Source organism: Carya illinoinensis, chromosome 3 (assembly GCF_018687715.1).
Source record: "Carya illinoinensis cultivar Pawnee chromosome 3, C.illinoinensisPawnee_v1, whole genome shotgun sequence".
Classification (NCBI taxonomy): Eukaryota; Viridiplantae; Streptophyta; class Magnoliopsida; order Fagales; family Juglandaceae; genus Carya; species Carya illinoinensis.
This window is the reverse complement of record NC_056754.1, coordinates 20,299,041-20,371,129: the sequence shown is the minus strand read 5'-3', so window position 1 is coordinate 20,371,129 and position 72,089 is coordinate 20,299,041. Positions and strand designations below refer to the sequence as shown.

General features: G+C 35.2%; 5 protein-coding genes and 1 long non-coding RNA gene across 6 annotated transcripts; 1 reads left to right on the top strand and 5 right to left on the bottom strand.

Annotated features, from left to right (window-relative positions):
• The first annotated feature begins 11,212 nt into the window (after positions 1–11,212).
• Positions 11,213–19,441, top strand: LOC122303712 (protein SULFUR DEFICIENCY-INDUCED 1-like). The gene is made up of 4 exons (XM_043115617.1): positions 11,213–11,477; positions 17,426–17,638; positions 17,719–17,874; positions 18,796–19,441. The coding sequence occupies exons 1-4, from the start codon at positions 11,361–11,363 to the stop codon at positions 19,198–19,200; spliced, it is 891 nt and encodes a 296-aa protein (XP_042971551.1). The 5' UTR covers positions 11,213–11,360; the 3' UTR covers positions 19,201–19,441.
• A 576-nt stretch (positions 19,442–20,017) lies between these two features.
• LOC122303713 (vesicle-associated membrane protein 722-like) lies at positions 20,018–23,493 on the bottom strand. Its single transcript, XM_043115618.1, has 5 exons — positions 23,151–23,493; positions 21,324–21,465; positions 21,089–21,209; positions 20,941–21,003; positions 20,018–20,437 (listed from the first exon to the last, which is right to left on the bottom strand). Exons 1-5 carry the CDS (start codon positions 23,338–23,340, stop codon positions 20,285–20,287), a joined length of 669 nt encoding a protein of 222 aa, XP_042971552.1. The 5' UTR covers positions 23,341–23,493; the 3' UTR covers positions 20,018–20,284.
• A 3,012-nt stretch (positions 23,494–26,505) lies between these two features.
• LOC122303711 (uncharacterized protein At4g13200, chloroplastic) lies at positions 26,506–34,242 on the bottom strand. The gene is made up of 3 exons (XM_043115616.1): positions 33,928–34,242; positions 32,823–32,977; positions 26,506–26,941 (listed from the first exon to the last, which is right to left on the bottom strand). Exons 1-3 carry the CDS (start codon positions 34,148–34,150, stop codon positions 26,708–26,710), a joined length of 612 nt encoding a protein of 203 aa, XP_042971550.1. The 5' UTR covers positions 34,151–34,242; the 3' UTR covers positions 26,506–26,707.
• Positions 34,243–37,951: 3,709 nt separating this feature from the next.
• LOC122303710 (CLAVATA3/ESR (CLE)-related protein 41-like) lies at positions 37,952–38,772 on the bottom strand. The gene has a single exon (XM_043115615.1). The coding sequence runs from the start codon at positions 38,571–38,573 to the stop codon at positions 38,178–38,180; it is 396 nt and encodes a 131-aa protein (XP_042971549.1). The 5' UTR covers positions 38,574–38,772; the 3' UTR covers positions 37,952–38,177.
• A 12,521-nt stretch (positions 38,773–51,293) lies between these two features.
• Positions 51,294–53,248, bottom strand: LOC122304156. Its single transcript, XR_006240932.1, has 3 exons — positions 53,139–53,248; positions 52,421–53,035; positions 51,294–51,814 (listed from the first exon to the last, which is right to left on the bottom strand). It is a non-coding gene; the product is annotated as an uncharacterized LOC122304156 (long non-coding RNA).
• A 4,830-nt stretch (positions 53,249–58,078) lies between these two features.
• LOC122304594 lies at positions 58,079–62,026 on the bottom strand. The gene is made up of 3 exons (XM_043116854.1): positions 59,570–62,026; positions 58,241–59,060; positions 58,079–58,104 (listed from the first exon to the last, which is right to left on the bottom strand). The coding sequence occupies exons 1-3, from the start codon at positions 62,024–62,026 to the stop codon at positions 58,079–58,081; spliced, it is 3,303 nt and encodes a 1,100-aa protein (XP_042972788.1).
• Positions 62,027–72,089: the final 10,063 nt, after the last annotated feature.

Genomic DNA, 72,089 nt, shown 5'->3' with positions numbered 1-72,089 from the left:
CTAAGCCCTACCGCCGCCGTCCGGCCACCGTTCGGCCTCCCACCGGTCCCATTCTCTTCCTCTCCTTCCGGTCTACCTTCCCTCCAAAACCCACCCCCAACCGGCCGGCCATTTGGCCGGAAAAAGCTTCCAAAGGGCGCACGGATTTTGCTCCGATCCGCCGCCGTCGCTCCACCTCCGGCCACCATTTCTTCACCACTTCATCATCGACTCCTTGCCGTCCTAACCCACCTATTTCCGGCCTCCAACGACCACCGGAACAGCTCCTACGAGCTTAGTTTCCGTTTTGGGTAATCCGGCCATTTCCGGCCATTCCGCCGCCACCCACGGCCGTCCGTCACTTCCGATAGCTTCACAACCATCCCTAGACCATTCCCTATCAATTTCGTGACCTAGTTTGTCCCCGTTCAAAAGTGGGTTTTTCGGACCCACGGCCACAGTGAATTTTCACTGTGACGTTGCTGTTTTTCCGCCGTTTGCAACGCCTCGTGTTTTCTAAAATTGCCGTATAGCGCTGTAAGTATTTTCCAAACCCTACTTTCAGATTTAAATATATATTGCTCATTCAATTATTTACTGTTGTTGGTTGTTGATTCCGGACTGAGTCCGAGGAGTTTCGGGGGTCGGATGGATGGAGGATGGAGTTGCTTGATTATTTGATTTATGTGATTGGATCATTTTAATGTGCTTTGTTATGGCATTACATGATGCATGCACGTGTGTTGTGGGTTTATGAGAAAAGCCTGTGTTGTGGCGTGAGTGTGTTGCGGGTGCGTGTGTATCACGAGCCCAAGCCGGGATGGGTTATTATCTCGGTGGAGCTCCTCTGGTCACTCGGGAGCGGAATAAACTGAGGGATGTCCCCTGAGTTATCGAAAGCGATAATGGGAGCGGGACTAGGGGGTGCTTGGCTACGAACGCGCCGGGCGCGGAACCGGGCATCGGCCTACTCACCGACTCCGTGGCCCTTCGCTGGCGAGGGCTAGAGGATGCTTGGCTACGCACGCGCGGGGCGCGGAACTGGGCATCGCTCGTTGGGTGTCACATGCGTGGCGGTACTCTGCGGTGTGACACTGGAGCCAGGGTGTGCGGATGACCCCTAGGGGAGGTCATGGTGCATACGGTTAAAATTGGATAATGGTTTGAGATGTCAAATGTGTCTTTTGGCGTGCGTGGAAAACTTGTGTTTTACGGGTTTGTGCATTGGTCATGTTTCATGCATCTTGTTTGAGTTATATGTGTTTTTATCTGGTAGTGTTTGGGTTTTACTTACCTGCGGTACCATTCGTGGTTCCGTAGCTTTTGGTGCAGGAGATGAGGTTGAGGAGGAAGAGGCTGAGCCCGAGGATGCGGCTCCGCCGGGTTGCTGATGTTATCTTTTTATTTGTTTAAAACTGTATTTGTGGTATATGTAATATTTTATCTATGTACGTTTTAAACAGCTTGTATTATGTTAAGAAAAATTCTGGTACTTAGTTATGACTATCTTATCCGCTGCGTGTTTCTCTGTACACTTTTGCTGCCTTGCACACACTCGGCACCCGTCGTTGGGGTGGTGACCCGGGTTGTCACCATCCGGACGTCTCAATTTCCCCCTGTTCGGGCGTGGGGATTTTGGGGGCGTCACAAGTAACCTGAATAAATAGTATATCGGGAGCTTCCTTCTTGATGAGGTCTCGAATGACCCGAATGCCTCATGGGTTCCCAAAGCCATGGACATTCCAGTTGAGGTATTTCATGGCTGTCGGCGGTGCTGGGACCTAGCCACCGCTGATGAAAAAAGTTGAGACTGCTTCGAGTTATCATTCAGGTTAATAGACGCCCCCTTCCTCTTTGAAACACGATTCGAATCTTCTTCATCCTCCAGCTTCTCCTTACATTTGTAGGTTGAAGATGACTGTTGTAGTGAATCTGAAATTGAAGACTGTTGTTTGTTAAGAATTGACAACCTTTTCCATTCGCGCCCCTCCATTACATTGGATTTATTTGGCCTTGGCCCAAACGGGCCATCCTGGAGTTCAAATCCCCTGATTATTGGGCAATCAACAGGGCCTGCAGACCCCACTACAGAGGCCTCTACTATATTTTCCAAGCCCATTAAAACACCATCTAGAGAACCCGTGATTCCCTCGTCAACCTTCATCAATTCCTTAGTAACACCAGCAGCTATTTCCTTATCAACTTCCTTCTCACACTCAACAGTATTTGCTAGATTTATGGAATTCAACGTCTACATGTCTTATGAAAACTCCTCCTTGAATGCCGCCGTAACTCCCAAAACGGATCACTGATTATCGCCTTGATCGTGACAGCATCACCTTCCTTCCTTTTGAGTTCCACCAGAAAAGCCACCGGATTGCTACTGCCAGCCTCAGGTTGCACCACCTAACAAGGCCAACGTCTCATAGTTTGGGAGCCAATGCACATCTAACTTCCATAAGGGAAACCATCTGACTCAAAACTACTTTGATGCCCATGCCATTTATCACACTTCAAATGGCCATGATTCAAAAGACCACATCAATAACAAAAGTTAGGTAATAGTTCATAAGACAAACGAATCCACACAGGTTCCGCCAGACCAATATTCACCATCTTTCCACATAATAGAGATTTGGAAATGTCAATGGAAACCCATACATGCAAAAACTCCCCCCAAGCCATTTCTCCTTTCTCAATATCCACTTCAATGATCCTTCCAATCTTACTCCCTATCAGATTCCCCATATACTTATTCCATGCTATGAATGGTAGATCATGCAACCTGATCAAGAAAGATGCCTCAGTGATCTTGATCTGATGAACTTGCTGATGACCTTCAACTTCTTTGACCAGCACCAAGTGTTTATCAAACAACCAAGGGTCATCTCTAATAACCTAATCCTTATCACGTTCATCTTCAAATTCGATTAACATGATAACCGAATTCAGTTCCCTGAATTTGATGTTCGTGGCTGGCCTCCATGCTCTTTTCATCATAGATTTGAAAGCCTCCCTGTTGTAGTGACGCTCAATAAAGAGTTTGATCAACAAACATTTTCCACCGCAGAGAACATCTTCCAGCTTCTGTACATCTACTTGAATCTCTTCACTCTCCGTTGTCGTGAGAGAGAGTTTCTTGTACATTTCTTCAAGATTCACCTCCATCGTTACACCTTTCACCCACCCAACAGCCTTCACAACAATAGCACAAGAGTAACTAAGAGCCTGTATTACGATAGGAAAAATTAGCCTCTACACAAAGAAACCCTAGGAGAGGAAAATCTTATCCCAATCAATTGGACGAAATATTGGAGTCTTTCGGCCTTTTACTAGGATTGGTTTATGATCAACCACTACCATTATGTGTTGTTAGTAGGATGAGGTTTACAATAAAATATATATCTATAAGTATCAAAGTAATACTATTTACAGTCTTAATATAAGCAAATGTTCATGTTATTGAACAATGCATTCTTTTTCTTTTAATATTTAAAAAAAAAATCACAAGAATGCTTTATTGGTAAGTCGGTCACTCCCCGTCTACTTGGCATCTTTCATTATTTATTATCTAGTAAGGAATTTTATATTTCGACCACTCTATGAAGTGGGCAAAACAAAAAATAACAAAAAATTGCTAAAGCCCTTTATGAAATAAAAACTCTCCAAAACTTGCATTTATTACCGATATGACAATTAATGTTACGAACCTTGGTACATGATAAAAATAATAATAATTATCTCACATATGAATAAATTAAAATAGTTTTATTTAAAAGTTTTTATACTGCATATTATTTGCATTGCATAATTTAATTTAAAAGATAAATTTTAAAAATTAAATCTTATAAATCTACAACAAACACTATCATTTTTGTAGAAAACCAATCAAAGATCATCATAAATTAAAGAAATTAAAATGGGAAATAGAATATATATATATATATATATATATATATATATATTTGTCACTCTAATTCTTTTAAAACACAACAATCAAAATCATCATATTTTCCACAAGAAATTATGATGAAATTATATATTACCACACTAGAATGTTCAGCTCAACCTAAGATCATCTATATTATATGGCTGGATGAAATTTCAATATTAATTGTATAAAAAACTTTGGATATTTGTGCTTGAAGTTGAGTTGACATTAATTAATTAAGGAGGTTGGATGTTTATGGTTGGAGATGTTGATTATTTTAGCATTTATAATTTAGTTACTTCGTCGCTACCTATTTCTTATCCAATCCATAAATAAATAACGTTGTGTCGATGAGTTAAGACCTGGTTTGAATTAGGGCTGAAAATTGGAAGGTTCGGACCGGATAAACCGATCGGACCGATCATTTTTGGACCGGACCGGACCGGACCAAATTCGATTTGGTCCGGTCGGATCCATTTTTCAAGGGACCGAAGGGTTTCGGTCCGGTCTCAGTCCAGGAGTTTTTCACCCCGGACCGAACCGAATATAAATTAAAAAATATATATTATTTATATAATAGTTGTATATAATTATATATGGTATAAAAAATATTAATAGTCTAATATAGACTATAGTTATACTTATACTAATATATAATTATACTAATCACTATAACTAATACTTCAACAATAGCTATAGTGACCTATACTAATAGTCTACTATTAATACTAATATAATATTATATAATTTATATAGTTATACTAATCATAATAAGTTAATAATTAAATCACTAGAAATATAACTATATATATTTAGTATGAATGTATTATTATATTCTTTAATATGTAACTATAATATGTAGTACTAGTATATATTAATATATTATAAGAGTTATAGTATAAATATAATATATAAATTATAATATACTAAATCACCATAACAGTATAACTAATACTAATATATAGTTATACTAATCATTATAATTAAAACTAATATATAGCTATACAATATACTTATATAGTTGTACTAATATTATTAGTCTATTATATATTCTAAGACTCTCAATTCTAATATAGGCTATATAGTTATAACTAATACTAATATTTATATTAATACTAATAATGTAGAATATAGTTATACTAACTAACTGATTCAACATAACTAATATAATATAGCCAAATTGAATTACTAATAGTCTAATACTAATACAATTAAATAGTTATACTAATCATAAATTCATAATTATTAAATCATTATAAGTCTATAACTATATATATTTAGTATTAATGTATTACTATATTCTTTAATGTATAACTATTAACTATAATATATAGTACTAGTATATATATTAATGTATTAACATATTATAAAAGTTATGGTATAAATTATAATATATCATATATTTGTAAATTTATAATAGTATTAGTATAGTTAGCTTAATATGTAATATGTTAGTATTAAATCACTATAACTACATAGAGTATTAGTACTAAGAGTATTACTATTATTTAATATAGTATTATATATAGTATTACTATCATAACATATAGTTATAGTATTAGTACTAGTATAGTTATTAGTACTAATAGACTAATAGTATTAGTTATTAGTATCACATATAGTTACATATATATAGTTATCACTATTACTATTATTACATATAGTTATTAGTTATAGTATTATTACTAATAGACTAATAGTATTAGCGTATAATAGTATACTATATGTATATATATTAAACCTATCACAATATAATTACATAATTATTAAATAAAATGTCATTGGATAAAAAATGAAAAAATCAACAATGGACCGAATGGACCGACCAGACCGGTCCTAAGGGAGTTCGGTCTGGTCCAACCCTGAACCGAATAGGTCCGGTCCGGTCCACAAAACCTCCTCAGACCGGACCGGACCGGACCGAATTCACCCCTAGTTTGGATAGTGATTTTAGATAAGATAAGTTGAGATGGTTTGCAAATAGTAGTGAGATATTTAAGTTAAGATGAGATGAGTTAAAAAATTTTTATACTTAGTTTTGGGAAATGAAAAAAAAACAAAAGTTAAATAAAAATATTATAAAAATAAATTATTGTTAGAATATTATTTTTGTTTTAAAATTTGAAAAAATTGAATTGTTTGTTTTATTTGGAAGTTTTAAAAAATTATAATAATTAGATAATGATTCGATGAAAAAGTTGAAAATATGAAATTAAAAAGTATTTGTATTTATGATACTTGGAGATTGAGATGTAATGAAATGAGATGAGATGAGATGAAAGCATGTTTCCATCCAAATCAAGCCTTAATATGTAAAGAAAAATTCAAATTAATGAATATCTTTTATAATAAGATTTTCTATTTTTGGAAATTGTTCCCCATAATCATAAATATTAATTAGATTAATACAATATATAAGTTATATATCCTATTTATAAAGAAAGTAATATTCATATTTTTTTAGAGTCAAGATGAGGCTTCATCCTGATCTATTCCTCTTACTTCACATTAAATAAGTAACATTTTAGCTAACCATCTATCTTTAATTAAAAATATTATCTTTTAGAGACAATCTTTTATTTTAGAATAAAGTTAGGGATTCCACTAGGAGATATCGCTCCTAATTTTTTATTTCTTTTTTTTAGTGATTAAGAAAAAATTGTTTAATATTATTGTAAATTTTTTATTTTTTTAAAATATTAAAAAATGATGTAAAAAACAAAAAAAAAAAAAAATTTAAACCTAGCAGAAGCCCCCAGTGGTAGTTCTAAAAGGACACTTTATTTTATTAGTGCTATTCAAACATTGTTTTCATTATCCTTTAAAATATTGTATTAAATGATCGTAAAACTTTTTATTATAATTCATCCAATCATTTGATGTCAAATAAGAAAGTGAAGGAATAATAATTAAAAAGATGGTCGATAATTTTTTTTTAAAGATCTCTAGCAAATTCTTCAAAATTTCTAATTTTTTATTTTCAAGAATGTCTCTCAAGAGAAACCCTATTAAAAAGGAAACAAAATCATGTGTATGAAATTAAGCCCAAAATCATTCGGCGTACGTACTAAACACAAGCTATATATTATCAAATTTAGGAGTGTAATCAATCTTATCTGGTCTCGAGGATATGGACGGAATAAAAAATTTCAATCCACCTTTTTTTCAGATCAAGACCAGACCGATTATTCTCATACTTCAAACTAGACAATTAGCTATCGATTCATTCAGGCAAATGTAAAATGGTTCAAACAAACATAAAACTTTAAATCGCTTTTAACTAATGTGTATGTTCGACCTGGGTATACAAAAAGTATACAATATTTAGACTTTTGAATATTCATTATTTATCTTTATAATTAGCACATTTTGTACTTAAAAATAATCATTAAAAAGTTGAAAAGATTAACAAAATTGTCAATATCTATCCATGAAAATTAGCAATCATCATGATAAAGTTAAAAAACATAAAAAAAAAATGAAAATAGGCATATCATTCCAAAAGTTAATTGAATCGGCCAGTAATAATATATGTAAAGCAAAACGAAAAGAGAGAGAGAGAGAGAGAGAGAAGAGAGAGAGAGAGAGAGAAACTTTTGGAAGTAGAGGTTTGCTTAATGGTGTCTTGCATGTCTCGGAGGCCATGAAAGATGTCTAGGTTCTGGCTAAAACAAAAGATCATGTCCAGATTCATTTCAGCTTTCCAGCTCCCCACAGAAGGCCGCAAACAGAGACAAACAGCAGCAGGGCCAAGACACACTTTTCTGATTTTTCAAAGTGCAGCTTTCTCCTACCTACTTTTGTTTTATATATATATATATATATATTTGTTTTATATATATATATATATATTTACTAGGTGAGAGTAACGTGCAAAGTACGTTTGTCTAATTTTATGAAATGATTATTTGTAAAAAATAATATATATTTTATAAAAATTATTGATGTCACTTAATAATTTAAGGCATATTAGAAAAAATAAAAAAATTAGTTCAAAATATCATATAATCCAATACATGTTTATAACATCTATAATTTTAGCAAAGATGTATGCGAAAAATTTAATAAAAGTCTAACACAAACAGTAGTTTAAAATATGTGTCGTTTGATGTTTATATTATAATTCATCAATTTATGTCATCCTGTAGACAATCAATAGAGACAACATTGAAATTCTTATTTTGCTGTTGGTTGAGTTGATCAGGGACAACATAAAGTTAAAACATAATCTTTTTATAAAATTTGTGGTATAATATTTTCTATATATAGCATATATATAAATCATAAAATATATTTTGAAATTGTTGGCCGAATTTACTCTTTCTTGATTAGCTCAAGGATCACGGCATTTGTCACGTACCTATCATAGCAAGCCTACGTATGGAATATGACTTAGCGGAAGCTACGTCCTACTACCATGGGGAAAAAAAAACACTTGATTAAACACACTTGTATTATATATTATATGAGATTTTTAAATTTGAAATACTCAATAATCTGAGTTAATGAAACGTATAATATATGTATATTATATTTAGGGATTCACGTCTTATGCACCTAATACACGTGTATATTTTAAGGAGAAAGAGAAAAATATAATAACTAATCTTTAATTACTTATTATTATATAAACTATTAAGTATTATAATTATTGAGATTAATAAATCATATAACAACATTAAATGCTATCTCTCTCAACATTTATGTCTTCATTTTATGTGCCAAACCGTTAAAATAAACGGTGTTAACTTTAACGGAAAAACAAGAAAAACCGTTAAAACAAGATTTTCGATTTCATACACACTTTTTATATATAGAAGATATATATGCAATCATCTATCAATGCTCGTATTTTATGCAAAACGAACATTAATTGTCATATAAAAAATACAGCACATGATCTTGAATGCTCTTTTATTTATAAATACTTTGGATATTATATATTGAGCTTTATTAATAGATGATGATTTTCATATTAAGTTGTATTATTGATCTTATTATTATTGGGATTGCATGCAAGCTGTTGTCTCGTTATATATTATTAGTATCATTATAAATATTATCGTTGAAATTAGAGTAAAAAAAATTGTATAAAAAAATAAAATTTTATGATCAATTTGTTAATAGTCTTTTCGCTGTAATAAATTAATCGTAAAAATCTATTTTTCTTATAGTATATCATCGACAAGATCAAACTATTCGACGATAGAGGTTGAAAGCCGGCATGTCACAATATATTCTCATACTCCTGCATGCAATATTGCATATTTCTCATGATCATGATGAACACAATTTAAAGTATGTACGTAATTGCTCATATATGAATCTTTAAGTTCAATTCCTAATCACTATCAAACAAAGAAATTAAAAAAGAAAAGGCCTAATTACTTGAAAGATGCTGCATGTCAAGATCAACAAGACCGAACTTGTTTCATCAGGTGCTAGCTTTTAGATTTTTCAACATGATATATATATATATATATATATATATCTTTAATTAATTGTCGTCTTGCTATATAAATTGGATGCAGATTGTCATGTGTATATGTACGAAAATTTCAAATTCAAAATTAATTAATATTATTGAATTCAAACTAATACAAATTAATTAAGAAAATAAATAGTTTTACATTCGATCGTATTTATATATACACAAGATTAAAATTTTACGAGGCCGTGGGATTAATTAATACTGAATCATAATCTTAAATTTATGTATAAAACCCGAACATGATATTATATATATATATATCATTCTCTCAGTGATCTCAAGATCATTATGTTCCAAATGATCATTTTTTAATCCAAATTGAAAGTCCTAAAATGAATAGAACAAGTATTAATTTATATCTGATCTGATCATATATACGGTATGAATTTCCTAATATTATACCCAGCTTGTACTTCCTAATTAAGTCAGTAATTACCCTTGTCCGGTTTTCGATGAACATTCATGGATAATATTAATTTTCAACGGGCCGCCAGCAATTGTCCGGTTTTATCAATTGGTACATGAGTTGGATCTGGCGACGTTTAAGGCCAGGTTCATTCATTCTCTCTTTCTTTTTTTGGCCTTTTTATTTTTTATTGTTTTTGTTAAAGGCAAGTTTATAAAATGAAAACGTCAACTTACACAGTTTATAAGGCCAGGTCCACTCATTCCATAGAAACGACGTCATACATATATAATATATCATCGGAGAATTTGCATGGAAAAAGGCAAAGGGTGGGTGAAAGGAAGTTACTCATGTTTATGTTTTTGCACCATTCGATCTCAAGCGCTACTTATTGTAAAACCAAACCCTTTTTAAAACAACTATTTATTAATTGATATAATATGATTCTATATATGATCTTCTAATGTATCTTGGTCATGTACTGTCAAAATATGAGTTTAGAAATATATACATTTTTTCAATTTAATAATAATATCTTTGATTTAGTATCTTGTATCATGTGGCCTAGTTTGTTTTCACATTAACCATTCTCATATCATCTTATCTAATCTAATCTGTATTATAATTTTTTTTAAATTCTCACATAAAATAAAATAAATAATTCAACTTTTTAAATCTCAAAACATGAAAAATTATATTAAAAAAATTATATTTTAATAATATTTTATTTAACTTTTAATTTTTATCTCAACTCATTTCTTCTGCAAAAACAAACGAGGTGTACTCATATCTTGTGTATTGTGTAATTTGTGTATGTTAATAATTAACATACTTACAAATAGATTCTTTAATAAAGATTTTTTTCACAAATTAATATGAAATGGGTATTTTGAGAAGGGTCAAGCTGCTAGGCATGAGGCAAGCTTTAGAACTGCTGTCGATCAAAATGAGGTAGAACTTGGCTTGGATCAGCATCATGCATGTTCATTGAGGGTAGGCTGCAGGAACGAATCTAGGGGATCATCGAGTGATCAACTATCTAAAAATTATCAGCTGAATAAAAATATACTCAAAGTTCGTTGCTTTTAGCCTCAATCGGAATTACAGTGTAAAATGCTAGAAAACTCGCACATAAATCTCTTCAATGAGATCACAGAAACTCATGTAAGTCCAAGTTTGACAAAATATATAAGAAGCCCAAAGAAAGTGATTGGTGCGTGGTAAGTACTGGTGACGTAAAGAGGAAAGATATACATGAAACTAGAGCTTCAACGTCATGAGATCAAGATTGAATGATTGGAAGACACGTGTTCTCATAGACGGATCTGAGAGCAGTTCATTGGCTGTAAGTTCGGTACAAAACCTCATAGAGGTTTGGAACTTTGCCTCAAAAGTGGTCCAGGTTCATTTTCTTTCCCTCGACTATTATTTCATCTACATGTTGGCTCATCTCTCTCTCTCTCTCTCTCGGGAGTAAAACCAGCTTTCATTTCTCTCTCTTTTATAATTCGTGTCTGGGAAAGGAAATTAAACAGAGATAATAGCAGAGAAAAATGGAAGGATGCTCGAAGAAGATCAGCTCCAAAGGGAAAAAAGAGAAAGACTTGTATCATATTATACACAAGGTTCCTTGTGGTGATAGCCCTTATGTTAGAGCTAAACATGCTCAGGTATGTGCTTCCAAGATCCCAACTTCATTTCTGTCTTCCATCGAAATCCATGTTTTTTCTCGATCGTTTCTTTCTTTGAGATTTGCTTTGTATTTTATGTTTGCTTGAAGACTAAACTTATGTTCTGCTGATATCTTAAAACTCATGCACTCTTTATTCGAATTGGAATTATTTCTGATGGCTCATTTGGTCGACTGCACATTGTTTCTCTCCTTCGTGTTAACTTCATTATACAAGTAATGAAGCAAAAATTGGCTTCGTGAACAGTTGCCGACTTTTCCCTAACTTTTCCAGAACATATAGAAAGATCTCATTGCCCGGCATGGCAAGTGCATATTACGGATTGCACACAATTTTGCAAACAGAGTAGAATTTTCGACATAATCAGCTTATTGTTTTTCAACTTTGTGTTAAATAATCCTCAGGTTTCTAACATGAGGATCAGATCCATTGTTTTCATTTTCTTTAATGTTCATTCTACTGTAGAACACAAAATAATTTATGAACTTCTTTCGGTTTTAAGCTTCTTAGAAGACTATTTTTTAGTTGACAACTTAACAACTTTGTCCTTTAGATGATCGTATTTAACATGACAATTCATGTACTCTCAAGTTTTTTACACTAACTGAAAAAATAACCTTTTAGATCCATGCAACTAGAGACCAGAAGTTGTAAGGAAATAACATTATTGTATTCTTTCTTGTATAAGCAATAGTACTTCTAGTTATAGATATATGAATTATTGTCTATGTTGATGTTCCTTTCATGTGATACGGTTTACTGGGCTACAAACAACTAATTGCTTATGAATCCGGGTCGACCTACATTTGTATACACTAATTACTCTTTCACATCATTTTATGCTTATGATTGGTCCAATAAGCGAATCAAGAAGTTAATATAGCATCTCCTTTCATTCATATTGTCATGTTTTGTAGGTAAATTAGCATTAGGTAACATGACTTTTCTTGGGCCAGATAACTATTTTATTTATACGATTAACCATGATATGAATGGTGGGGATAGAAACCTCCAACAAACATCCTGAATCAGCCACAATAAGGTAAAAGGAAGTAGGAATTGTGACAAGTTATCTCGTGTTTTATTTACAAAAGAGCAAAGAAAGGGTCGCCATTAAGGCGGTTGTAGTAACAATTCAGGAAATGGAATGTCAGGAAATGGAATGTTGTGAGTCTTCTACTGCTGAGCCCTATTGGGCCTAGAGCATGGTTTTGTGTTTGTAGCAGCTCGGTTGATGACCCAATCCGACAAGGATCCATTGCAACTTTTAGGTGAATTTTCAATGAGGCTTGGGCCTACTTTTGGCTTTTGATCTGACCTGATTCACTAATTAGAGTTTACTCGTATATTGTATTATCCCTTTGTACTTTTATTGTACTGTTTTTATTAGAGTAATATTATACACCACACTATCATCTCACTTGTATCTCACTATATAAGATATTACATATTTATCACAATTAGATGATTAAGAATCATCTAATAAAAGATCATCTAATGGTAATAAATGTGTCACATATTGTATAGTAGAATAAAAATAAAATGGTGGTGTGGTATATAAAATTTTTCATTTTGTTATCACCTGACATAAAATTCTCTGTAGCTTCGTGAACATAGGCACATTATTGAACTACATAAATCTTGTGTCGTGTGTTTGATTCTACTTTTTGTTTTTTCTTTTCTCTCATCACTCCTCGAGGACTAGAAAGCCGTGAGAGAGAGGAGTAGCTTTGTATAGGGCTAGGCTGAAGCAAGCATTTATGAAGAAATCCACTAGAAGAAAAATTGCATGTATAAGATGTTTTCATTCAAGATGATTTGAAGTGTACACAGTGTAGAAGATTTATAGACAAACTATCCATAACCTCCTCCTATACATAAGCTATTCGAAAATCAAAAGTAACAGCACAATGATAACAAACAAATCAGCTGGCCTGAAGTATCAGTAACAAACATCCTCAGGTTATGCTCGGCACACTTTTTGCCTTGGCTTGTGGTGTGCCGTTAGGATCATTTTGAATTTATCTCCAATACGCCCCATCAACCAAATGGGCAAGTCTTGAACATGAAGGTTGTCCTGCAGAAGCTGAAAACAAACAGATGATAGTGGCTTTGCTAATAAATTCGAGAGTTGATCCTTAGTAAATAGAAAGGAGACCTGAAACTTTTTAGCTAAAACTTGATCCCAAACATAGTGAAAATCAATTTCAATATGTTTAGTTCTAGCATGAAAAACCGGATTAGAGGAAAAATAAATAGTTCCAATATTATTGCACCACAATTTTAGACTGGTCACTAAGGGAAGCCGCAGATCATGCAAAATTGATTGGATCCAATGTAACCCAGTCGTTGTGTTGGAGAGGGATTTATATTCTGATTCAGTGCTGCTACAAGCAACAGTGTGTTGTTGTTTTCATCTCCAATTGATCAAATTGGATCCATGAAAAATGCAGTATACCCTAACACTACGTTTGTCATCTCTGTCACCAATCCAGTCAGCATCACTAAACCCTTGAAGAGAGTGATCTGATGTACTATGTAAACGAAGTCCATAGCCCACCGTGAACTTTAGATACCAAAGAATTCTTTTGACAGAAACCAATGAGTGTCCTTGGGTTGATGCACGAATTTCCTAACATGGTGGACTGCGAAAGTAATGTCTGGACGAGTGAAGCCCAAGTAATGTAATGCACCAACCGTGATTCTATAAAGTTGAGAGTCAGAAAAAGTCAAACTTAGAAAAAATGCAAGTGGTACGGGTAGGGGGTCGAACAAGGCTTCACTTCATGCATGTTAACTCGTTGTAACATGTCAGCTACATATTTTCTTTGCGTCAATAAAAGATCATGGCCATCGAACAAAGACTCCACACCAAGAAAATATGATAGATTTCCTAAATCTTTCGCGGGAAATACAACTCCAAGTTGTCGAATAAACTTATCAATTTCATCTGAAGAGGTCCCGGTGATGATTATATCATCAACATATATAAGGATGAAAATAAAGAAGCCATTGTTGTGAAGCGCGAATAAAGAGGTATCTGCCTTTGAACCAATGAATCTCATTTGTTGCAATTTTTGGGTTAGCCGAGAGAACGAGCCTCTAGGAGCTTGTTTAAGGCCGTATAAGCTCTTCTTTAAGCGACACACATGATTAGGAAGATCAGGGTGAACATACCCTTGAGGCTATTGCATTTAAACTTCTTCCTGCAGTAGTCCATATAGAAATGCATTCTAGATGTCAATCTGCCGAATACTCCACTGCCATGTAACAGCTAAAGATAATAACAACTTTATAGTCATTAGCTTAACCATGGGACTAAAGGTCTTCCTGTAGTCCACACCGGGTTGCTGATGATAGCCTTTTTCTATCAGTCGCGCTTTAAAACGCTCAACGCTGCCATCTGTAGGTCTCTTAATTCGGAACAACCACTTGTTTCCAACAAGATTATTACTTGACTTGGGTGGGACAAGATCCTAGGTACCATTTTTTACAAGAGCATTAAACTTAATGTCCATGGCTTCACTCCATTGGTGATATTTGGAGGCCTCAGAGAAACAAGTAGGTTCTGTAAGAGAAGACATATGATTAGTAAGCAAACACTAAGATAGTGGGTATCGGGCTATACCAACATAAGGAGCTTTCAGCTTAAGGGATTTTGTCAGATCAGGTAAGCATGCAGTTCGATCAACTTATATCTTGAGAGATATTAGGGATATCATTTGAATTTGGAGGATTAGGGTGGTGAGAAGTTCCAACAACATCATTTGAAGTTTGAGTGGGATTCCTCACTGATACTTGAGCATCACTCGAGCATAACAAAGTACTGAATGCGCTTGATTTTGTGGAATGACCTAAGCACTTGGCAACTGGTCAGTTGAAAATATGAGCGGACCTACATGGTTAGTGTGAGTACTCGGGTGACATAAAAAGGGTGGTAATGAAAAAATTTCTGGTTCAGGAGGATTGGATTCCGATGACTCTTTTTGGTTTGGAAACAAAGACTCATAAAAAATGACATAGTGTGAGACATATATTTTCCCTGTGGTCAAATCAAGACATGTTTTAGTCCTAGTGTGGTAGACTGTAACCAAGAAAATACAAGTTTTGGAACGGAAATCAATTTTATGTTTGTTATAAGCGTGCAAGTTTGGCCAATAGGCATATCCAAAAACACGCATGAACATGTAGTTAGGTTTGTGATTATAAGCCAGCTCAAAAGGTGATTTGTTTGTTTAGGACTTTGGAAGGGAGATGATTAATAATATAAGTTGCAATTAGAAAAAAGCATCTTCCCAATAAGGTTTGGGAAAATTTGAGTGATCCAGCAAAGCTAAGCCCATTTTAACAATTTGACGATGCCAACGTTCAACGGAACCCATTTGTTCATGCATGTAAGGGCAAGCTAAACGATGTTCAATTTCATGGGCTTTGAAAAAATTATTCAAACATCTATACTCACCCTCCCTAATCGGTTTGAATGGCCTTAATTTTTTAATCAAAATGCCTTTCAACATATTTTTGAAATTGAAGAAAAATAGTTTCAAAGTTAGATTTCAATTTCAAAGGAAACACCCAAATGAATTTGGTAAAGGCATCCAAACCAAAAAACAAATATAGTAACGAGATCCATACTAGAAACAACCAAGCTGGGCCCCCAGACATCGGAATAAATTAACTCAAAATTCTTAAAACAACCAGGATCCATCTCACACTTAGGACAAACATTTTGTCTCTTATTGGAACCAACAGGTAAATTATTATTGCCAAGTACATGTTGAACAGTAACATAGGAGGCATAACCAAGACAATGATACTAGTTTGCAACAAAGACCCTAGCACCAACAAAGGCAGATGGAAAACATCGTTGAAGAGATAGAGAGAAGCAGTAAAGGCCGCTAGACACAGATCCTTTATGTAGGATGTTCTCCAAGTAATCCTTAAGCAGAAAAAAAGAACTGTGGCACTCAAAATAAACATGATTATCTTGAGCAAATTTTTAAATAGAGAGCAGATTTTTTGTAATTTGGGGTACGACAAGAACTTTATCATGAATAAAGTATGAAGATGAATTAGATAAAGAGGCAGTTCCAATATGAGTTATTTTCAAACTTGTACCATCACCAATTTGAATTGATCATTGCCAGAAAAATAATCACTTCGGATATTCAAATTACTCATGTTGTTGATCAGATGACGCGTCGCACCAGTGTTGAGATGTCACTCTTGTTCAGTTAACTGCTGCTGAGTTTGGTTGGAGACTAGGTTTGCTTGAGGGTTTGGGCGAGATGGTGGGGTCTGGAAATTTGGATCAAAGCGCTTCCAACAACGGGAAGCCGTGTGGCCAAGCTTCTCACACAGTTGACACCACAAACTGCTGTTGCCGCGACCACCTCCAAATTTGGATAAGATGTTTTCATTCAAGATGATTTGAAGTGTACACAGCGTATAAGATTTATAGAGAAACTATCAATAACCTCCTCCTATACATAAGCTATTCAAAAATCAAAAGTAATAGCACAACACTAACAAACAAATCATCTAGCCCGAAGTTTCAGTAACAAACATCCTCAGGTTATGCTTGGCACACTTGTTGCCTTGGCTTGTGGTGTGCTGTTAGGATCATGTTGAATTTTATCTCCATCAATAGATCATAATTCACATTAAGTTTCTCCTTTTATAGGGTGGATGAGTGATATTTTGATTGGTACTTTCTTTTATCTACAAGTATCCCTTAATCGATAATATGTATGCTAAACCTAGAACTTCACCAAGTTTTGAAAGAGAAATTTATGCCTTCTGGTCATGGTTTGTGTCATACACTTAATAAAAACAACATATTATATATATATATATATAATCATTGAATTAATTAATTTAAATGGTTATTTTGGTTACATGAACTGGCATATATGCGTAATTTGCAGCTGGTTGAAAAGGATCCAGAAGCAGCCATAGTATTGTTTTGGAAGGCGATAAATGCAGGAGATAAAGTCGACAGTGCCCTAAAGGACATGGCAGTGGTGATGAAGCAACTTGACAGAACTGAAGAAGCGGTTGAAGCCATCAAGTCTTTCAGAAGCCTTTGCTCCAAACAGGCCCAGGAATCCCTTGATAATGTTCTCATTGACCTATACAAGGTATATATCTATCTATATATATACCTAATTAATTATTATAAGAATGATCAGTGATCATGGGTTTCCACTGATTAATGCAGAAATGTGGGAAAATAGAGGAGCAGATCGATCTGCTAAAGCGAAAGCTAAGATTGATTTATCAAGGAGAGGCCTTCAATGGAAGACCAACAAAGACTGCACGCTCTCATGGCAAGAAATTTCAAGTTTCCGTCAAACAAGAAACTTCAAGATTATTGGTATGTCTCTAATCTCTTGTTAATTTCATGATAACTTCATTGAGTACTGCCTGATCACTTTCATTTTCTCAGGCTCCAGCTAGTTCTGTATGAGCATCTCGATACTTAGATCGACATCATGAAATTAAATAATATATAATATAAAGAAAATTGTTTGCGGATGAAACCATTTGTTTAGTATAGCTTCCAACATCATGCATGGTACGTACTGAAAGACATCCAATAAGAGACAATAAGGTTAGAGATATGTAGTAGTACTGTATGGTTGTGCTTGACACTTTCATACAGAATAATTTCATGGCCATGCCTATTTAATACTCTCTCCAAAATTTACAGTCATATGATCTTAAGTATTTATAAGCTTTGTCCTAATATCTGAGTATTTTTTTGAAGTTATGTTATATATTATAGTGAAATGATATTTACAGTTGTGAGTATATATTTTGATAATTAAAAAAAAAAAAAAAAGTAAATATGGGACCTACGTGAAAAAATTTAATTTTTTTAATAGTAGACTCTGTTCTTTTCCAAAACAATTGCATGCACGACGCTTGCGTACTCCACGATTATATCTAGCATTACTCATATATTATATTCTACTTCCATTGCATTATACTAATTATATGACATTGCCTATCAATCATTAAATTAGCTCTTATTTTTCTATGTAACAAATTTAAAATTATCAACGAAACAGAATACGAGATAGTACACTCTGATCATTTTATATACTATATATTGCACTCTCATTTCGCTCACTAATGCGGCATTATCAACCATTTGATTAGTTCTTATTTTTTCAAATAACAAGCTCACGTCAAGGCAATAGAATATGAGATGGTATTGTACTAATTTTTAAAAAAAATCTTATCACTTTGGTTTGGCCCATCATTTACCAGTTTCAAGTGATAAATTTGACAGGGAAATTTGGGTTGGGCCTACATGCAGAAGTCGAATTTTATGATGGCAGAGGTAGTGTACCAGAAAGCCCAGATGATCGATCCAGATGCAAACAAAGCCTTGAATCTGGGCCTATGCCTGATCAAACAGGCTCGATATGATGAAGCATACGCCGTGATTCAAGATGTATTACAAGGAGGACTTCCGGGTTCTAATGATTGTAGGTCAAGGAAACGTGCCGAGGAGTTGATAATAGAGCTAAAATCCAGGCTGCCTTCACTGGATTCATCAGAGAATATAGTGGGCCTTGATGATGATTTTGTCAAGGGGCTTGAGCAGTTGATGAATGAATGGGGCCCATTAAGATCAAAGAGACTACCCATCTTTGAAGAGATTTCTTCATTTAGAGATCAATTGGCTTGTTAAAATATTTCCTTCGGTTCTTTTTTGTTCATATAAGGTTGGGGGGGTGTGTGAGAGAAGAAAGTATAGTGCTTTGGGGGTAGCATAGAATAAGGTTAAGTTGTAAGTAATGGGCCAAAAGAAAGTATTAAGGCTCGATCTGTATGTTAGTCTAAAGAGAGGAGCTGTTTGCTAAACCAAGCTGCTTAATTTGGTTTGGGTTTATTGGGCTGTTCTGCTAATAAAATAAAAAGAAGTTCCAACATTCAATGGTTCCAATATGCAGATCCGGTTGGGGTATAAAATAGTGAGTAATTATAAGCCCAGCCCACTATTATGCAAAGATGTAAGAGAGCAAAAGGAGATGAATGCTATTGTTTTATGGTTTGCAAGTGTGTTTAATGGTTTGAAACCCAATTTAGGTGGTGGTAACTAATTGTTGCTTTGAGAGAAGGACTTGGGAATATTTTGATCTAATTTATTTAAGGCATGAATGCTTGTTATAAAATTTTATTCATGCTATAACTGGTTTGCAGTGTGTCTACCATCATAAAGGGAGTTTGTATATTTGACCAAGAATAAAGTTAAAATTCAACTTGCTAAAATGCAAAGGTAAAGATCACTCATATTTTCGGTTGGTGTTTTCAGAAAAAAAGAAAAGAAAATAATGTTCGAAGTGGAAAAGGGAATTATTAACAACTTTATAGCTTAGTAATATTTATCCTCTTTTTAAAGGAAATATGAGAATAGTCTCAGTATATATATATGTATATATGAATGTGTGTATGTATGTATATATAAAGATCATAAGCTCCAAGTGCCATTTGAGTACTTCAAACAATCATCAAATGCAACGCAGTGGTTGACTCCATTTCATTGCTTCAACCTCAATGCTAAAAAATGATACTCCTCAACCAGATGTGTGTAATGTAACACATGAATGACCTGCGACAAGCTTAACACACGACATGCGACAGACTTGTTTCAAAAACACTCGGGGATACAAACTATACAGGCATCATCGTACAACATACAGCAGAAAGTGGACCATGTAACCAAAAACAAAACTATAGGTAAACCAGCATTAACCAAATCGTAGAGCACCAATTCACTTGTTACCACAATTGAAACCACCACAAGCAGCGAGAACAATGATGAGAATCAAGGCAATCAGGATACCAAGAACTATCAGCTTTATCTTCATATTCTGCAACCACATCTTTCTCCTCATCTTGGTTCCTTGCTGCCTGAAATCCTGTGCCTGTAAAAACCACATAGATCGACAATCATATTGCAACTGAAGTAAATGGGAGAATAAAAAAATCAAGCCAATTCAATATTAATAGATCCCAACGTTAAGGAAATTAAAGTCCACCTTTTGGAGAGTTCTACTGTCTCCTAAGCAGGGAAAAAAAAAAAAAAGGTTGTGGGGAAAGGAAGTATTTATGTTTAGATACACAGGCTGAACAGAAAGTTAACAACGCAAAACTACAGGAATGATTGTTGTGGTTATAGATAAGTCATTGATATACAAATTAAAAAAAAAAAAAAAAAAAAAAATCAATACCCATTACCAAAGACATCTTAACTTGGATTGCTCTTTCCATTAATTATATGTTCGTGAACCGTTGTAAACTAGATACTAAGCCCCTCGATAAGTCGTTTCCAGTTTATCTTTTCACATACCACCATCATTCCAAGATAGGGTGGTTAAAAACAAGAAAAAAGGGGGGGGAAAAGAAATGGTGATACAAAGTTGCTGACCTGAGAACGAAGGTTCTCTGTTTTATCCACCAGAAGCTCGATCTTTTCTCCACGATCAAGAACCTATGCAGAAACACGGTTAATAAAATGAAATGGACCATATAACCTTTGCAACTGGCAAAAGGAAGAGAAAGCAACTCTGCCTTACCTTCTCAATATTTTCCATCATAACTCCTTTGACTTCTGAGACCTGAGCTTTCACTTTGGCCAGCTTGCTGATCTCCTCCGGGTGATCTACACAATACTGCATCTGCTCCTTCAATTTGGGCCTATATCATTAGGCATTAAAGTAATTTATGACATCTAAAGTGAACATCCTATTTTAGAGTACATATGTGATAATTTAAAGGGGAAAAAAGAATGGAGAACAAGAAGAAGATTACCCAAACTCCTTGTTGAGGCTACCGGCAACTGCAGTTGCAGCCTTTCCCCCACCATATCTTTGGGTAAAATCCTCCTTGATTCGCTCAAGGAAGGCAATTGGAATTTGTCTCCCAACAGCCTCAACTGCAACCACACAGTAAGCTGCAATATTCAAAAGATTAGGTTAGCTCCAATAAAATTATTGTGGCAACAATTAGAAGTCCAGAAGTGAGATAAAAGGGAAACAATTATTTCAAACACCAAAACATTACCTCAAAGGAAAACATTACAGAATGAGAAATTACTATATAGCTGATCCCTTAAGATTCAATTATCAAGTCTCTCTTCTCCTTTTCACTTGTTACATATCTTTTCTTTTTTGGTAAATCTGAGATTTTCCTTAGCTGGCACAAGTATTTAGCAAATTGAAAACAAAAGAAGACTAGTAAGAAAAGGAAATAGAAAAGAACAAACCCTTCTTGTTAAAACATGAAAATCTTTAAATAAGAGAACCGGATGAACAAAGCATTTTTACAACAGGGGGGATGCCTGCAACGAAGATATTTCTCTTTCCCTCTCCTGGTGGGGGGGTGGGTGAGGATACATGATTTTATAGTTAAGTTATGCTAACCTACATGTTCTTAAAGTAACAAACTTACCAACCCTTGAAACACACACACACGTGTATCTATATATATATATATATATATTAATATGCATGCATATATATACACATACATATACATAACATTTAGAAACTATATAGTAGTACATATTAAAGAAACACTCCCCAGCCAAGTATTAATTTTTATTTCACTTCCTCATTCTGAGGAATTCAGAATTTACCAAGTCACCAGCATTTTCTAAGAAGCAAAAACAAATATAATATGAAGGTATGGAGAGATCGAGAGAGGGGAGGTTCACAATCAAGGACAGAAATAGGGCAGGAGGACTCTGTATATTTATGTCCTTAAAAGGTACCAAACCTAGAATGTTATTATAACACAATCACTTAAGTAGAAACCGTTTTTCCTATTATAGTCTCCAAATTTGTTTTGAAGGATCAATATACTTTAGAATTCTTAATATCTTCCTAACACTAGAATTCCTCAAGTATCAACCATTATTTTTAAGATAGAAGGATTGGATTCCGTTCTATAAGCATTTACGATTTTTACCAAATCAGCATTTACCACGTCGATATTTATTTATCTTTTAATTGGTAAACAAAGAGTTTAATTATAAAGGTAGGCATAGCCCAAGTACACCACCTCGATATTTATAACATCTTAAAAGTGAGAAATACTGGTATGGCTTTGTTTGAGATTCAAGACGTTCACATGATAGGATACCCCAGGTTTTCTAAACGATTTTAAAAGAAATGAATTAAAAGGAAAAGGATACCTATTTAAAAAAAGTTCTTTAAAAGTCGATCGGCAGGGGAAGTTGTTCTCCTAATTGTTCTGGTAGCCTTAGTGCTGAAAACTTGCCCATTCAGAAACTCCTAATGAACAGTTTCATTTTAAAGATATCTAAATGGCCAGATTAAAATTGATAAGCTCTAGCAGCAACGAAACAGCACCAAGAGTAAGTGTTAAATTCCCGATTTTACGATAATGACGGTCGCACTTACTCTAAAACAGAAGCTAGCATAAACAGATTCCACGTCTGTGACACAAATGAAACGCAGAGATCACCAAAGAACTCTAAATAAAAAATATATATATATATATATATATAAATATGTCTGCACATAGAGGAAACCACAGAGAAATAAAACAAGGAGATGAAGGCGTAGTAGATCGGAGGGAAAGGAATCGAAATGACGGATAAGAGAAGGGAAATACTGAAGCCGTTGTCGACGAGGTAATTGAAAGTGTGGCCGTCGCAGTTGTAGGTGAACCTGTTGTTGGAGGCGGGGAGTTTCTGGAGGCACTGGGAGGCTATGCTGGTGAAGTTGCCGCTGAATTCCGTGTATTCGGCTAGGATCACCGTCCCTCGTGCGACGAAGCTGTAGATCAACGATTGCTGCCCCATGGAATCGATAACCTCAACCCTAATCCTAGGAAAGAAAACAGAAAAGGAGAGCGGGAGAGCGAGGTGGAGTAGATGAATCAATGGTTTTATCGTCGAAATCGAGAGAGAGAGAGATGGTTTTTCCTTTGCTTTTTGCTTAAATCGGAAGGTAGAGATGGTAGCGTGGTTTTGTTTATTTTCAAATTAGTTTAGCCAACCCTGTAATTAGAGATGAAATTACTGAAATGCCATGCACTTTCTCGTTAATACATACACTATCAATAGTAACACTCTTTTGTCGACTTCTTTGTGTTTTTATTCTAAAATGATCATTAATTTAATTTAATTATAAATGGGGAAATCCTTTCCTTTTTCTATTAAAAGTATTTGGACGTAACTCTTCCTTGCTTTATGAATAAGCAAGCTTAAAATGCTAGTCGTGTATCTTTTTCCCCGTAGTTAAATGATTGCTTTAGAATATTTAGATATCGGTAAATAGTAGAAAAATAATTTAAATTAAAATACTTTATCAAGTTTTGAAAAAAAAAAAGTGGTAGAGAAAATTGAATAAAAATATTATAAAATTAAAATATATATTTTTAATATTATTTTTATTTTAAAATTTTAAAAAAATAGTATTATTTTTTGTGTTTTATTTAAGAGTTTGAAAAAGTAATAATAATTAACTAATAATTAGATAAAAAGTTAAAGATTTAAAATTAAAAATATTTTATATTTGAGTGATATTTTTAAAAAAGATATCTATAAATATTTAGCCAAGACGGAAACCTTACCATCATTTCAAAATTTTTAAGCACAAGCATTAAACAGTTAGTAATGCTAAATATATAAACAAAAGATATAGAGAATGAAAAGTTGGGACACAATAATCCAGCTACTTGTTCTTACCCCCCCCCCCCCCCCCAAAAAAAAAAAAAAAGGAAAATGTTACTTAAACTGATAAAATTGATCGACTGTAATTTTTATTAATTTAATAATTAAAGAAATAATTATTAGTGAATTGATATTTTTTATCACTAATAATTGCTCAAACCACGTAGGAATAAGCTGCTTTTTATCCCTATATATGCCAATGCCAACACATTTAGACAAAATGCATTCCCGTTGTTACATCCCAGTCAAACATGATTTGGAGTAAACCAGAGACTCCTCGACCATCCTTTTAATTTTATCCATTTTTTTTTTTTATTTTGCTGTATTATTATAAAAATATATAGTATTTGGTGTGTGTGTGTTATATTATTATTATTATTATTTTATTTTTCAGAAAACATTGTAAGGTTGATAAGTCAATCATCCAATGGATGTTGTGAAGCTTGGATTTACACGAGCGTGACAGTGATATTATACCAATCAGATTATGGAATTTCCAGCAACAATTATTTTTCAAAGGTAGGTAGGTTGGAAAAATGCCAATAATTCAGAGTATTACATACTGTAGTTTCCACAAAAATTATAGCCTTGTTTAGAGGAGAATTATCTCATTTTACTAGTTAGATTAACTTTTTCTAAAAAATAAGGGTCATTAATATTGTCCTGTCATGTCATTATCATATACATGAGATAATAATATATATAAATATATATATTGCTACTCTTTTTCTAAAATATAAAATGAGATAAACTCAAAACATAAAACATGTTCTGCATGGATGGTACTTGTGTCTTCGTTTTTACAACCTTTTTAATCGTAGGATTAGCCATATGTTTTCTGATTCATTTCTAAAAACTGGTGCCAGATTAGCTGCCAGGGAGGTCCAGAATATTGTATGTAGTATCAAGTCGAGGTTGAATTTTGTCCATTCTCAACTCGCATTTAACAAACATCATGTCTCTATGTCTAATCTAATGTCTATATACCAATTTTAAATATTGCCAAGAAACCATCAACATTGATACAATCTAAGAAATTAAATTATCAATAAATTATAGTGATCATTTTCCTTTTATTATAATCTGATAATCAAAATTACATCATGTCATATATTCTTTATACTTTTTTTTTTATATATATATAACGTTAGATATAATTTTTAAATATATAACAGCAGCTACTCATTCAAAAGAAAAAAAAGGTGAAATCTCTCATTTTTTAATGAATTTTTTATATGAATTTTAACTTGAATAATGCTAGTCTCACTGCTCTCAACTACAGCTGGCATTTTTTTAATTTTTTTACTTCGTGATTAAGATTGTGTTTTTTAATGATATTGTAAATTCTAAAAAAGAAAAAAAATTAAGAATATTAAAAAAATCCAAAAAACAAAACATACCAAAATAACTAATGGTAGCTGCTAGCCTGCTGTGGCAATGCCACCCTTCTAAATTTACCTTTTCATTCATTGTCAGAATCGAATTTAAGATACTCATGTTTATCAGTTTTTAATAATGGAAGATTAAACAGTTTCATTAATTCCATTTGTAAAAAATATAATATATAATACTAAATATATATTTTCTTTCAATGTTTTTATGATGCCGTTGAGTTGGTATCTGCGTACGCAGTAGAGCGTCCAATTTAATTTGTTGTCGTTTTCACTTTTCACGATATCGCGCACAAGGTGAGAGTTTGGGGCGACCTCAACTTTAACCAGGTTTAATATTAGTTGTTGCCTTTGCAAGCATAAGATTCCAGAGCCAGCTCACAATTCACAAAGATGCAAGCAAGGAATAATTAAAGATATAATTAATCAAACACACACACAGACAATTAAAAAAAAAAAGAAGAAGACAGATATCAATTATCTTTATCTGAAATTAAATTAATCTGTTACACATTTCTAACTAAAATACATAGATACAAATGTTTTATTAGTATAAAATCTATAATATATGTGATTAGGTAAATCTTCTCAACCAAAACATTTTGAGTTTTGCAATCAATTGGCTCATAAAAATTGTTGAATTTTAGAAGTTAAATAACCTATAAACTATGATTCTTGATGACCCGAGAAAGGAATTTAGAGTTTCACGTCACTGATATTGATTGCAAAGAAGTTAATCAGAGAGAAGATGATGATGCTCAATAAAATTTTGAGAGAGATCAATGTATTTAACCTACATTTTAGTGAAGTTTTCGAAGTCTCACATCACTAGCTAACATAGAACCAAAAGAAATTAAAGAAAGAGAAGATCAAGGAACTGAATGAATTTTGGAGATTAATGTACTAAAATTGCTTTTTGTAAGTTCTGCTTTTTGTATAATAAATAATACATCGTATATAACTAATTTAATTACAAATAATATTTTTTATTTGATAAATTTAACTATTTCCGCGCATTGGACAGGTCGGCGACAAGTTTATTTACAAGATGGCCTAAATCAGAAAGAAAAATTCATTATACCATATTCCAGCTAGAGATGCACTCATAAATCATCATCATTTGACACCCCTAAAACAGGTTCTACCTCGTCGGAAGCACCACCATCCGACTCGGCTGTCGGGGTACTCAGACCCGATGGCGAAGTAACTGAACTAATTGAATCTGTGGCTGGGGCTATATCAATTGAAGTAGACTTTGATGTAACGAGGCCTTGTGCCTCCATGGCCTCCCTTGCTGCTTTCTCCTTGGCTCTTTTGGCTCTTTCCAACACATCTTCCTGCCAACAATAAACGAATAAATAGGCCATTTCAAACATTGAGGGATAGGTGTTATGCTTCTAATTCAAAACTAATAATAAAAGTGCCCTTAAGAAGTTGTTTCAAATAAAATGTTTGATCTTCACGATTCTCATTGACCAACAAAGATTTCTTTAAACCCGAGCATTTTTCAAATAAATGATAGGCATATGGCAAAATGGAGTTCTTGAGCAGTGATAAACGTATTTTTCACACGTATAGCTATTGTTGCGAATTCAGAATCCAATTACATACAAATGGTTTTAGTTTGAAGTGGACTGGCATACAAAGTCGACTGATTAAAACATTCATAACAGAAACTCCAATGACAAATTTATCAAGGTTGGCTGTTCTACATTTGTGGCGGACTTTCAGCAGGGGATTGATAAACGCAATCAAATTCGCAATTCTATACCCCAAGATTATTTTGAGTCTCAATCAATCCAAGGGGAAAAAATTCCTCATCTTGGCAAGTTATAATATCAGATTAATAGATTTAAAATAGAGCCCCATAAAACACAGAAATCAAAACCCATTTCTGTAGCACAAGAATGTCAATAACAATCAATTTCATCATGATGGTTAAAAATGGATTCTTTCATGATTTCATCAGTTCTACCTGCTTTCCAAGCTATAGATACGGTTCCTTGCCAAAAACCACTATTATGGTCACCTTGCTATGTGTTAAGGCAGAAGAATTGCATAACATCAAGGAACCTTCTAGAAGTATGGAGAATAATTCTGGAGAATCTCTTTGTAACCGAAAGGGTGACTAGGCTAGCTAGGTGTCAAAAAATGAATGGTCATAGGTTGCAATTCCGTTATGAAAAAGGTCTATATATGCTGAGCTCGTGTATGATGTAGCTGTGTAAGAAAATATTCTCTGAAATACAAAGGATACTTTGTAGCAAAGTTCTATAGGAACTTTTCACAAACACCTTGTGTTCATTCTTACCTTTCTGCGTTTTATCATGGTATCCAGAGCCAAACGGACCAACACCCTCATTTCTTTCTTTCATCTTCTCATGGCTACCCCAGAAAAATCCCTCTCCACCTCCGTTACTCCAACTCTTCTTAATTCAGCCTCTCATTTTATCACCGTTAAACTCACCATTGACAATTTTCTTTTATAGAAGGCTCAAATTGTACCCTTCCTGAAAGGGCATCAACTTTTTCGATTTGTTGATGGCTCTTTTCCCATGCCGCCTGCCATGCTTGATGACAAACCTAATCCAGCCTGTACTCAGTGGTGTTTATAGGATCAGTTGATAATTTCTACTATAAATTCTTCTCTATCTGACTCAGTCTTGGCACAAGTTTTGGATTGTTCTACCTCCTGTGAGGTATGGATGACCTTAAATAACTTGTTTGCTGCCAAATCCTCTGCCCACCTCATCCACACCAAATTTCAGCTTGCCACTCTCAAGAAAGGCCCCGAATCTGTGTGACTATTATAACAAGGTGAAGGCTCTTGCCTCTACTCTAGGTGCAGCTGGTCATCCTCTTGATGACTCTGAATTCTCCATTTACTTCTTGCTGGTCTTGGTACCGAATATGAATCTTTAGTTACCTCCCTTACTATTCAACCTGATTCCCTTTCTCCTCATCAGATTTTTAGCTACCTTCTAAATCATGAATCTCAGCTTGCTCATCAAACCCAGTCTCTTTTATCGGGTACTCCTCTAGCAGCTCGTAACACCACCAAGTTCACACCTCCTGCTGATCCATATCGTGGTCATGCTAACTCTTTCCGCGGGGGCCGTCGTGGTCGTGGCTCTGATTGGGGTATTCTCCCTGACCCACGTCTACCCCAACAACACTTCAATCCACATCTTGATTCAAGGCCGGTGTGCCAGGTATGCAACAAACCAGGTCACCTGGCTGTTGCATGTTATCATCGATTCGATCACTCTTATCAATCCCCACCCCCTGCTTCCTTTTCTGCTAAATTACTCAACTCTTAGCCCATCTTCAGCTTTCCCAAACACTTGGTTCCCCGATACTACCGCCACTCATCACTTTACTTCTGATGTTACTAACCTTAATGTGGATTCTAGTGTATATCAAGGCTCTAACCAAGTATGTATCGGTGATGGCTCTAGTCTTCCAATTCAACATGTTGGTTGGGCCCAACTCAGCTCCAACAATGGCAAATTTCTTCTCAAAAATCTTCTGCATGTTCTCTCTATCTCTCGCAATCTTCTTTCTGTTCGTCAGTTTTGCCATGATAACGGTGTATTTTTTAAGTTTCACTCTTCTATGTTTTTTGTGAAGGATGCAAATTCCTCGGAAGTTCTTCTTCAGGGGTCTGTTGAGGATGGTCTGTATGTGCTCCAATCGGCTGAAGTGTCTTCACCTATCTCACCACAAGCTTTCGCTTGAATCCGCACCTCTACTCAGCTATGGCACTCCCAGTTGGGTCACCCCTCCTCCCACACAACATCTTTGATTCTTCGTAGGTTTTGTCTTCCTCTCAACACTAGTACTGCTCTTCTCTCTTGTCCAGTGTGCTCCACTGCTAAAGCTCATACTCTACCTCACCCTGCCTCTTCCACCCAATCCACTCATTCCTTTCAATTAGTGTTTCTTGATGAATGGGGACCTGCTTCCGTTATATCTACTAAAGGATCCCATTACTTTTTATCCATTGTAGATAATAAAATCCGCACCTCTACTAAAGGATCCCGTTCTAAGTTCATCTGGTGTTTTCCTATGCAATTAAAATCCAATGTTTCCTCTATTGTTTTAGCTTTTCTGAAATATGTTAACACTCAATTCTCATCTCAACTACTCTTAGTTCAAATAGATGGGGGAGGTGAATTTCGGCCTCTTCAATCTGTCTTTTGAAATTTGGGCATCAATCATCGACTCACTTGTCCATATTCTCACCAACAAAATGGTAGTGGCGAACAGCGTCACCGCCACATGGTTGAAACAGGTCTATCCCTCATCTCCCATGTCTCGATCCCTCAAATTTATTGGGCTGATGCTTTTCAAACAGCCACATATCTCATAAATTGCATGCCTACTCCAATCCTTAATAATCAGTCCCCTTTTGAAGTATTGATGGGTTTACCTCCTAATTATTTTTTTCTTCGTGTGTTTGGGTTTGCGTGTTGGCCTAATCTAAGGCCTTATAATCATCACAAATTGGACTACTATTCCAAGCAATGTGTCTTTCTGGGCTACAACCCAAATCACAAGGGATATATTTGTTTTCATATTCCAACGGGCCGTAGTTATATCTCTAGGGATGTTACTTTTGATGAGAATTGTTTTCCCTTTTCTCAGCCCACTAGTCCTCCTCACTCTGTTGGCCCACTCAATTCTCAAACTGGCTCATCTACCTTGCTGCAACTTCACCCTTACATCTTCAGCCCATCTTGTCTCAGCCCACTACTCCTACTCATTCTACTGGACCATCTTCCGCAACAGAAACATCTCAAATTACACCACATACTTTGGTTCTGAGCCTAGCCCCATCACATTCTCCCCCACTATTCCACTTCATCTTCTCGCGAAAACCCTATCCGCATAGACCCTCTCCCACTTTCTTCTCTCAATGATTCCTCAGGGTCTTCTTCTTCCAATCCAGCCCCTCCTCTCAAACACTCCATGGTTACCAGGTCTCAAACACAGTCTCTGTCGTCTTCACTAAACAGATGGGACCATTACTTGACCTCCATCAAAATCCATGACATCTCTCACTCACCTTTCCTCTGATTCACCAGTCTTCATCTCTATTCCCAAAGAAACCTCCTCTTTCTCGGAAGCCTCCAAACACCCTGAATAGCGCACTGCCATGTCCACCGAAATAGATGCTCTCCTTCAAAATCGAACTTGGGATCTTGTCCCTTCCTCTCCATCCTATAATCTTCTCGATTCCAAGTGGGTTTTGAAAACTAAATGGCGTACTGATGGAACACTTGAGCGTCGCAAGGCTCGGCTTGTAGCTCAGGGGTTCCATTAGCAACCGGGTCTAGATTATACTGAGACGTTTAGTCCGGTTGTAAAACCCACTACTATTCGTCTTCTTCTCTCTTTGGCAGTTTCTAGTAATTCGCCACTTCATGATTGGACATACAAAATGCATTCCTGCAGGGAGACCTTGAAGATGATGTTTACATGAAACAACCTCCTGGGTTTGTGCATCCTGACTTTCCGCACCATGTTTGTAAGTTGAGAAAGTCTATATATGGTCTAAAACAGGCTTCTAGAGCCTGGTTTGCCAAGCTTAGTGATAGATTATTATCTTTAGGTTTTCGTTGTTCGCCTTCTAATTCATCTCTATTTATTCTTCGTACTGATTTGGGCTGTTTATATATTCTAATTTATGTCGATGACATCTTAGTAACTGGATCTCATTCCTCTCTTATATCAAATTTTATCAATGCATTGCGTGTTTCATTCCCTGTTAAAGATCTTGGATTGCTACATTATTTCTTGGGTATTGAAGTACATAGAACATCTTCTGGTTTATTTTTATCTTAGTCCAAATATATAATTGATTTATTACACCGTACCAACATGCACAATTCAAAATGTGTTTCCACTGCCACGTCCTCTTCTGAGAAACTCACTGCTCATGACGGTTGTACTTTTGATGATCCTCAATGGTATCATAGTGTAGTTGGTAGTTTACAATACTTGACTTTTACAAGACCTGATATCTCATTGGCTGTAAATCGCATCTGTCAATTCATGCACCATCCTTAGCTTCCTCACTGGATAGCAATCATATGTATTTTGCGTTATTTCAATAATACTCGATATCTTGGTCTCTGTTTTTCTTCTAATTCTTCACAACAATTATCTACCCTCACTGATGCCGACTGGGCTGGATGCCTTGATGATCGACGATCCACAAGTGGTTTTGGTGTATATTTTGGGAATCATTTGATTTCTTGGGGATCTAAGAAACAACCCACAATTACTTGGTCGTCTACTGAAACCAAGTATAAATCTGTTGCTAATATTGCTTGTGAGATTATTTGGCTGCAACCTCTCTTGGGAGAACTTGGCATTTTTCTCTCTACTCCTCCTGCATTCTAGTGTGACAATCTTGGCGCCACATACCTGTCCATGAACCTAGTTTTGCATTCTCGAACAAAACATGTGGAGTTGGACTACCATTTTGTGCGTGAAAGAGTGTCAGCCAAATCACTGCAAGTCTTGTTCGTGTCCAGTAAAGATCAGATTGCGGATATACTCACTAAACCTCTCTCTACCAATCAGTTTTTGCATCTTCGATCAAGCCTCACTCTTACTACAATGCCGCTTGAATTGCGGGGGGGTGTTAAGGTAGAAGAATTACATAACATCAAAGAACCTTCTAGAAGTATGGAGAATAATTCTGGAGAATCTCTTTGTAACTGAAAGGGTGACTAGGCTAGCTAGGTGTAAAAAAATGTATGATCATAGGTTGCAATTCTGTTATGAAAAAGGTCTATATATGCTGAGCTCGTGTATGATGTAGCTGTGTAAGAAAATATTCTCTGAAATACAAAGGATACTCTGTAGCAAAGTTCTATAGGAACTTTTCGCAAACACCTTGTTTTCATTCTTACCTTTCTGCGTTTTATCACTATGCACCTTCGTCCAAGGGATGGGTGTAATGTTTTTACTTCTTTTTCTAACTTTGGTTTCCAAAACAATAATACGTGGTGAAGTGTTAGCTTTCTTCTCCGAAATATACAAGGGTTTTTATAATTACTACATACTTTTACTTGTCTACAATAGAAAACAAGCTATATGTGATTTCCCAAAAGAGTTGAACTGCAATAAAGCGAACAACATAAAAGAAGATAGAATGTAGCTTAAAGTAAGTAATGAATCTATGGCATAACTTGAATTGCACACTACCTGGAAATCCTGCACTTGCTTTTGTTGCTCTGCTTGCAGCCGACTAATTGCACCCAAAAACTCTCCCACTGTAGACTCAATTCGTTCATTTAGGGCTTCTGCTAGAGCTTTTCCCAAGAAAAATGCATCCAAAACACTCCTACTGTCACTATCACCTGCAGGATTCAGTACCTCACTTGTTTGCAAGAGAACAGAAGAAAAAATACCGTGCACTAGAAATGTTATATAAACAGTCAAATCGTTTTTGAGAAAAGAAAAATCCTTCCAATTAGTTTAAGTTTCCGTATTTATCACATCCTCTCCTCCTGGGAAGTGACTCATCTAAAGCAAAAACATCACCAACATATTTGCTGAGGCATTAAATCCAGGGCAACTAAAAGCAAAAAATCTTTTTGCATCATGATTCATGAAAACAAAACAGCTGGCCACATGGGTGAAGTTGCAACGTTTAATACTACTATCCTTCCCCCTCCCTCTCCTGTAAATCCACTTCCTTGAATCACATCCCAGCTTATTAATTCTACACATTTCTTTCCCTCCGCCTCTGCTTGTCTGTCGATTTAAAAGTTCATCATTCGCAAAGTACAAGATTTACGAGCTCCATACGAAGCTAAACTTTCAGGTTACTCAGTGAGCATATGTTACCTCCTCTCACATTCAAACACAGAAGAGAGAGAGAGAGAGAGAGAGAGAGAGAGAGAGAGAGAGAGAGAGAGAGAGGAAAACGAACTCATGTTTCAGATATTACACAACAAAATGAGCAGAAGATAAATACAGAGAAAGGAAGAAATCTAAGATGGAAAGCAGTAGTGAACCAACCTCTTAAAGTTTAGGAATTGGAATACAAAGTAATGTATCCCAACCTTGAAATCGAAGAGCAGTTAGCATATAATTATCGAACACACATGAAACATCAAGTTGTCTCATATCCTCAATCATAGAAACAACTCCCCTTAACAGTTTCGTAAGAAACCCCCTCCAGATAGTTTAACAACTTACTAGTTATTTCACAGCACCAAAGCAACCTATTAATAGCCATTTTTATTTTTTACCGTTATTTTTTTTCCAAAAAAATGAAAAATTTAAAGAAGAGAGGGTATTGTACCAGAGCCAGAACCCCCGGGTCGGGTGCTGCTATTGCAACATATTCTGATTCTATGAGGTTCTTTCGCTGCAGAAAATCTGAGACCTCTGGTCTTGAGATTTGAGGAAGATAGAGCACGAGGAAAGAGTGAATTGGAGGCATAGTAATGATGTGTAATTTGTGGTATAGACGGTGAAGAAGAAAACGGGAGTGGGGAAGCTGAAGCCGAAAACCCCATACTCATTTTTTTTCCCCAGTACGTAAAAATCCTGTTGCCTACCTCTCGATTTTTCTCCTCAATCAAACGATTCAAACGCAATAAAAGAGCTTTTTTTTTTTTTTTTTTTCCAAGAAAAAAAAAATTATGTTTTAAAGCAGAAATAAACATCATCGGATGGCCGCTCGTAGTAGAGGGTTGAATGGTCCAGGCCCAATAAAAAAAATAAAAAACCGAACTCTCGTTATGGACTCTGACTCTCAATGTTTTCCTTTAGGAACTTCAGTTGGATTTTGGTAGATCAGCGTCGGAGTTCTTGATGATTGGACCTGAGTCAGATGAGACTTTATGCTAAGTTTAGGACCCATGCATTTTTGTACATGGGCATGAATAATAACAATTTCATGACTCCTTTACAAACTCCACTTTTTAAAAAGTACAGGATTAAAACATGCATGCGAGCTCAACCCCACAGTCAGCATGGCAGCCCAGCCCAAACAAAGCGTTAAAGAATGAAGAAGAATAAGCATATATTCAGAGCACGTACGTACGTACGGGTAGATACATATTTCTTGACTCATTCACCTTCTCCATACCTCATGCATATCTCTGCCTCCTTTCTAATTCTCCATTCCTTCTATTTTTCGTCTTTTTTTTTCCCCCTTTCGTTCTTCTGTTTTTGGCAATTTGTTTAAAAAAAAAAAAAAAGGTAGGAGGCTTGCCCTTACGAGTTTGGCATATGATCACGAAAGGCAGGCCGGTTAATTAATTAGTTGATTAAGATATTAATTCGATATATAAAGTAATGATCAAAATCAGATAAAATACACTGAGTTTTCTCTAATTGTTTATTGATAAAAATTCTGAAGAAAAAGTTGGACTTATATAAGGGACATGATTTGACCCCAAGCACCCACCTAACATTAATAAAATTACAAAGCAACAAAGCAAGTAAGCCACCTTGCCAATATATGCTAGGGTTTTAATATATAATTAACTTTTAATTATACTCTGATCTTAATCTTATTATTTCGTGTCGAGTTTACAAATTGTATCAACTGTCGTCCCACATCGATCTTATATACATATTCTCCATTCTCCTTATTATAAAAATTATGATTTATATTGTTTCCAATTTGATTAGCTTATGTATATACGTTCTAATATTGATAGGATATTTGAAAAGCTACACGTACGTACAAGAAATATTAAAGAGTCTATGCCCCATAAAATTAAGCTGTCTCCACAATTACAAAAGATGGAGGCCAGTCCTCATTGTCGGATCATATATATCCACCCACTACTTTTGCTTACCTCGATCCGTATCTCATGTTTCCTAGACAATTCGATCAATTCCTATATATATTTATAGTTCCTGATCATGAGTGGATCCCTTCTGTCTTGCAAGTATTTTCTCTTTAAATCTTGTCGGTGCCCATCAAGGAGGAGTCAAATAATTGATGAACATTTGAGATCAACCTTATAGGGGTTTAGGTGATCTCTTTGAATTCATGACGGTATTGGCCTAAATCTCTATATATAATGCCTCAAATATCTATCTTTTCTTAATTTCTTTCCACCTTAATTCCTTCTTTTTGGGTACGGTTAGTTCGTGTTTTGTAGACTATTTTCCAGGTACCTTAATTTTGGTTTGACGTCTTTGCGTGTTCGGCTGGCAATATTTAAGAAACGCTTTAATGATTTGGATATCATATATAGTACATGATGATGATCAGCTAGCTGGATTAAGATCTGCATGATGCCGACATCATTACCTAAAAAGCAATTTAATGGCGTCATTGACTCATTGTAAGTAAATATGTTTAAACCAAGCAGGACGGATCTTATCTTCACATCGTGATGTATATATGTATGTGTGTGACAGTGTGTGTGTGTGTGTGTGTATGTATATATTGCCAACTAATGAAACTATAATTAAACCCGTGAATCCTTTATTCATTCAGAAATAAATACCATTTTTTTTAAATCTCTTTTTCTTCTGATCTGCTTTCACTTATCATTCATCATGATCATCAATATCTGATCTCCCTCTCAATGGTTGAAAGTATCGGCACAAAAAGAGGCACCGTGGGAGCTAGCTAGGGTTTTGGGTGAGTATATAACTAATTTGTTGTTTTCTTTTCGGAGATTATAAGTTATAAAAATTTTTTTATTTCTTTTTTACTCTATTTTTTCAATGACTAATTACAACAAAAACACCTCATATCTAATTATAGGTTTACAAGAATTGCCCAAGAACATTATCTAATAGGTTTACATGCAATTCATGATCAGTCAGGACATAGCAGGAAACTAAGCCTAATAAAAAAGAATAATAGACTTGGTAGGTAATTGGTCAATTTTCACCGATACAATCATCATGAATCGATGACCGGAGAAACAAACATGCAACAATGTTGAAATTGCACTGTAATTTTACCGTGGCAATATGCTCCATTCATGGACATGCTCATCGGTATATACAATTATATAATATATATGCATGCATGCAGGAAGTGCTAGTGATGTCTACTAGCCCCACACTATGTCCAGCATCACCTGACTTGACACAAGTGATCAAGATCGATCGAATACTATATATACAGTTTGGTTTGAATATTTTCTTCCTTTCTCTTTCTCTTTCTCTTTCTCTTTTCCTTTTCCTTTTTCTTTTTCTCTTCCATCAAATTAAAACAAAGATAGAATATGATTGGTAGCTGGTTGCAGATGGATAGATAGATTATTCAAACAACAGAAAAAGATACTGTTATTATTATGAAATCATAGGGTGTTGGGGGAGGGTGCTGCCTCATGACTTTTGCTTGGTTTCAGCTTTATTGGATGGTGTGTCTGACAAGACAAAAGCAAAGTCCAAAGGGCCCTGAAATTATTTCACAAAACAAAGCGTCCCCTCTCTCTCTCTCTCTCTCTCTCTCAGAAATGAGTAAAACTGCTGCTAATCATGTTCTGCTCCTAACTGTTGTCTCTCAGATTTCTTTCTTATCTGCGTCTTTTCCCTGCCGGCTGCCTCAGCTAGCTCTGAAATTCAAATTGGAATGAAGTGAAACCCATGCAGCTCTCCCATGCCAGATGATCTTCTTCGTCTTTCTTTTCAATCTTTTAATAGATATATCTTCTTCTTCTTTTCTTTGACATTATTATATCATGGGTTTTCTTGTTTTGGAGTACTAAACCCACCAAGAAACTTAAAAAAAAAAAAAATCAATCTGTTGTTACTCCCGTCTTTAGTACAAGATATTATGAGTACTTCAGTAAACAATTTTAACAATATATATAGCATTTTGTGATATATAATTGAATATCAAATTATCCATATTCGAGATCAGCATTTAATATATAATTTTTTAAACAAATTGTTCATCCAATTTTTCAACTCAACTCATTTCAATTTTTCATAAAAAAAGTTAAACTCAATTGAACCTACTTCATATATTTCAACCTAAAATGTCAAATCAATCTCAATCTAAAAAAAGTTAAACTCATCTCAATCAAACCTACAAAATATTACTATTCACAACTCAATTTATTTCATCATCCGAACGTAACATCAATCTCCCTATATTTCCAGCTAGTTCTCAGACATCCACAATATCTTAATTAGGCCAAAAAAATCATACAAGCCAAACAATATATATATATATATATATATAATATTTTATGTTTGCTAATTACTTCCATACCAACGATATTAATCACACAATCCTCATCAACATATGGAACAAATAGAAGGGAACATACACATGATGATAGTAAAATAGAGTATCTCGCTATACATTTCTAGCAAAAAAGAAAGGACGAAAGAGAAGATAAAAGGAGGAAAAAGAAAGGCAACTAAAAATTATATATGAAGACGACAACAGAAGAAACAAACCCTGTCACTGAGGACAAGTAGTATTAAATGTGAACTTCAACAGCTAGCACCCATAAAGATGAAAACAATTATAAATTGTCCGTTACATACTCTATCGATCGATCGATCCATGCATCCATCATTTCATACAGATGTGGCTGATGATGATGCTTCAGACTTTTCCTAGTTTGATATGGGGTTTGGACCACTGGGAACCTCGTGAGCTTCAGCTCCAAACTCCCTTTTAGTAGTGGAAGAACTTGGGGAGGAAGTATGCCTGTTTCTGGTCTTCTTCGGGTGCAAGTTTGTGGTAGATTTAGCTGATGCTGATGATGGATATTCCAGCAGAAGCCTGATCTTCACAGGAACCGAGGAGGAGGAGGCCGCCGTCATGGATGGATTCATTGAGTTGGATAAATTAACGAGCAGAAAGAAAATGAAGAGAATTGCAAGGAAGAGAACAAAAGGTTGAGATTTTGCTTGGATTTCAGGGATTGATGATGATGTTTTAGGCACTGCCATGCAATTATTTGGAAAAATTAACCACCCCCCAAGAGCCCACAAGGGTTCAAAATCCATGAACCAGCACCAAGACTAAGAAGGGAGACAAACTGACAAAGAAAAAATGAAGAGAGAGAGAGAGAGGGAAAGTGAAGGAAAGAGAGAGAGAGAGAGAGAGGAGAAGAAGCTTCAGCAAAAGTGAATGGAAAGGAGGTTTTGAAATTCGATGCACATTTGTCTTAGAACCAAGAATCAATTTAACATGGAATATATAAATATTGGAAGCAACGGGGAAATGGGTTGGGAAATTTACCAGAAAGACCATATATGTGTGTGTGTATCAGGGTTAGGGCTATATTCTGAAAAACAAAAATGTTTCGAGATTTCTTGGTCTTATTGACCATTCAAGTGACCAAACTGCCCTACTATAACTTTTTATTCAAAATACATGTTCTAGCTTTTAGGATTTTCAAAATTTTTTCAGTATTTTTTCTTATTCAAACTGCCATCAATGTGTACACTATATTGATCATCAATATCACAGCTATAATATTGGAGATTGCGATTAAATAATTTTTTCAAGTCCCCTACTAATTAATTTAGATTTAACAAAAACATATATAAATATATATACTTATATCATTCATGCTATGCATTATGCCGTTGTCATTGAATTTTCACTATTAATTATTGGCTCATTGCTCATGTTGTTATATATGAATTTCCAGGGTTCTACTACTTAACCCAATGAGTTTGTCCCCTCAAACTTACCATTCGTGCAGTTACACTTTTTTTTTTTTTTTCCTTTTTCTTTCAAAAATCTTTAAACATATTTAAACATTTTAAAAAATATATCATGTTAATCTTCACTAATAATCACTTCCTTAACCATTAAAATAAAACTAAAATACCCTAGCAGTAACTTTGAGATCAGGACCAAATCATGGCACCAAGTATCATTTTCCTATATCATATGATTTTGAGTTTCCCCATTTGTGTGTTGGTTAAGCATCAATGAGTTATGCTAAGCTGCCGAATCGGGACCCAAATTCATCTATTGTATTTTTTTGCTTTTTTTTTCATGCATTCTTTCAATCATCTTTAAATATTGTTTTTTTTTAATTCACAACATCATTAAAAAATACTTTCTTAATCACTAAAAAAAAAAAAAGAATCGAGACATACCGGCCTTTGGGACCATCTCTCGGTGGGTTTAGCATTTTTCAACATCAATATGCATGAGTTAATAATTAATTAGCTAGCCAAATAGTTTAAGAAACAAGCATTAATTAACAATAATCGATCGAGGACAATACTGTCATCTTGCGAAACACAAACGCCAGCTCCATAAATATAAAAATGGGGTTATATATAGTACTTGATATCTTGCAAATTATCAAATACTAATTAAAGAATCTTGAAAGGGAAAAAAGGCGATAGCACCAAATTATTTAAAGAAAAGGGGACGTGTTGGAATAAGGTTTGTGTGGCCCTTTCCTGCTTGGCCGGTTGCCCAAGAAATCTTTGATCTTTGACTTCATCAGAACCCTAACTTCGGGAAAAATAACTCATCATGATCAGGATCTTGTTCTATAATTAATTAATTAATTTCTTCCTTCAGTGCGTGATTAATTTACAGATCATAGATCATTTACACTTACGGTAAGAATATTAATTAATTATTAATCCACTAATTAATTTAGCAATATTTAGTTTCCAAGTTCTGCACAAATTCACCATAAAAGCTTTAGATTTTTTATTTAGATCAACAACGAAATAGATTTGGGAAATAATGATGATCTGGACTGACCCTTTAACATCTTTTTTTTTTTTATAATTATTCTCTTTCCAAAGAAAATTCTCAAGGATTGAACTTAAAAAAAATGGAGAAATTGTTAGAAGATAAGAGTATATAGTTTCTACTTTAATTTTCTGCCATTAGTTAAGCATCTTTGACAACTTTGGTCGAGGAAATTAAACAGAAGTACTAGTAGTACTTCTCCTCCTCGACTTTCACCAAATGCAAAATAATTCATGCTTTTGAAAGCTAGCTAGGGAGCATGCAGCATGCGCCAAAATCCATAGGCCGGCCAGGTGACTTTTAGAATTAATATTATTCCGAGCAAAAGAAACAAAGAAATTAGATAAAAATAAATTAATTAATTAATGCAATATTAGATATATATATTATAAATGTCTGTGGATATATGGTGGCCGGTAGAGGGTGTGAGCAAAGCGAGGGCATGAAGCTTCAAGGCAGATCATATATGTCAGTACTGGGTCGATCTATGGGAATTTTGGTTTTCTTTCATTCAGGCAATTACAACTAGACTTGGGAATTAAAAACAGCACACTGAAAGCAAAGCATCGTATCTCTCTCTCTCTCTCTCTCTCTCTCTCTCTCTCTCTCTCTCTCTCTCTCTCTCTATTTATTTATTTATTTATTTATATATAGCGCAGCTGAGCTGCATGCTGCTGATCTCTTTGTGAAAAGAGGCCAAAGACAAATTTCCATGTCTCCCATGATGTAGATGCATGGGTCCCCACTGCCTCGGTTTCAATTTCAAGAGATGGATGGTAGGTCGAGGCCTTTTTTGTAAATATACTCTTCATTTTTGGATTTTTTACCTTTTCTTTTTTAGTTTACTTTTTACTTTTTGTATTTTATTTTTATTTTTTTTAATTATCATGATTCTTATAATTACTTTTTCTTGGAGTCCAGAGTCCATACTCCTCGCTCCTAACACATTCAATTAATGAGTGGCTAATTATCATGCTTTTCATGCCTACCTATCTCTAGTACTACTACTATACTATTTTATGCATATATTCATGCATGCAAATCAAGAAAAGTTACCCTTTTTTTAGATTAGTTTTTAATTATGAGATTAACACTAATTATAATTAAACAGCATAAAAATTTGATTATTGACTGGATCGGCATGCAACAATTCGTCACAAACAAACAAAAAAACAAAAGTAAAAAAAAAAAAAAAACAGCTTTCCTGAAATAATCATACAACATCGAAGAGGAATAATATTATATCTTCCACATAAGAAAAAATGGAGTTCATTGCATAATTTATAATTTTTAACATAACAATATCGAGAGTGATGAATAAAAGAAGTCCATTTGTTGGATATGACTAAAGCCACTTTTTAGACAATGTGTCACCAAAATTGTTAAAATCATCAGTGATTGAACCCCTGTCGATATAAACTTTCCACCCACCTTAGAATATTAAATTCAATATTTTTGTTTGTAAGACAAACAATTAAAGGGCTCGACCAAGAACAATAATTTTGCTTTATTTAGAGAAAATAAATATTTTTAAAAGCCTCTCTCTCGTTCTCTAAAATATTTCACAGATCTGTTTTCTAACAGTAATAATTTTTTCTCTAGCTTTTACGGAATAAGATATCTTAATTAAATTATCCTAAAAAATAAAATAAAAAATCTTTCATCCTTTTACGAATTACGATTGCATGCTTTACAATATTAATTTATGGATGGAGTCACTCTTATTTCATGCGTTCATAAACAAAAAGTTGAAACAAGTAAAAAATGTACATCAAAATTACCGATGATCAAACCCATGTGTGGTAATTATTTGCAAGCTTCCACGACAATAATTGGGTGAAAAAGTCAAAGGAGTGGACATCAATAATATATGTGTATATAAAGTCGTGCCCCTCAATGACAAGACAAGCTCTATAAAATTATTGAATAATGTTTTTCTTTGGTTAGGTAAGTAAAAGGGTAAAAAAACATATATATATATATATATATATATAACAGCAGCTAGCCCAAGAGCATACTACTCGATTAATTCAGAGGCTAAAATGTCAAACAAATTGAGCTAATTTCTCAGTCCATATCTGACCGCATGCCACTTTGTAGATTAGGTACTTATCATGACGATGATGATGATGATGATGAGAAAGATAAATATTAATGGTGCCTGCAGTATGAGCATATCATGGATCGAGGTGGCCTAGAGATAACATGGCGATGACCAAGAATAATATCTAGCCGGCCAGCAAGATGCAGCATGCATATCATATGGTCGCCACAACAGAAATGCTGGTTTTAGATGAAATAAAAAAAAAAAAAAATTGTTTACAGTACTTAATTATCCGGCTCTAGTTTTTGCTGACCTCACCTTAATTTTATTTTTCTTTTATTTTATTTTATTTTTTTTAATCCATTGGGTTTAAAAAGTACATATGTATTTTCATATTTTGATGATCAGCTAGGTGGGAAAGGAATACTATCAAACAAAGCAGATTTTGGTGCAAGGATACAATAATAGGAAATATTCTAGATCTAATAGATAAGATGATATTACATCAATTTATTAGATTATTTTATATAATTGTATTACAGTAATTTATAATAATTACTAACGATCATTGAATTTTATTTTAAGGTGGCTTACTATATATATTTTCTATATATAAAAAGTGTGTATGAAACGGAAAATCTTGTTTTAACGGTTTTTCTTGTTTTTCCGTTAAAGTTAACACCGTTTGTTTTAATGGTTTGGCACATAAAATGAAGACATAAATGTTGAGAGAGATAGCATTCAATGTTGTTATATGATTTATTAATCTCAATAATTATAATACTTAATAGTTTATATAATAATAAGTAATTAAAGATTAGTTATTATATTTTTCTCTTTCTCCTTAACATATACACGTGTATTAGGTGCATAAGACGTGAATCCCTAAGTATAATATACGTATATTATACATTTCATTAACTCAGACTATTGAGTATTTCAAATTTAAAAATCTCATATAATATATAATATAAGTGTGTTTAATCAAAGTGTTTTTTTTCCCCATGGTAGTAGGACGTAGTTTCCGCTAAGTCATATTCCATACGTGGGCTTGGTATGATAGGTACGTGACAAAGGCTGTGATCCTAACTTGAGCTAATCAAGAAAGAGTAAATTCGGTCAACAATTTCAAAATATATTTTATGATTTATATATATGCTATATATAGAAAATATTATATCACAAATTTTATAAAAAGATTATGTTTTAACTTTATGTTGTCCCCGATCGACTCAACTAACAGCAAAATAAGAATTTTAATGTTGTCTCTATTGATTGTCTACAGGATGACATAAATTGATGAATTATAATACAAACATCAAACGACACATATTTTGAACTACTGTTTGTATTCGACTTTTATTAAATTTTTCGCATACATCTTTACTAAAATTATAGATGTTATAAACATGTATTGGATTATATGATATTTTGAACTAATTTTTTTTATTTTCTCCAATATGCCTTAAATTATTAAGTGACATCAATAATTTTTATAAAAAATATATTATTTTTTACAAATAATTATTTCATATAATTAGACAAACGTGCTTTACACGTTACTCTCACCTAGTATATATATCATGAATGTGTATGAACAGAAGTGCAGGCAGTGTAGAAAGTATATGGCTTGGACAAGTGGCTAGCTTATTTCACATCACCAGTCAAGAATTTGTCGTCTGGTACTGAATGCACTCAGAAAGAATATTAATTATCAAACATGTTGTAAAACTACTTTGGACCTTTGAATGGGATCGAATCACGTACGTAGATATAAATTTTGTTCAAGCTTTTTGTCCAAAGGAGGTTGTACGGACGATAAAATCAAGACCCTGAGATTGTTGATCTTTACTTTATGTTATGTCATGTGTTATTTGCATTATGACTAGGATATATATCCTGGTCGTGTGCTTGTGACAAGAGGCGACAAGGCTAATTAAGGTTATTATTATGAATTTTCAAGAGATAGCTAGGTACGTACATTTTTAATAATCCTCCATCTAAGAAGATTATACCAAAAGGCCATAATTGATGATTAATTTCCTGTTTCTGCAATAATGTAATTGATGTCCACCAAGAGTTTCGATCGATCGAGCATCTTTGCTCTCTAGAATCCATGCTAAATATATATATATATATATATATATATATCTATCTATCTTTGTCTCTCCCTACTTAGGTCCCTCCCCTACATCGATAATATAATTACCTCTCTCTCTCTCTCTCTCTCTCTCTCTCTCTCTCTCTCTCTCTCTCTCTCTCTCTCTCTCTCTCTCTCTCTCTCTCTCTCTCTCTCTCTCTCTCTCTCTCTCTCTCTCTCTCTCTCTCTCTCTCTCTCTCTCTCTCTATATATATATATATATGAACAGAAAATTAGGTATTTATGACTAACTTTTGAAGGGCATAGGCAACATATTAATTTGATCGATCTACCAGCTTGTTACTTTGTTTAGCTGTACCCAACTATAAAATCATCAGTGGCAGGAGTAGTGCTGATCATGAAAAACAGATTAGAAATGGGTCATGTCGAATTATATGTCATGAGAATATATAGCAACCCTACTTCATATATATGTATGTTGCATTCAGTTCTTAGATGCCTCCATTGGGACCCATGCTGATCAACATTATTATGAGATTTTGATAGAAGGCAACTACGATGGATGGATGGATGGGTAATAATTACATACACAATTAGGAGCAAAATGTTATAATTACCTAGCTCGAGATCAAGGTTCCTTCTAATTAATTCAGAAGAGCAGCAATATATATATATATATAGCTGATGATCATGATCAGAATCATTGTCCATGCACTCACTTATATAATTATCAATCACTTTTAGAAAGTATTTTGCTCGCTTTATTGTGTTTAATAATTTCGATCCCCCTCGTGAGTTCTAAAAGTAGAAATAAAAAGATCGAAGTTGATAGGCCGCCGTGCGTAGTGAGATCAGTAGTGTTCGTTCCCCTTGAAATACAAAATCAATTAGATCTGAATCCTGTTCCTATTTCTAAAACTGACAACCATTTTATATTCCAAAGAAAGAAAAAGAAAAAGATAAGAGTGAAAAAAATAAATAAATAAATAAAAAACGAAGAGAAAAAGACTCCAAAGAGCCATCAAATTAAAAAGCAAGCTAGCCAGCTAGCCCCCTTTGATTGATCGAGGTGTTCCATTAGATCAAGTCATCCAAAGGATAGCTAGCTAGCTACTGATGTGATATCTTAGCTAGGTTTAATTAATGTTCCATGTATCATGGTAGGCGCGCTCGATCTAGATCATCGATCAATAATTCAATATTATATAGTGCCATCAGTTTCTTAATAATAATTAGCAAGCATGATATGCTTCCATATATGCATATAACTTCAGTTTCAATAAATAAGAGCCATATATATATAATGGATTTAAGATGAAGATCAACTATGAGCTAAGTAATGCTTATGTTTGTTAAGATAATGTTTGTTTTAAAATTCCCTCTGTTTTAGTCCGAAATATGTCTGATAAAGTCATTTTAGGAATCCCTTTTATTTTTTCTTTGTATCCTTTCATTTCTGACAAGGATGGTATCACTACTGATCCTTTTAGAGAGAATTTAAATGTTAATTCTTTACTAAAAATAAAGATTTCAGACTTTTATCAGCGTTGATTTCAAATTTTGAATATATATATATATATCGCCAAATCTACACCTTTTGTTTATACAAAAAGATAAAAAGAAAAATTCCTTTTCCATGTGATCAAGAATTGATCATCAAAACTGACACGTGCATATACATATATATATATATATATATATATGGGATTTTTGTTGTTGTATTAATGGATCGGAGTACGTACATCCACTTGATCAGAATATATCCCACGTACAAACCGCTTCTAACATCTTATTACTTATATTATTTCAACTTGGGAATGAAACAAAACCCTTCAAGAAATAAAATTTTTCCACCCCCGGCCTTTAAAAAGTATCGGCTTAATTCTTATATTAATTAATTTATAGAAAGATTAAACTATATATATATATGTACTTGCTAATTTTGGCATATCATGCAATATTAATGGAGATCAGGTCTATCATCCGTTTGATTGGGTTCGATGGGCGCCCTTTCTTCCTTTTGGTAGAAGTTATCTGTAGTACTGAAAGTTGGTGATATTCACTCTAATGGTGAATATTTACAGTCAACCAAATAAATACTTGAATTCAACCAAAGCAATGATCATCAAACTAATTTAATTTGACCTAATCTGATCAGCTTCGATCACAAATCACCTTGAATCGTACTGGGATCCATTAACATAATATATAGTTCACAATCTTGCACGAAAGTTCAAACCTTGCTGATCCTCAAGCTTGGATTGATATGATGAATTAGATGTAAAAATTGACATATTACCGCCGGCCTAAGATTACAGTTTGCTAGGGCATCTGGGGACATCTCATCTGAATTAATTAATAAAGATGAAAATTATTTTGATTTGAACACCAATTATCTTTTGATCATCTAGTGAAAGATAAAAATGAAAAAGGAAAACAAGAGAGTGGCCGGGAAAGAAAACAAAATTAAAGGAATTAGGAATAAGAAGAAGAAGAAAGAAAAAGAAGAAGAAAATGATGACAATTGACACATGAACTCGCATACTTTTTACAGGATATATAATTGACATATGAACCCACATGCATCTAGGAAGAATCCATGCAAGAACGATCTCCTTTCTGTCGATTTCCTCCAACTTTTTCCTCAATGGAATCAATTATGTATCAAGATTCATTATCAACATCAAATCACTACAGTTCCATTTGCCTGACTCGTCTGATGTAGTGTTCCTTTCACCAGGCAATCATGCAGTAAAGATTGGAAAGTCGACAGGACCGGGGCCTGGTCCACATGAAGGACATTCATGCACAATAATTATAAAATCGAGTTATGTTTTCTCATTCCGCAAAAGATATATATCATGAAAAGGTACTGTTGTTGCATTGAAATTTGGTATGGTGAAGATATGATCTCCCAATTTTTCCCTCCCGCGGTTTCGATAGTGATGCTTCATCAACATGTAATCATGCATTTCCTTCTCCTGATTTTTCATGTTCTTGCGCTTTTCCATTTGATCTCTGAAGCAATCATTTTAACTTGAGTACTTCTCGATGGAAGATTAACACTAATTGCCTGCACGTATGTGCCGCCGGTCAAAGTATAGTAGACTTTCAGATATATGTTTGATCTTTTCCTTTTCTGATCATCATATAATATGATTGCATGTTTGCTTCTAATGCATATAATTATTAATGTTGTTTGGAGTTTTACTTTTGGCCGGAAAACCCATAAAAAGCTCATCATGATGGATAGAAAGCTTACAATTGTCCAACAAAAATCTCAAACTTCATTCCAATATTGCTAACTCATCATAACCCTAGCTAGTAAAAGCCAAAAAAAAAAAAAAAAAATCCCCTAGAGGCTAATTGCCCTAACATATATATATATATATGATATATATGATGGGCTGCAACCCAGCAAAAAGGCATCCTTCAGCTCCCTCTTTCCTTAAGACCTCCATGTACTGATGTAGGCGATATTCGATTCTAGAATATTCCTTCTCTATTTGACGACTATAGACCAGAGCGAGCCAACTGACATCCACCCAAAAGAAAGAGAGAACATTTTATTCCTTGATATATGTTGCAGAGGAAACATATATAGAAGAGGGTACGTACGTGGAGATCGACAGAATTCAATCTAAAGAATTCACACACACACACACACACACATATATCCTTTGCTAAGAATAATCCATAAGAGAAAGCTTCTCGAATATAACATTTTACTAGTAATTTATAAGTAGAGGCCCAGAGCTCAAGTGAAAACTGGGAAAAACTGTTTTTCGACCTTTTGAATGATCATCGATCACCGTGTGTCAGAATTTTATTTTTTATTTTTTTATTTAATGAATGAGCTTGATCATTTGAGGAACCAATTAAGTGTTCTCAATGATGTAAGATATTGTAACTAGCTAGCTATAGGGCCTTGTTAAAAGGCGATCGATATGATCGAAGTGGATAACTTGCTTTATAAAAAGTTGTGAACACCATGAATTGATTAATTTATAATAAGAAGTTTCTTAACAAAAGAGATAATCGTCTAAAGATAGATGCAAGTAAGGCACAAGGAATTAGCCACCCAAATGGTCTTTAATTTGCTTTTGTGATCTCCTCGTGCATGATTTAGTGCCATGAATTAAGGGCGATTTCGTTATTTCTCTTGTCGATCTTGTCATGATTTAGTGCGCACTGAAATAAAAGATGTCTTTGGTAACTAAGAGAAATAAGGAATTGAATAGGAAAATCAGAAGCAATATTACATACATGCAGTCTTCCTGGCAAATCACATGCATCATGCATACCATCCCATCATTAAAGAATCAAAGAAACTTATCGATCATTTATTATGCTAAAAATGTATTCGTGACCCTTGACATCTATATATGTCATGCTTACCGGCCTTATACCTACCAAAAGATTGAGTTTGAGCTTTCAGAGACCGCATCATTATTGTTGTAGCTGTTACATGGAGATCAATTTAGATAAGATTTCTGAACTAGAGACTGGAGTAACTCCAGCAATTATACTGGCTATCATCAGCGGGCCTTGATCGACGACAAGTATCCAATTTCAAAGGCTGATGCACCATCAGAGTACTTTACCAAAGACCCGAAGCAACTACACTTTAAGGGAGTGTCTATGAAACAAGTACTAAAATTCAAGTTTGAGGAACTATGACTAAGCTCCAGCATTTCCATGCCAAGAGTTGGACGTACAGCTTTATAGCTTCCATAGGGATACTTTTTACAATTGCTGAGATAGATCGACATGATAAGGGGTCATGCTGAGACTAACTTTACGCTAATTTAACAGATAGTGCAAAAAGGTGCAAATTTGCCAGATCATGAATACAAGAGAGACACCTATTTAGGGGGAAAATTAACAGTATATTTCCCCTCTATTTAGGACCCTAAAAACACACATGTTCAGCAAGAACAAACGGAACCATTTGCATTAGCTAGTTAAGTACGTCTCCATAGCTTGGCATGGAAAAGGGAGCACGTGAAATGCAACTTCGATCTGTTGTTCCACGGTCATCTCAAGAACAAAATACCACTGTTTTTAATTTCGTACCTTACCGGCCGGTACATGCTGTATCAATCACTGGTCCGATATAGAAATTGTATCTGTTTCGTACTAGTCCAAATATCGGCCGATATTACAGTCTGTATTGGTCTACGTACAGGCCAGTATTTTGGCTTTTTTTTTCTTCATTTCTTCAAACTACAAACTCATTTTTTGACCCCAAATTCAGATTATGTTATTTATAATTTTTATATATATGTATTTATGTATAATTTATTCATATATAGATTATTATTTTGGAATATAATTAATATATATTTATATATATAATTTATTCATATATCAACTATCCCAAAACGGTACCAGTATCAAAATATTTCGTTTCAGTACCTTGACTAGTACGGCATCCAGTACGGTATTCAAAACATAGCAAAAGACAAGTTAAATTCAAAAGCGCACCAAGCATATATACAGGCTGCATGAAAGATATAGAAGCCATAAACAAAGAGATTTTCTAAATATAATTGGCCATTCTTATCTTTAAAAGGAAAAAAATAAAACCAATAAACCATCTAGAAGAAAGTAAAGGCACTACAAGAGGATATGTTTTTTGATGCGCTTGACAATCGCAACTAATAGTGTCAAAACTGTGGCAAAAGGCCTTTTGCCATGGTTTCTTCATCTAGGGAAACCACTAGAAAATAAGCGTGACACTTGCGTGCTCTATTTTTCACCGCAATGGATTCTTTGCAAAAAAAAAGTCTATTCCTATCGATCTCCATGCTGAGAAAGCCTTGAAAAAGGAACTAACTCGGTTAATACACACTACAACAAATACAGCCTATTGCCGCCAATAGTTTTTGCAGCAATTGTGGAAAAAATTGCAGGTAATGACCTTTAAGCCACAGAAAATGACCGCCACAGCTTTGCCAATAATGAATTGCCAATTTAACTACCTATTTTGGCAATCTTATGAATTGACGAAAATGATGGTCTATCTTGGCAATTTATGCCGTTGGCATAAGACATTTAGTTTGTCAGTAATACGCCAAACAATCCTCCCAATCTCGAACACTAAACTCATTTCCTAGAATGCAACCTTGCCACTAATATGCTATCTCATCAATTCATAACTTGGGTATTGATGTTTTACCACAGATATAGGTTGTCCGTAATAGAAGGGTGTTGGGAACTTATGTCGCCAACGAAATGTAAATTTGGCAACTTGTATGACTCACAACTTCTTACTTGCGATGAGGTTAGGAAAGTAAGCACCGACTTCAATTGGCATTTCGTACAACTTGATTTCCTTGTAATACGTTAGTATTGGCAACTATGTGTTATGGAAAATAATTTTTAGCAGTAAATTTGGCTCATCAAGTCTGCCTTATAGCTGTTAACCTATATGGTCCAGATCATGAATTATTGGCAATTCAGCAAAGCCAAAAATATCCTTTATTGGCCATCTCATTCTTCGCTATAGCTCAATTGATTTGCAGCTTGCATTTACGTATATATTCCAAATACAACTACCTGCATTGTATTGCCAGTATTGAATGGTCCTGATGACCAATTGTTGCCAATAATCCTCATTTCCCAGAAAACCTCTCCATGTATTTGGAGTACTGGGAGATTTACCTGGCCGGCGTAGCAACAATGCATTTCAACCTACCAATATATACCTTATCTGTTTTTCCAGTACTACACTACAATTCCATATATCTGTATTTTATAAATATATATTATTGGTAAATTGTAGTACTAAGTGGATGATCCCCCCTTAGCCGCGCGCAGTACTACCTTTCCAAAATATCCATCAGATAAATCAAGATTTCAGTTTTACATATTACATTCCCATGGCAAAGAACAGAAAACAATTTGCCCTGAAATTACTAATCATGTATTTAATATATCACTTAGTTCTCCATTGGACATACAATATCCATCCAAATGCACCCTGGTCATCCGTGTGAACATATCCAAGAAACATAAACCCATTTTGTAAAACTATGATCATATCAACACATAGATCAACACCAGTCTCATAAATTTAATGATGATGCCAAAATTGGCATCCTGTTCCATCTGACATGCCCAACCAACAGAAATGTTATATGAGTCCCATATCTATGTCCCAAAACATAACTATTACATATCAATAATATATATTTATCAAGCTTCTAATCTCTTTCCTGGTCAAATGGATCTGTGGGGATCTTCACTCAAAAAAGCAACACCTCCATTTGTCCACATAGATGGCAAGGCTGGGCCCTCATTGTGTCTTGGTTTGACTGCCTGTTCATGTTAGCATCAAACTTTTCTCCCGCTGCCAGGCTTCAGACTCCCTGCACATATGCATTTTGCATAGCCTCATCATAATCCGAAACATGTGAGTTGGGTTACTTCCATCCTAGGTGAGCTGAGAAATTATGTGCAGAATGACAATATTGTGGGATTACTGGTTACCCTATAACATCATGCAACAATCTGCACTCAACAACCACCACTTGGTAGTATTTTTATCCATCGCATGCAGACAAATTCTGTTAATCTAAAGAACTATATCAAGAGTGGAGGGAATACAAAACCCAAACAATTTAACTATTTTACTTGTAGCATTAGGGAAATCCTACACAATGAGGCATCAGATAAATTCCTAAGTAGCAAGGCTGATAAACCACAGAGAAGCAAAATAAATTTCCATCAGTTTTTAATCCAATCTAGGTAATCATTAATCATTTGTACTCTCAGCCACCAATTGCATGTATTTTTAACCAATCAGCCCAACTATTTAGTTGATCTAAACCATTGACAGTTCGAGTGGATATCCAAATTCACTCAAACTGTCAATGCTTATAGGGTTAACTTTGGGGGGGGGGGGGAATCTCTCTGAATATGTGTCTGAAATAATGAATATTAACATCATGAAGCATTGGGAGTAAATTGCATACCTTAGTCAAGCTTTTTTGTGTGAAATGCATGGCAGCAACCGTTGGCACATTGTCAACCTATATACTATGCTGACTGTTAAACTAGACACAATGTAGAGACTGCCACCACATCCATATATGTGCATCATCAAAAGAAAGGACCAAAAGACATTAGTACTTCACGAATATAAGCAACTTGTTACTTCAACTACGACTTTCCAAAAAGATCAGTCAGCTGGGCAACAAAAAAGCCACACATTAACCGGATGCCTAGGCATCCATGTTAGTCTCCTGATGAGACTCTCTTTGATTGCATTCCAGGTCAGCTACACGATTGTTCATCGTACTCTGGTAGTCTTTAAACTGATTCTTGAAACTATGCAACTCATCTCTTAGCACCTCTAACTGGCTCTTGTACATATGTGCTTCATTCTTGTTCCTTTCATTCTCTTCAACAATCCTAACATAGTCCCTATTCTTGCGCAATGCTATTGAAGCCTCAGGTATAACCGAGTGTCCAAGTCCTGTTGCATATCCTGCTTTATATCCTAAAACCTCCTTGAAAGCTGCATTGCACTTCTCATTGTTGTTTTCAGTATTCACCTCAGTCTCATCCAATCGCTCAAGCATTAGTTTCTACATCCATGTGCCCAAGGGTAACACCATTAATGCCAGGCAACACTTACTTTAAGCCTAACCTTTAAAAAATTGACTCAACAGCAACTAGATAAACACTTACGTAGTTCTGTTCTGCTTGGCCAGTTATAAAGCATCCCTTCTTTCTTGACCAATGAACTTCTCTGTAAAACTGTATCAAGTTTGGGTCTTCTTCATTCTGCAACCATCAACACATTAGTTAGTTAGTTAGTGTGGATAAAATCGATTATGTCTTGTTACTTGAATCAGAAATTCAAGTAGACGTACCATTTCCTCCAATATTCGTACGAATGGCTTTCTCCCTCCTGTATGGTTGACATTTTGTTTCTGCCTATTTTTCTGGTTTCTCTTTGACATTTTCTGTGGGGCATTGACAGTCAAGAGATAATGATCTATTGCATTAAACTATTATTCAGTTTCTTTAGTAGCCTGAAAATTTCTGATATAGTTTTCCCTCTTATAAATAATAGTTTAAAGTATTTCAATTAAATATGGGCTTTAACCTCCAACTTATAGGCACGGATGGGGGTAATTGGAAACACCCTAGAGTGTCTATCTTAACCATGCACACTAATGTCAACTACAATATTTTAATTATGTTATTGAATATTGTAGTTGTACATGATGGTCTTCATGCCAAAATGCTGAAAATTGACAACACTTTTCTCTGTTAAGCACAAAATACTGGTTTAAATGGCCTATATGGATAACCCATGCAACACCACTTGTCATAAACAATCAACATAACCCAATACACATACCAGCAAAATGTGAGAGCAAAACCCTTCTGTCCGAAAACTGAGTACATGTAATCTGATTGGGAGTACAGCACACTTGCCTCATACATTCTAGGTTGATATAAGAGGTTATGCAAGTTGTAACACATTAGCTGGTGTAGATTGTGTAAACTTGTCTAAGATTATCTCTCTAGATTTACTAACATCCCCTATTGACACATCGCTTGAACATGCCTTAGTGTTTACAAATTACAACCATTTCCATGAATTTAACCCAACCACCCCTTGCAAGCATGCACCAAAATTAAAGAGACGGCTTTATCACTTTTTAAGTATTTCTAAACTAACTACCACCCAAGAACCAAGTCATTTGCATTTTGTGCCACTCCAGAAATTGCAAAATATACAAGGCAGTTTTCCATTTTTTAGTTAATCACATTGAAGGAGTTGTAACTAGTATAGAGATGATTCATATACCTCGAATTCTTCAGTTGACCACATCCTACATAGATGTTCCCATACGGGCTTCTCTACCCACGATGTCCCGCCAGAAAGGGCTGCTTCTTTCGACCCATACCTTATGTACTGCTTTCGCAATAAATAGTGAAATCCATTATATTTCCTTGCCACTGCATTTGTCACACACTCACGATGCGAACTTTGTGTCCAGTCCAGTTTAAAATCAGCCTACGATAACGTCAAGAAGTCAGTCCATTTCAAGTTCAACTATTTGTCTTGTTACAAAAAATACAGAAGTAGGATGTATATTCATATTTACATAACAATATGCTTGGTAGATGCAAACCCTACACTCTTGCTTGCTCTTACCTTAACACGGTCGATGAGCTCTTCTTTCTCCTCTTTGGGCACAGCTTTCCAGCTTGCATGCATCATGTTAGCATGAAGTCTCACGATCGTGGTCACCCGTCCAGAAAATAGGTTGTAATTTTCGCACGATGGTCCTCTTTGTCCATCCTTAATATTCAGGGGTATCTGACCAAATTTTCTGACTCTGTCAAACAATGTGTCTTTTGCTGGTCCTCGACCACGTTTTCGGGAAGGTGCATCAGTTCCTTCTATCCACCAATAACAGAAAAATCAGTTCAAGCTGAATGCATTTTGCCTTTTAACTAAAACATGATAAAGAAAGTGTTTTCGATAATGCTGTTTCAACTTACGTGCATTATTTGAAACAATCCTGGAAGCTATATTTGCTTCATCAAAACTAGGCTCCGCTACACCCACATTTGGAGGTTGAGTGGAATCACCAATTACTACATCTGCTTCCGTATCACGCAGCAGTGGTGGCCCATGATGAAGTCGTGTAGTATGGCCCCCACGTCCATATCGTCCAGGGAGCCTTCCTCTTACCCATCTCACCATGGTCTTACTTTTTTAAATGGCAATCCGTCTAATGCACACACACACAAGCTCTGTTAAACTTACTTTCCTAGATATAACCTAACTGGCTCAGAAAATCAGTATCTGCTTTCTACTTTGTGCCTAATTTTTCAATGATGTTCAAAATATGCACTACACTTTTCAACCCTAGGGTAAGACCATTTTCCAGTCTAGATATAAGCACAGGAAAATGCCATACAAACAGTTATTTCCTTAAAGATACGTGGTTAGAACATATCGAACCCTCTCCATGAATCTAATGTGCATAATTTGGTCTCTATAAATGTGTTTAATATGTTGAATCATTTACACATAGAGTAAGAAGCAAGCATTTGCTGTCCATATGGCTGACTACCAACTACCATATTGAGGTCCAACAGTAAGTATTTCTAAAGCTCACAACAGTTGAAACAAATCAGTATGGTTTAGGGTCTATACTGGAATGGTTCTTCATGACACATCTAAAGACATTATATTAACCTGTAAGTACCCTTCTTACAGTTGCATGCATTGGCCTCAGCCATTTCTTTAAAGAAAACAACAGCACATAGAGAAAATGGTCGTCAGTAAGGTTTACATGCCCAGAACATGAGCTTTGAGAGAATTATGCCCAGGTGGGAAGATCCAACATGTAAATGAGAGGAGATGAGAGAGAGTTAACCCACTTGTCTTCGTGGATGAAGGTAAAAGACTCGGCTCCTCTCTCTGCTTGGATGATCAAATGTGTTCTCCAAACCGATGGTTTCTGAAGTTGGGAGAATCTAAACTTCAGATCACAATTGGCTGCTTTCTTGCTCCTCGCTCAGATGTGTCAACTGGGTTCCTTCTCTGTTGAAAGAGCAATTTGAAACATGTTGTCCAGCTAAAACAATCTTTTTTAAGCAATTGGGTATTGCGACCTAGGTGTTGGCAGGAGAAACCAGGAGATACGGCCTATGAGTTGACAACCCAACTCAGAGCACCCCGCCTAAATTTTTGGTCAGTTCCCGCCCAGTTTTTTGTCATATAAGAGTAAATTCTTCTCTGTTACGTGGATTTAAACTATATAACATTCCACAACTTTCTTGTCCCTCATTGAGTGCATAAAAACTTATTAATAATAAGTTTTGAACCATTTACTTCTGGTTTACTTAGCTAATTTTTCTGCACAACCACGTTAACTTGTATAGGTTTCCAATACAAGCAGTTAATTTTTTATAAAAGTACAGCAAATAACTCCCTATATAACCAGCAAAGTGGCATATAGGGGTGAAATGAGACAATACAGGTGTCAGCTTATGGACAAGTGGCAGGTTAATATTTGTAATGGTCACATTACAGGCTCAGCTTATATACAAGTGGCAGATTAATAATCAATATAGGTGTCAGCTTATATTGACAGATGTCTAATCTTTTAGTACAGGTGTTAGCTTTTAATTTGCAGTTATATAACCAGCATTGCAAGACCCTTTGGAGTTCTGAACTGGTTATCGTTGCAAACCTTAATTATACAATTGGCAGTTTAATTTGTTCGGGATCCAGGATTTTTCTAAGCTTGCTCCACCATACATTAATAATCAATATTTACTGGTAGTCTATAATGCTCTGCCATTCTTGCATTGAGTTGTCCAGCTTCATACCCCCCCTCGTAAGGCATAGAAATAACACATTTCAATTGAGTAAAACGCTCATTCATTGGACAAATTATGAGAAGATATTGTCAAGCTAATTGGAATGTTTGATATTTGATGACATTCGTAGATATTCTTTACAGATTTGCCAATAAGTGATATAGACTATGCAACTTGTTTTGTAAGGCAGCCGACTAGCTTAGATCCATGTACTTGCTAATTTGTAGGCTTCATGTAAGACAAAGATATCAAAACCAATTATGCTGCCCAGTTGGATAATTATGCTATTCTCAACTATGGTCTAACCTATTTGAGCCATATATTACTTTTTCCAATTTAATTGGTCCACACTTTCATTTATCCAATTTACTTGTATTGAGGTTATTGGATTGATAAGAAATACCTAATGGCAGTGCATTACACCATACTTTTTGGTTGATTGGTATGGATGTTTGTTGGACTTCATGTATACCTCATATGCTGTATGTTATATAAGACCACCTCACATGCCAGGGAGCTGGAAATGAAGCAACCTGATTGTGTATAAATGGCCTATTGGTTTTAGATCAATTTCTTGATACCTGTCATTCCATCTTCAACTGATTAGAATCACATCAAACAACTAACAAGTTTGCAGCACATCAAATGTAACAGATTATAAATATGCGGCTGCAGATCACAGCTTTGGCCCCTGCCAACATGACACAACACAACTCAATAATCAGATCTGTGTCTTGACAATTACTAAGCAAGTGTGAAGGAGTATTTAATCTACATTAATTCTATACAAAATCTATGGGAATAATCAACATTCCAATAATTTCTATCAAGTATAGTGTTTGATAAAAAACTAGGCCTCAGGCATGTTTTTTCCCACCCTTCAGTATCATATAACATTGACTGTAAGTTTTGGAAAAAATTACTCTAATATTGATAGCTTATACTTCATGGAACTTACACACAAAAACATGACAATTTTGAATTGTTGAAATACCACTCCTTAAAAAAATACAGTAGTTTATCACCTTAATCTTATTACAACATCTGCCTCAGCTACACCAAAGGAAGGTGCATCAGCTCCCTGCATTCCATGGTGTTATGTGAAATCTGGCCGGATTTCACATAACATTCATTGTTTCTGGATATCATAGAGTGTAAGTTAGTGGAATAATCAATCAATAGCAACACAGTTTAGATAAAATACTGCATTGTCGTATTGGCAAGCATGGCCCAAACGACATGTTAGAAATTACGTTGACCGTAAACTGTGTTCATTACTTGTCATTTCCAGCTAGATAATCTAACATTATAAAGGACAGAGTTAACATTGACTGTTATTGGTAGCAATGACACATTAGTATATTCCTAACTTAGGTAAATTATCAAACCATGCATTGTGAGAAATTGAAATAATGACACTATAAGTAAGGGCATACCATCTTCTGAATCTGAGCTTGCATCATTGGCAAATGCAATACTGTCATCATCGCTTCTGTCGCTATTAGCATCGGCTTCGTCGATTCCCTGATCATCATCAACGCCATCATCCTCGAGGAATGCATTGTGGTCAACTAAATCAGATGGTTGATGTTCTAATATGGTCGAAGGGTCTATCAGTATTGGTTCTTCATCTAGCCTGTTCAATGGAGTCATCAAGTCTGGATCACTAGATTGGGCATGCGGCACGTTTGTCGGAATGTTTTCATCTTCCTCGAAAGCATCATCGTGAACTAACTCTGCAGGATCATCCGCATCCTGGACCGACGAAACTAAAGGAATGTTGTATACATTCCTATTCGTTATCTTATGGACCACATACCAACTACCCACCACACTCATATCTTTTAAGTAAAACACCTGCTGGGCTTGGCATGCAAGAGCAAAAGGTTCATCTTTATACCATGTTCGAGAAGTGTTCAGGCTCGTTAGATGGTCGCCAACGCGAATCCCTTTTCGCTTATCACCAACATCCCACCAATCACATTGAAACAAATAGACCTTACGCCAACCCATATATCTTAATTCTATAATATCTTTCGAAACCCCGTAGAAGTCAACGGGATTTGACTGATGTTCACCACGAACAACCAAACCGCTATTTTGAGTTCGTCGGTGCCTCTCTCGATCCTTCGTCTGAAATCTAATTCCATTCATAATGCAACCGGCGTACGACGCAACCCACTTGTCGGGACCACATGCAAGTGCATATATTTCATCTCGTACACTGGCTGGGTTCATCGCACGCTTCTCTCGAATCTATATTCCAATCAAAAGACAAAACCAACGTAATAATAAAATAGCTAGAAGATTTAGTAGTTATTTTGGTTAGTTAAAAATGAGGCATATTAGTTTTTTTAGCTGGTTTGGAAAAATGCTATTTTATGCATTTTGTTATAGCAGTAAAACATGTCGAGTTGAAATGGAATGATAAACCGTCAACCCCCAAGGTATCGAGACGGTTTAATATTAAAGAGAAATACGTACGTGTTTCTTGAACCAAGCTGGGAATTGAGCTTGGTGCCTGCGCGCAGAGTTGGTTGTGCTTTCCCTTGTAATCATGTTGTAATGGTCACTGCAAAACAGAGTGGTATAAGTTCACGGTGTAACTATGTAACCGTTAAACAATCTTTGCTTTACACAAAAATGTGGACCACTTACTCGAGGTAATGCTCGATCTCGCCACAATTATTGAGAACATACCAGTGGGCTCTTGAAAACCATTTCTCGGCTAGCATGTGAATGTTGGCCGCCCCGAGCGGACGAACCTTTTGTGAGAATACAGAAAAAAATTCATCATTAAGCTGATCTGGAATGTCCGCGTTTCTTTCAACCCGTTTATATCTGGTCTCAATGTCGTTGAGATACATTGAGCAAAATGTTAAACACTCAACATGAACATATGCTTCTGCAATTGAACCCTCAGGGCGGGCTTTGTTCCGGACATAGCGCTTGAACTTCCCCAGGTACCTCTCAAACGGATACATCCACCTGTATTGCACTGGTCCAGCAAGTAATGCCTCGTCTGGTAAATGAATTGCGAGGTGGACCATAATATCAAAAAATGCAGGTGGGAAGATCATCTCAAGTTTACATAGGATGATAGAAATATCTGCCTGAAGGCGATGCAATGATTCATACGTCAATGTTCGAGCACACAATTCCTTGAAAAATGTACTTAGCTCGGTCAAAGCTAGCCGGATGTCAGGACGCAAATAACTGCCAATTACAACCGGAAGCAACCGTTGGAGAAAAATGTGGCAGTCATGACTTTTCATTCCTGTAATTTTGCCTTCCCGAATATTCACACACCGAGCAATATTAGAGGCGAAGCCATCTGGAAAACTAACTTGTGACACCCACTCACAAAAGGAAATTCTCTCATTATGGTTTAGTGTGTAACATGCCAGACTCATCCGGCAACGATCACCCTCCGGACGTAAGTGTAATTCCTTCCTCAGTCCGAGACGTTCCAAATCCCTTCGTGCATTTGCAGTGTCCTTACTCTTTCCATCAATACTCAGCAAGGTGCCCAAGACGCTATCACAGATGTTTTTCTCGATATGCATTACGTCTAGGTTATGCCTCAATCCCACGTCTTGCCAGTATGGGAGATCGAAGAAGATGCTTTTCTTTGTCCAGTTTTGTTCGTGTGGTGCCCGTTTCCTCTTCCGTTCACTTTTTCCAAATTGCACGTTGGAGACCATGCGTAATGATTCAAGTATTTCTTGGGCCGTAAGTCTTGGTGGGTGAGGCCTCACCTCGAGCGCACCGTTGAAAGCACGTTTATTCTTTCTCCAACGGTGGTCCGGGGCCAACCAGCGACGGTGGCCCATATAACAATGTTTACGCCCATAGGCCAACCACATTGAGTCTGTATCTACATTGCACACAGGACATGCCAATTTCCCCTTCGTGCTCCACCCCGAAAGATTGGCGTATGCAGGAAAGTCATTTATAGTCCAGAGTAGAGATGCATGTAATTGGAAAACATCGGAACTGAATGCATCATATGTCTCAATACCAACCTCCCATAATGATTTCAATTCATCAACTAAAGGACGAAGGAAGATATCGATATCATTACCTGGTGATTTAGGACCAGGTATCAAACATGTCAAGAGAAAGTATGGATCTTTCATACAAGACCAAGGTGGCAAGTTGTAAGGCAGAAGTATGACTGGCCATATACTATAAGGCTTGCTCATGTTATTGAATGGGTTGAAACCGTCACTCGCAAGTCCAAGACGAACATTACGAGCATCTTTCGCAAACCAATCATGTTTCCTATCAAAATCTTTCCAAACTTTGGAATCAGCTGGATGCCTCATACAACTCGAGTCATCAATACGCTGCTCTTTATGCCATCGCATCGCTTGTGCTGTCTTTTTTGACATATAAAGGCGTTGCAACCTAGGCATCAATGGAAAATAACGCATCACTTTCTGAGGTACCCGGTGTTTACTTGTCAGTGAGACCCATCTAGATGACTTGCATTTAGGGCACTGATCTTTGTCTTCGTATTCTTTCCAGAACAAGATACAGTCATTTGGACATACATGAATTTTGGTGTAACTAAATCCCAACCCACGTTCTAGCTGACGTGCATCGTTATAGTCTTCAGGCAAAAGAGCAGTCGGGAAGGCAGATTTCAATAGCTTTAGCACCATGTTAAAAGACTTCACGTTCCAACCACCAATACTCTTGATGTGAAGCAACTTCACCATAAATGATAGCTTTGAGTAGTTTGCACACGATGGGTAGAGTGGACGTCGAGCATCCTCTACATACTGTTCAAATGTATGGTGTCTTGAAGTCCCAACATTGGGTTCTGGTGCATCATCGTCACCACCACCAGCATTTAAACCGTGAGCACTATTAACGAAGGATCCCACCCGGATGTCATCTAACATCTCATCAACATCATCAACGTACTCACCAAAATCATCTCCATCGTCCTCATCATCTGACCGATTGGCATGAAAAGGATCATCTTCTCCATGAAATATCCATTGAGTATAACTTATATCAATCCCTCGCAAGAACAAATGATCCCTCACAACATCAAATGGTTGGAAAAAATTATTACGACATATCCGGCAAGGACATCGAATGGCATCACTGGCAGGAGCATTGGATTGAGCCATGGATAAGAAATGATTAACTCCTTCGGCATATTCATGGGACCGCAATCTATCTCCAATATGCATCCAAGATTTATCCATTTAACTGTTGTATACCAAAAAAAGGCCTACATGCAAAATTTTCTTCAACAAACAGATTATCAAGTTGAATCATCACGACCGGCTCCCATTAGGTCCCTGACAAATGACAATAAATTTGTGAAGTCACTTTCAGCCATTTAGTTTGAGATTTCCAATAAAAGTTGGAGAGGAGAGGGAAGGTGCTTATTAAGCTATCACAGAGATGTGAGGGACAGAAGAATATAGCCCTTTGCACCTTATGCACCCAATAATGGACAATTTGTAATGCAACATTGAGGGGGTTAATTTCCATGCCAAATGATAGAATGGTTGTCCATATCAGAATTCTATGGGAAGGTATAAGGTGCAAACTTATCAGGAGCAGGGGGACTTTAAGAATAACATAAAACATATGAGTGGGCAACATGATTCTGATATATAGCGACACACGGGAAGTTTGCGGGCTATATTTTTCCCCCGTACACTCTAATGCAGCACACTAGAGTGAAATATTCAGATCTGCTTTAGGGATGAGTGCTAGTTTTTATTGAATAATGGCATGTGAAAATATTTGTAGTTAGTGTGAAGTTAGACTAATATTATATCTGGAAATATTAAAGGCCAAAGGGTTAAAGGTAGGAAAAATTCAAGTGGGATTGGCCCAACGGTATCAAGAGCAATTCTAGTTGAATGGAATGGAAACTTTCAGAAATATATATATATATATATATATATATAGTTATAAATATATATGGGTACATAACTACATAAATAGCGTACAGAGGGTAGGTGTGAGCTTATAGGCTGCCAATAGAAGCTGCCCATATTATCACGAATTGACAGGGGTAAAATCAGAAATCACAGATGATACAGAGGGGAATCATAACAAACAATGCATTTTATAATCGTCACTACAAGACTCGTGTAACCCATTTATGGTCTAATCCATTATGGTAGGAGTAGCTCATAACATGTGGTTTACAGCCGAACCTTTGTAGGGAGATATGTGGAAAAGATTCATGGAAAACATAGTATCATAAGTACTGCTGTGTCAGTTATCACAGCGTAACATACAACGGCTTGGAAAAATCACAGAAAACCACAAATCCAGTCCATTTAAACATTTGAAATGTTTCGGGAAGGGGCATACACCCACTGGGTGCCTATATAAAATTGCAGCAGCTATACCAACATGAAAATTACCCATCAGCCCAAGATTCCAAGCTCTATTAGTACAATAGAAGTAGTTAAAAAGGCAGTTTAACGATGCTAGATTGATGAGTTCTGAAAAAGCAGTGGTTCTACACAACACTACACCTAGAGGGGGGGTGAATAGGTGTAATCTAATTTTTATGGCCTTTTGAAAATTAATCAAACAAGCAGATAATAAATGAAACAAATAACACAAATAATCAACACATGATTTTGTTCACGGAGTGGAAACTCATTTGAAGAACCTCTTCAAAATCTAAAACCACTCCGGGTGTAAGACACCACCTCAAATCCACTATAGAAACTTTAGTTTGTTACAACCAATTTAGAACACTCACAAAACCTTTGTAGTAGCTAAACTTGGCTTGCAACACCACGAGTGACCCACTCGATCTCTACACGCATGTAGTGTCGGAACTCCGACCTTCCTATAGCTTCCCACGAGAACCTCTCGATCTCTGCATCAACGGCAGCTCCGGACTCTTCCGGCCAACAGCAATGTCCACTTCAATGGACTCAAATAAGAGTTGATTTTGAATGTGTTATGATGGAGTAATATTTTTCCAAGAGAGAATCAACCAAATGGGGGAGAGGTTGCTCTAAGAAGTTCTTGGAGGCCCTTAGGGTTTTTGCTCTGATTCTCCACACGTAGAACAGAAGCTAACATGTTCTATTTATAGTTCCCATCAAATGAGGCGTTCAAAACCCTACATTGTAAGTGATCTGGAACATTGGCTCGAGCGAAGTGTCGAGCGAAGGTCGAGCGCCGAAATCTGCCTGAGTTCGCTCGAGCGCCATGTCGAGCGAGTATCGAGCGGTCGACTCTGCCTGAGTTCGCTCGAGCTCAGTGTCGAGCGAGGGTCGAGCGACACACTCTGCCTGGGTTCGCTTGAGCTCAGTGTCGAGCGAGGGTCGAGCGGTTGAATCTGCCTGAGTTCGCTCGAGCCGTATGTCGAGCGAGGGTCGAGCGGTTGAATCTGCCTGAGTTCGCTCGAGCCGTATGTCGAGCGAGGGTCGAGCGGTTGAATCTGCCTGAGTTCGCTCGAGCGCTCTGTCGAGCGAGGGTCGAGCGAAGTCGCTTCTTTTGACCAATAATGAGCACACTTCAACCCCACTTCAATCCTTCCGCAACAACACTTGTTACAACACTATTTTACACAGGTTTTCACAAGAATATGCCAACACGCTCATTTTTCCCTCAACAAGTTCGATTACAAATAGACTCTAAGTGCAATCCTGAATCTACTACCATGCAAACCCATGTTGATAACCCATTCATAGGTCCCAAAATATTCATACAATGACCAAACTATCTACCGATTTGGTTCATCACAAGACCCCTTTTTGGGATATATAGTAGTAGGAACTTTAAGTATTACATATCAAGCAGAATCTGTTCCATCCTATGTAAAGTACGAACAGATGACAACTTACACACAGTCTGTCATGAATACATGATGAGGTCAATTTGGAGGATTGCCTCAGCCAGCCGTGGAAGCCTGGAAAAAAATACAAAGGGACAAGGCAATAATTTAATGTGGATCAAATCCCAGACAGAACATGGCAAAAGCCAAGTAAATTTTACATAATAAATATTCATCTTCTACATCCATGGATCCAGAAGCTGTATGGAAAACCAGAGTTGATAGGCAAACTATTGTATACTGGAAGCAAAACATTCGTACCAGTCTTCATTATGTTTTTTATGGGAGAGATGATAAAACTAGTGTAAAGTGAACAAACAATTAGATTAGACTCAAGCTGTCAATGCGCATATTTCCGATACACCACAGGTGAAGTGAAAGTCTATTGGACCAAATTGGTAGATGATGATAAACAGATCAATTAGAAAGAGGATTTACAAAAAATCTATATAGAACATGGACTTCTAGATAGAATTGTGAACATTTGACTACCTATCTTAAAGTCTAAATAATAATAAAATGAACACAAATTCTTAGCTATATTATTGCAACACTTTAACTAATCTGTTACAAATAGACTGCTCTCCTTTAGTTAATAAATTAGTTATGACAAATTAGTAGGTACCTACTGAGAACTGAAGGGCTATACCAAAAATGATTAACATTGTTGCTCAACGAATATAAACAACATTTTCTTTAACTCATTATTTCAGTGGGTAGGTAGCCACATTATGCAAGATGGGAAGTCTAATAAATGAACCAAAAAAAAAAAAAAAACAGCAAACAGAAACAGAAATGAAAAGAGTAGGTAAAGGATATTAAATAGCATACACTTAAAGTAGCAAAAATAATCTAAACTGTAGTGTCTCTCTTCCTCTGCATATGGGTTACTTTAAGAATAGGTTAGGCTCCCCAAATGCATTAGCGTAATATATAAAACTATATCATGATGGAAGCCATTTTTTTGCAAATTAATGAAAACAATCAAGACTCAACAGCAACAAGTGAAAGTTGCATTAACATTAGACTGATTCAAACCGGAAACTCATGAGTCTAAATCATTGAAAATTGAAAAAGAATTCGTTATAACTGACAAGGACAGTTCAATATATATATCCTGAACATACGTTTTGTTTGGAGAACGGTTAGCCAAAAAACCAAGCAAAATTTACCTATTCATCCACTTTTACTCTCCCAAACAAGAACTGTGATTTAGGATGCCAAAAATGGAAAAACCCACAGAAAATACTGAGTAAAACATAAAGATAAGTACAGATCTCAGTCAAGGCATCAAAAAGAATAGAATATACAGAGGGTTTTCCAGTTTTACAGCTTTCCACCAAGTAAATTGCAGGAATCAATATTCTGAACCCAATAGAAAAAATAGAAGAAATTAAAAGAGTTGGCATGCCGGTAAAGAAGGAGAGGAAAACAGAGCCATACAATATCCATCCAACATAATAGCTGTGAAATGTATCAACCTAACCATTTCAATCAATAATCAAAGATAAATGACAACAACAAACAAATTGACCGAGAAAAAAAAAGAGTAATAAAACCGTATTTGCTTCTGCCATGGTCCTGATGACTAAAGGTAATCTTTCAATTTCTCAAGTATATAAAATGCCCCAATGTTCAAGTATAGAATAACAGGAACGGCGAAATCCAAAAAACTGATAAATTGAAAACCTGACCGTAGCTTCGCAGTTTAGTTTCTCTTCGATTGCTCACAGTAAAGGGAGCCGACCATAGTGTTTTGGTAGGGCTCAGTGAAAAGAAGGGGATGCCCAAGCAGAGACAGCTAGGGCCCAGAAAATCGACCAACTAAATTGCGAATCGAAGCATGCAAAATCAGAAGATCATCGTCGATTGTATGTGGGCTGTCGAGGATGATTCACTGGTTGCTTGTTCCATCTGCATCACTGATGGATTACGGCAGCACTTGGGATTTACAATCTTTGAAAAACATTTCTGGGAAGAATTTTCGGAGGTAGGGCTGTGGGTTTCAGGGTTAATATGGTATGGATGGTAGGGGCGGGGTCGACTGACGCGAAGAGAAGAGAGGGAAAAGATCCCCCGCGCGCTAAGTAGGCTATTTATAGAATCACAATATAATGACGACTTTTGCTTGTCACAATAGAATTCAGTGATTAATGAAAGACAAAACACTTCAGTGACGACTGTATGTCGTTAGGACAACCAGAAAACGTGCAGATTATGACCTATTGTGACAAAATCAAATTCGGGGACTATTTTTTGCCGAAACAACACATTTTTACTGACAATTTCTATGGATATTTTTGGAGACAAGAATTTTGTGAGAAATCATATGTATAAGCGGCCACTTTTCATCTGTGGGAAAAAAAATGGTGGCAAAAACCATATTTTGTTGTAGTGACAAGCCATATATTGGATCTAAAAAACCTACCAATTGTAACCGGAAGTAATCTTTACATTAACATATGACAATCATAATTTTTCATTGTTGATATCTTTTCACCACCAACTAAAAAATATCTAAAAATGTCTGAAGCAAAACCATCTAAAAATCATTAATAATCCATAATAGTGTAGAATCTAAGCGAAAGTGTTGAGACTTTGATGCATCATAGGTATCTACACCATCCTCCCATAACTCTTTTAATTCATTTACTAAAAACTACAAATAAACATTGATGTCGTTTCATAGTGCTTTGGGGACAGGAAAGAGCAAAGACAGTATTAAGTATGGATCTTTCATGCATAACCAAGGAGGCTATTTGTATGGCATGAGTATCATTGGTCATATGCTATAAGGTTCACTCATATTATTGAATGGGTTGAAGTCATCACTGGCTATCCTCAGTCTGACATTGCGAGCATATGGTCTTTATCAAATTGTCTCCATATCTTAAAAACAGCATGATGCCTTAAAGTACTATGATCATTAACTTGTTGTTCTCTATGTCATTTTATGGATTTTGCTATATTTTTCAACATAAATAGTCTTTGTAACCTCGGCATTAGAAAAAAATATCGCAATACCTTTTAGAGAATCTTATCCTTCTTCCCTCTTGTTGATACGACCACCTTGACTCCTTTTATTTATAATTTTTTGTTGGCATCATCTTTCCAAAATAGTATGTAATCATTTGGGTAGATGTCTATCTTCATATAACTAAAACCCAAACCACGCTTTAAGCATCGGGTCTCGTGGTATGAGTTAGGCACTGAATATTTAGAAAAGCTGCTTTTAACAACTGTAAAACCATGTTAAAGGACTTGATATTGCACTCGCCAATTGTTTTGATATGAAGCAATTTGAATATAAATGAATGCTTAGAGAACTTTGCACAACTTGGATAAAGTAGACGTCTCACATCCTCTAACAATTAGTCAAAATTTTTCAATTCCCTTGACTCATGGTGGGCTCTGAATGGTCCATGAATTATCTAGCCCGAATGTCCTATATCATCGCATCCATATTATCAACATAATTCTGACTTTCATTATATGTATTGTCATCACCGTTTGAAGAATTAGCACTTCAGATTTCACCCTTCCTATGAAATATCCAATATGTATAACTTGCATCAATACATATAATAAATAGATGATCTTTGATTTCATTGATTGGTAGGAAAATGTTATTACGATATATCTGACATGGACACTTAAGGCTAGTTCTTCCAAGTGCATGGGCTTTTGCCATTGTGAGGGTTTTATTGATCCATTCATCATATTCAAGTGACGTAGACCTATTTGGCACGTGTAGCTAATTCTTGTCCATTTGAACTTCAATCGATAATACGATATTGAAACTTTAAGCACAATAATGAAATAAGGCGAGTTCAAAAAATGATTAATTAACAAAGACAGGAATAAGGAAATGGTATCAAACACCCTTGATAAAACCATAAAAAATCACATAATTGTATATCTTGATGGGTCAAGTTACATATAAATAGAGTGATTTAGTAAGGGACATTAATTTCATATAAACAAACATTGCTATTTGTATTTAAGGAATGTAGCATGCACATTTGGCCATCATAAGATATTTACATTGAAAGTGCAATTCACTATAAACAAATTAAGAAGAAAAGTGTTCATACTATAAATGTGCACTAACTAGAGAAGTGGATGGCATGCTCAAGGTTATGTATTGTTAAAGTAGGGAATCAAAGTATAAAAACCTAAAACAAAAAATCATAGTTTAAAAGAGATACCCCATATATAGCCCAAATGTATGAGCTTAAAATTTGTTGTGAACTAAAGTTCTTCGTGCACCCAAAAGCTAACTCACATGTTTTAAATTTTAGATGCAGCACAAATTATTGAATTTCAACTCACAAATTCTAATAGTACGATAAAGTCATTCATCAATAACTTTGTTGTTCTACTTGAACATGACATCCTAAAAGGCAAATCCATATTAGACATCAGTAAATATATATGACTCTTACATGCCACAAACATATAAAAAGTATATCACAAGATAATCTATGACATACTTATAAGACCCTTTACTGGAAGAGTATATAAGCTTGAGTAAATTTCTTCATTGATATTCTATTTTTCATGCTGAGAAAACTTTATCACAACTCTATAATTAAAAAACGAACAAAATAATTATGTATAAATCTTTGTCTTTATCTTGGATGGTTCACTATTAGCTATTGAATATACTTATATATATATATATAAGCATTCACCAATAAGTTAATTATTAGACTGAAACATCACACATGCACACACATGAACTTAACATAAGTAAAAACTAATTACATAGTGAATTAAACAACTATGGGCAATGGCTAACTCCAATAAATTGGCACCATAAAAATCATTCTACATGATTTGAGAACATTCAACAATCAAATTTGGAGAAGTATTAACAAACTGAAAGTATATAGTTTTAGAGGATTCCGATAAATCCCAAACTTATTACTACCATTTATGAAAAATGGCTTCATAAATAGAAGTGAAACTTGTTCTAAAAACATATTAACCAAACTTTGCGTTTTGCTAGAAATTGCCGAAACTTATTACCTGACCCTTTGTATTTCATCGAAAGCTTGTTTTACTATCATTAAGATAACAGGGCCAACAATTAGTAGATAGGACAATGGGATAAATTTGAGCTAGGTCCAAGGTTCGTTTTTCACAGGAGAATCAGAGGGATAGCCTGGACTCAAAATTGGGACTAATTAATCGATAATGAATTCGAAAAAAATCCTTTGTAGTTGCGATTAGACTGCTTAAATATGAGGAGAAGGAAGGATAGAGGTTGGGGAAGATCTTCTAGGGCTATAGTTCTAGTTGGAAATTGAAATCACGATTGTAGAAGATGGGCTTAACGGATGATAGTATGGATTTGTTGCAAAATTTCTTATTTGCAGTGAAAAATCAGACCACGTCTTATACCTGTATGCTTCCCATCGTGAGAAACCGGTAATATCATGACAACAACCACCAATGGGTTTTAGTGTTGCTTTGTTGAACTCGCCAATAATGGAACCATACGTCTTCAATTTGGATCGGGGCAATCTGGTGGCACATGGCAAGCAATGTTGACAAAAGCAGAGGGAGACATTGTTTGTATATGAATGGAAGTGTATTACATGAAAAGCATTACTATGTGAATAAATAACGGTAAAATGAGACCTATTGCGGTAACACAAATTGGTGGTAAAATAAATCGCAGCAAAAGAACAAATTTCTTGTAGTGACGTGCCTTTAAGCTATCATGAAATATGGGTTTCAAGTCATGCAACCTCTCTCCTAAACATAACTTCTATGCATATATATGTAGCTTGACACAATGAAAAAGAAATCAAATGTTTTTTCAGAGCAATCAATAAGGTCCTAATTAATACCTAAGAATCTTAAGGGTGTCAAATCGTGTCAACGGGTCGTGTTCATGTCGTATCAAAGCATGCACATTATAGTTAATTGGTCAACACGAACATGACCCGTTAAGGATTTCGTGTCAAAATCTTTAACATGAACACGATACGTTAAGATAACAGGTCAACACGACACGACATGATATGACCCACTAGCATATATAAATTAAATTGACACGATACGATACGATATGACCTGTTAACAAAATTAAATTAAATTAACACGACGTGACATGATCCGATCTGATCCATTTCAACCCATTTACGTTAATGGGTTGAACAAACCCGTTAGTGACCTGTTTGACTTGATTGATAAATTAACAACAAGTCTAAAATTACAATCCAAATAGTAAAAATACCAACATTAAAATCCTAATAATTATCTAGTACCAATTACCAAATGTGATACACAAATTATATGATCCACATTCCACACACATTGTAATAATATTAACATTACATCCAAAATATAATAAACAAAACACATATTATAAACATATTAATGATACAATCCCAAATATGATGAAAACACGGATCTAAACAAGTCAACAATTTGAAGTATGAAGTGGAGCATCCTCTTTACTCTTGTTGGTCTCCAACTCCATTACATCTTTAGTTAACTCATCCAATTTAAATTCTTGTGTTTCTATTAAAAAAAAGACATTAGTAAAGTTTTATATCAAATAATATTATTGTATTGAAAAATTACAATCATTTATTCAATAAAATAAAAATAATATTACCTTGCACATCGCCATATAATCAATCTCTTGTGCAGACTAATACTTCAACAATATCTAATTTTAGTGCGCTCCTAAACTGATCAAGGATATGTCCACCAACACTAAAAGTAGATTCAAAAGCAACTGTAGAAACTGGGACACTCAAAATGTCATAAGCCATACAAACAAGATCGGGATAATGAAATTCATTTCCTTTCCAAAAAGAAAGAATGTCAATCTTTACATTTCTATCTGCCCTAGGTTCATCCAAATAAAGATCCAATTGACTTTTATGTAAATGGGCACTAAGATTATCATGTTTAAATAAATCAAATTCATGTACACAAAAAATAAATAAAATGTTTATTAATAATATGTGATATGAAACAATAATATAATATAAATCATTAAACAAAAAATATTATTTAATATTACCTGAAATACTTGTTTATTAACTGAGGACTCACTTTTCTCTCCACTAACATTGCTTTCAAAAGTCATGGTAGAACATGTGGGAACAATAGAAGAACTATATTCTATGAAAAGAGATGTCATTTTGGTCCGAACATTCATAAACTCAATAGAACAATCTCCATAAAGTTTTGTATAAGAAAAATCAACAACATGAAGTTTGTATCGAGGATCCAATATAACTGCTATAGCCAACAACACATTAAACTCAGACCAATATTTCTCAAACTTAGTAAGCATTTTACGAGACATTCTCTTCATGTAGTCATCTTCACACTCAGAGTGCCGCTTTAATGTAAAATAAATCAAAAACATTATTGGAAAGTAGAAATTGGTTATAGAGTATTTCGTCCCAAAATAGTCACAA

What these genes read in the sequence shown, in the direction of transcription:
- LOC122303712 (XM_043115617.1), top strand. Translation starts at nt 11,361, where the DNA reads ATGGAAGGATGCTCGAAGAAGATCAGCTCCAAAGGGAAAAAAGAGAAA. An exon ending in TTAGAGCTAAACATGCTCAG is followed by an intron (nt 11,478 to 17,425) that starts GTATGTGCTTCC and finishes CGTAATTTGCAG; the next exon opens with CTGGTTGAAAAGGATCCAGA. An exon ending in TTCTCATTGACCTATACAAG is followed by an intron (nt 17,639 to 17,718) that starts GTATATATCTAT and finishes TGATTAATGCAG; the next exon opens with AAATGTGGGAAAATAGAGGA.
- LOC122303711 (XM_043115616.1), bottom strand. Translation starts at nt 34,150, where the DNA reads ATGAGTATGGGGTTTTCGGCTTCAGCTTCCCCACTCCCGTTTTCTTCT. An exon ending in ACCCGGGGGTTCTGGCTCTG is followed by an intron (nt 32,978 to 33,927) that starts GTACAATACCCT and finishes TGAATCCTGCAG; the next exon opens with GTGATAGTGACAGTAGGAGT. An exon ending in AGCAAGTGCAGGATTTCCAG is followed by an intron (nt 26,942 to 32,822) that starts GTAGTGTGCAAT and finishes TATTGTTGGCAG; the next exon opens with GAAGATGTGTTGGAAAGAGC.
- LOC122303713 (XM_043115618.1), bottom strand. Translation starts at nt 23,340, where the DNA reads ATGGGGCAGCAATCGTTGATCTACAGCTTCGTCGCACGAGGGACGGTG. An exon ending in CCTCGTCGACAACGGCTTCA is followed by an intron (nt 21,466 to 23,150) that starts GTATTTCCCTTC and finishes TGAATATTGCAG; the next exon opens with CTTACTGTGTGGTTGCAGTT. An exon ending in AGCCTCAACAAGGAGTTTGG is followed by an intron (nt 21,210 to 21,323) that starts GTAATCTTCTTC and finishes CTAATGATATAG; the next exon opens with GCCCAAATTGAAGGAGCAGA.
- LOC122303710 (XM_043115615.1), bottom strand. Translation starts at nt 38,573, where the DNA reads ATGGATTTTGAACCCTTGTGGGCTCTTGGGGGGTGGTTAATTTTTCCA.
- LOC122304594 (XM_043116854.1), bottom strand. Translation starts at nt 62,026, where the DNA reads ATGGATAAATCTTGGATGCATATTGGAGATAGATTGCGGTCCCATGAA. An exon ending in TTTCTGTATTCTCACAAAAG is followed by an intron (nt 59,061 to 59,569) that starts GTTCGTCCGCTC and finishes ATTGGAATATAG; the next exon opens with ATTCGAGAGAAGCGTGCGAT. An exon ending in AAGCTCAGATTCAGAAGATG is followed by an intron (nt 58,105 to 58,240) that starts GTATGCCCTTAC and finishes TTATAATGTTAG; the next exon opens with ATTATCTAGCTGGAAATGAC.